Here is a 72089-nt window from a genome sequence, read left to right as displayed (position 1 = left end):
TCATCCTCCGAACTATCATCGTGACTACACTCTATATTTGGCCGCCGCTGACACCACCATCGGCATGGTTCTTGTTCAAGCTGACGATGATGGCACTGAACATGTTATATATTATCTCAGCCGCAATCTTTTAGATATGGAAACTCGATATGCTTATGTCGAGAAGTTGGCTTTGGCCGTCGTTTGTGATGTCCAACGTTTCCGTCATTATATTCTGCTGCGCACCACTACCGTGATTTCTGATTGCAACCCCATGACGTATATTTTGTCACGCCAGTTACTGGGGGGCAAGTGCTCAAAGTGGATTGTCATCCTCCAAGAGTTTGACTTGGAATTTACCACTGCCAAGTCCAAGAAATCACTTGTCTTTGCTGAGTTACTGTGCTCTTTGCCATCTTCTTCCACACCCTCTAACGTAGAGGATCACATTCCGGATGAGACCTTATTTCTCATTAGCACCCTCGATCCATGGTACGGAGATATCATTATATATCTGCAAACGTCCTCCTTTCGCCCTGGCGTGTCCAAAGACGCTCGGCGAAGGATTCGTCATCAATCACAACCATACCGTATCATTGGGGATACACTCTATCGCCTCGGCACCGACTCTGTTCTCCGCCGATGTTTAACTCTCGAGGAAGCTGAGCGGGTCTTGAATGACTGCCACTCTGGTGCCTGTGGTGGTCACATGTCCAGATATGCCACTGCCCAAAAAATCCTCCGTGCTGGCTACTTTTGGCCCTCTACCTTTAAGGATTGCATTCTTGCCGTACGCTCTTGTCATGAGTGCCAGATATACCAGCGGAAGATGTGAGCGCCTCCTGCTCCATTGTACCCTGTTGTCACCGTCGGCCCTTTTGCCAAATGGGGCATTGATTATATGACTTGTAACCCTCGCTCGGCCGGGGGGGCATGGGTTTATTATTGTTGTCGTCGATTACTTTACTAAATGGGCCGAGGCGATGCCTACATTAACTGAAGATGGTCACACAGCGGCGCAATTTTTATTCAATCATGTTATTTCGCGATTCGGCATCCCTCAAGCCATCGTCACTGATCACGGGAAGCATTTCCGTAATCATATGATGTCGGAATTAACAACCCAGCTAGGCTTGCAGCACGATAGTTCAACTCCATACTACCCTCAGTCCAATGGCCAAGTTGAAGTTGTCAATAAGATTTTGGTTACCATGCTTCAGCGGACTGTTGGCATACATAAGTCTAACTGGCATTTGATGTTGTTTCCTGCCTTGTGGGCCTACCGAACCTCCACGAAGGATGCCACTGGTTTCACTCCATTTCAATTAGTTTATGGACTAGAGGCTACCCTTCCAATTGAATGTGAAATCCCGTCATTAAAATTGGCTGTCGAGCTACTTCCCAACACTACTCCGTTAGAAGAACGCCTTCTTTACCTGGAACGGCTAGATGAGACTCGTCGCCTGGCCTCTTTGGCCATCGAAACACAAAAGAAGCGAGTCAAGATTCACTTCGATCAGACCGTACGTCCACGTTCTTTTGTTGAGGGAGATTTAGTCCTGCTCTACGATCAGGCAAAAGATAAGCTAGGAGCAGGAAAGCTCGAGTCCATGTGGCTAGGCCCTTACATTGTCAAGAAAGTTTTGCAGAAAGGGGCCTACGAGCTAATTGATTATGAAGGGAATCCTCTTGGGAAGTTCGAAACGGGCTGTATTTAAAAGTACTATGCATGATGCTGGTACATTTTATTTTGTACATACATGTACTCTAGAAAATGTGTTGTGTGTGTGTGTGTCAGTTTTAGAGGCGTAACTGCCACTTATTGTGTCTTTCGCTTCTTGTGCAGATGTCTGATGCACCTTATGTTGGTTTCATTGATGGTGCCTACCGCAGTACTCGCAACTTGTCCTCTGCGGCGTGGGTGATCTATGATCCTCATGGCGAGCTGATAGATTTTCAGGGTGTGTGTTTGGGTCGTACCACTAACAATGTCGCCGAATATTGTGCGGTAATCGAGCTACTTGTTGAAGCAATTAATCTCGGCATTCGTACATTGGTAGTGAACCTGGACTCTCAACTTGTTGTCCACCAGCTCAACGGGCAATATTCCATCAGAGACCATCGCATTCTAAGGTTGTATTTACGTGTGAGATTGTTGGAAACAAACTTTGATTTTATCACATATCAACATATTCCACGACAATTAAACACATTATCTGATGCATTGGCTAATCATGTATTAGATAGACATTTGCGTAATTTGTAACCAAAACATTATACAAGCAAGCACATGAAAGCACAATAATAAACCATAGGCATATGTATATATATACGTGTGTGTCATAATGTTTGCGCCGCGCGCATTACATAATCCAAAAAATAATACATGTCCGAATCTCATATGGCCGTAGACAACATGTCTCTCAAAATATGCAGAAATGAAACCTAGGAGTCTAATCACGGTGATGCTCGTGATAGCATGTCACCGCTCGCACCAAACATCTCAGCAGACGGTGGACGCGAGTCGGTACTCCCACTGTGTGCCTCTGGTACTCAAAAGGCACGTCCGCCAGCCTAGCATAGTCCGGAATCCCTTGGGTAAGACCCTCGAGATTCTGCACCAGCAGCTCCTCTCCTCTGGCACCCCTTGCCCGCTGAGGGTCGGCTGCGGGTTGTACCCTCTGTGCTATGTGAGACAGACCAGCTGGTCGCTCTGCACCAACATCTGCATACATATATATAGCTGTTGTCAGAGACATGCATGTATTACAAAAAAAAATGAAATACATAAAAAACATCAAAAACACAAAGAGTTCTTACCAAGCTCCTCATCCCAGTCTTCTCCCACAGGCAATGGGAGATCTGGGTCTCCAGTAAAATCGGTGCCCGCATAGGGCCAGTCCTCTATAACGATCATCTGGTGACGAAGCCATATGAAGAACTCGGGCCTCCAGGCCATCTGCTGGCCCCCTCCTACTCTGGGCATGAGTGCTGCCCATCGAGCCAACCTCAGTTCCCGTGGCACTGGATCTGCCACTATACCTCCCTGAATCCGGAAAATCGGCAGTCGCTCCAAGAAGAAGGATACCACGATGGATCCGTACCCGAACTGTTTTTTGCCTCGCTTACACTTCGTAAGCTACCTCTTGATGTTTGTAGTCACTGCGGTGGCCCAATCAAACAGCGTAGGGTGGAGACACTCGGTTGCCAGTAGTAAATGATTCTTGCTGGCCTCGTGGGGCACCTGTATCCCAGCTGTCCGTGTGATAGTGAATAGTATCACTCATAGTACTAGGTCTGGAACTGTGACAATATCTACTTTGGCACTGTTTGATCCAAACTGTGCCCCAGGAAAAACCCGTTCCATCACCTCCCCCATCTTTTCCCCGGAAGCCCTACTTCCGGTCAAGATGTGTCGTGCACCTCTCCGCGACAATCCAGTGATAAAATAGACATCGGAAACATCCAACTCCAATGTCTGATCTTTCAAGCGGAATACCTAATCCTCTATGTCCCAAGCATCCATGATAAATCGTAGTAACTCAGGTTGTGCACGCAAATAGGACGTGAGAAAAAATTTCTTTAAGCCACAGTCCCTCAAAGCATCCATGCAGGCTTCATCCTCTAATGCCATGGCATCTATGGCATCATGCTCTCTTTCTCTCCATTCTACAGCCATTTTGACGAATCCCTGCAACCATAAAGTCGAAAATATCATCATTAGATCACTGGTGAAACCAAAATTAAAGGAAAATTGCAAAATCAACGGTTAAATCTATGGGAAAATTAGGTCGCGCGGTTGGCGCGACTGTTTTCAAAACAGTCGCGCCAATGTCGCACCCCCTTTGGGGAAAAAAATCCCATTGGCGCGATCCCGAGCGGGAAACTCACGCCAATGGTGCAGCCCTAAAATTTTGCAATTCCTCTTGCAGGGGACCCATCTATGGATGAAAAATTAAAAAAATGGAATGAAAATGAAGCTAAGGATGAGACCTCTTAACTGCTCCGGACGGCGGCCCGATTGCTTTCCTGGATTGATCACGATCAGCGATTGAAGTTTGCACCCAAAACCCTCCAATGGTAAACTCACAAGGTGAAAAGTAAAAAGTAAATTTGTTTTTTACCATTTCACTATTTTATAGCATTTTTTGACCTAAATTGCATTAAAAATATTATTTTTTGGGTTAAAATAATGTCTTTTTTGGGTATTTTTGAATATATTTATATCAAAATGGGTTTTACGCTGTTTTTGGTATGATGACAGGGGTTGGTGCAACTCAAGTGACGAAACGAGCTCCTTTTTTATACTTTTTCAAGCTCGGTAAAACATGTGAAAAGGTTACTTTAAGGTCCGCTTTCAGCTCTTTTCTGACCATTTAAAGAGGAAAAGATTGCCGAGTTACTCCTCTTGACTCGTTAAATTTTAATAAGGGGTAGTCGTTTTAAGTTCTTTTTGTCGACCGTTAAAACATAAAAAGATTACCGGGTTTTTGTCGTTTCAGACTCGTTAATGGTTACGGAACGACGTGGTTTTGATCGCTTTTTTACTTTTTCAGGTCGAAATCACTATTTATGAAAAGTATTCCTCGATCATAATGGTCGGGCGGTTCTTTCGAGTATTGTTTTATACTTTTTTGGGCTCGAGAGACACAAGTTTATGAAAAAGGACACCCTTGGAGTTTCCTTTTCTGCTGTCTTTTCAAACTCTCTAAACATGAAAAGACGTCGAGTTCTTCCTTTGTCAGACTCGTTAAAACCTGATGACATCGGATTTTGTCGAAATGACGTATCACAAGCATATGTTATCCCCATCAAGCTTGTTAAAAATAATCAGGTTACTCGCCAGAAATGACGGGGGAAAATGGAACCATAATTATTGTCGTGTCGGCAGTATGTCGCTCTTGAACATGGCACTTGTCTTCTTTCGTGTCTGGGTGGGGATATCTCATCTCATTTTTCACTCGCCTCCATGGATTTGGGTAATCTTGTTTGACCTCTCATCTGCTCATTGCCTCGTCACCATGACCTCTGATCCATTAATGTCAAATACTGCCAATTCCACTGTTGTCCCACCGATATGTTCAAGAGAAGTTGACCTCTGCGAAGAAACAACCTCCCTCTGATAGCTCCTATAATCCTGATTCACAAACATTATCTCTCTGTCTCGTGTCGATGATGTGGGAAACATTATGGCCCACCTTCGATCAAGGTCACTTCCTGTCGACTTCAGCTCATTATCTAGGAAGCTGATCTCGAGACTCCCTTCCGGTGCCTTGGAGCCTGCATGCCTCAATGGCAGGTTCTTCGTGTTCGACGTGAGGTTTTCATCATTGACATCCGATCGAATGATTCTACGGGTGTTCGACGCCAGCTCATTGATTCGCACGTCGTAGATTGTACCTATAGTACCTTGAGGGCCATTGTCATTATTGGTGGTACCTCTCGCGTCTGTTAATAGTTTTCATTATTGACTGGTAATCAGACGATGTTCATGCATGTTCGACTTCAGCTCATATATTCGCATGCTTGAACTTGTACTTTTGTTCGGGTCGAGATGGAGCGCAAGACCCTGGATTTTGTCTATTGTAATCCAGGCGTGATTCTTGTTACATGACTCATTCACTGGATGGCTACGACCATGCCTGAGTCGATTCATTGATCCTAACCAAATGGCTGCGCCCATACTATGGATCTAGATTATTATGTACTCTCTTATGGATGGCTGCGACCATACCACATATATCATGTACTTGAGCTACCAGTTGTATCTCTCGATGCAGATTCTCGACGGCAGCTACATGTGTTCTTGTAAAGCATTTCACCCCTCTCTCTCTCTCGGGCCTCATGCTTTAAGGGGCATCTGTTACACAGTAATTTGTCACCATTGGTCACCATCCCTGTTACCCCTTTCTCGTACTTTGGAGGACTCATTCCGGGACCTGTGAGCAGTGACATAACCTAAAAACACTTGCATCATGTTCCTCTAAGTATGTACTTCATGTTCCCTGAAGACACCTCCTGCAAAATATCCCTGAAAAGTGCCCTTTTTCCATTAGCGCGGGTCCACGATGTACTACCCATGCCAATCAATGAGATCCTCAAAAGAGGGTGCGACCATTGGCGCTCTGTCTTAGAACAACACCCGCGCCAACCAAGTTTGGTAAAGATTTTTGACAAACGCGCGCCTAGATGTTTTTTCCCTTCAAGTCATGAAGTCTTTTGAGGATAAAGCTCATCTTCTAGATGTCGAGAGTCATCATCTATCCTTGACATCTATCCACAGCGGCTTTTTGGAGATAATGCCAATCCATAATGGGTGTCCTGATGCATTGTATCTTCCTCCCCTTCTCCATCTATAAAAGTCTGTCCTCATGCATTTGACAAGCTAGTTTTTGCAGTGATGCTAGTTGTGATAACGCTTGTATTGAGTGATAGTAAGAGTCTTGGAACATAGGGAGGTTATGCTGCCAGAAGTCTAAGAGAGAGAAGGTCTATTGCAAGACATGTATAGCTGCTCGCCCAGCCAGAGGAGAGAATCAACGTCAGAACTTTGGTTGTATCTTTCTCTGTTGATTATTCATTAATGAACGACTATCATTATGGTTCCGATCTTACTGTTTATGATGATAATGTTTGATCTATTTCCTTTCTGACTGAAATATAGTTGTATTTTAGTGGATTTTATGCTTGTATTCGCTTCGTTCTTTGCATGTGCAGGTATCCATTCGCGGGGATCGTGAGGATTGTGACCTGCCGAAGCAAGGGAATAGGAGTATCAACTCTTCTTCGACATTAGTGTTGGACTCCAGGTTGGTTCTCATAATCCACTTTCAGTTTGCAACTACGAACTTGCATGGTAGCGTGAATTGATTGTTGCTAGACCCATTTTGGGCTAGTGGGATCGCCTCTGTCCGCAGAGGGGATATACCTCTCCAACACCAGGGATTTCTTTGATTTTGAGTTTACAAATTCCAGATCAAAATATTGAAGAATTGCTATCCATTTTGAATATTTTCCCCCTAGCAACTGTCGCGACAATATATAAGTCATAGGGTTGTAATCTGACAAAATGGTAGTTTTTCGAAAGAGGACATAGTGTCGAAATCTTTGTATCGCTTGAACAGCTGCGAGAGCCAGCTTTTCAACATAGGAATACTTGCTTTTTGTATCATTTAAGTTTCTACTCAAATAATATATAGGATGTTCGATTCCGTTGTCTTCTTGAACTAAAACCATTGCGATGGTTGTATCCGTTGCAGCCAGATACAGGTTAAAGTCTTTTTGATAATCAGGAGCGTACATTAATGATGCTTTCATTAGGGATTCTTTTAAAGCATCAGAGGAAGCTTGCACGACCTGATCCCAGACGAAGGGAACTTCCTTTTTCAATAGACGCGTATAACCTTTAGCAAGTTCGGCATAATTTGGAATGAACCTCCTCAGAAAGTTTGCTTTCCCTTGGAGTTTATGAATCTAAAGCAAATTTGAACGTGGAGGCAAATTTATGATTGCCTGAACCTTACAAGGGTCGAGACGCATCCTGTCCTTTGAGACTACAAAGCCAAGCAAACGACCAAAACTAACACAGAACACACATTTGTGTGGATTGAGTCGTATCTTGTAGTGTCGGTAACGTAGAAATATCGCTCTCAAATGCTGCGGATGATCGGTTCACTTTCGCGAATGAGTTGGAAGGTCATCGAGATATGGTTGAATGATGTTTTTGATGTCATGGAAGGCATAATTCATTGCCCTCTGAAATGTTGCCCCTGCGTTCTTTAAACCAAAGGGTAATTTACGATATGCAATTGTGCCCCACGGACAAATAAATGCAGTCTTTTACTAGTCCTGTGGGCGGATATTTATTTGATTATACCCGGAGAATCCATCCATAAATGAAAAGATTTCACATCTGGCACATTCATCAATTATCTGGTCAATAAAGGGTGTAGGGTAGTCGTCTTTTGGACAAGCTTGATTTACATCCTTAAAATCGACGCACACTCTAATCATTCCTTGTTTTTTCATCACAGGAACAATGTTTTTTTACCCAATCGGTTAGAGGAACTGGGTAAATAAAACCAGCATGGAGAAGTTTCTCAACTTCTGCCTTGATGGCAGCGCCTTTCTTGGGGTGCACCTGTCGTATCCGTTGTCACACTTGTTTGACATCTGGATACATCTTTATTTCGTGTTCAATGATATTCGAGTCAATGCCTGGCATTTCATCATATGACCAAGCAAAGACATCTCTGAATTTGCGAAAAAGAGCATTATATATTTCCAGTTCTGAAGGAGAACAACATTTGCCAACATAAATATTCTCTACAACATCTGTTTTGGTCGAGATATTTATGGCGATAGTCTCTTTGATATTGGACAAGTTTCACTCGGAATCCACTGTGTTTACAGTATTTGATAGGAAACCAAAACCTGAAGGATGATGAAGGTCATCAGGAGTATCTTCTTGACAATCCAGAAGATGGGAACGATGGTGGTAATTTTCCCATGGCACCCCGTCAATTGTCATTGACTGAACAATTCCTTCGTCGGTGTAATGCACTTGCGACCAAGGATCTGAAGGGGTGCCATATTCCTTAGACCTATCTATCCAAACGCTTGATGAGAGTTGATTCGGGTCTGCCTCCCATGCCAAAAACATTGATTGCTACAATATTTCTATTCGGCTTGGAGGCAATACCTGCAGATGATCCATGTTAATATCGTTTTCTGAGATCTTTTGAATAGAATATATCATATTGCAGTTTCCTACCGTCACCACTTCTGCCAGATTGATTGCAGGCGGGAGAGAAAAAGTCTCCATTAATATAGGATATTTTAGTAGGCCTACTCTGATATTTTGAAGCGAATGGGGACTTCCATGGATCATCGGAATGCTTCCCGTAACTTGGGAACTATTGGGGAGAAATGTTTGTTGCTCGACGGTTGTAATTCTTCCTTGAAAAGGAAATGTAATCTTCCTAAATTAGGTAGACACAACGGCAGCCATAGCATATATCCAGGGCCTTCCCAATAGGATGTTGTAATCGAGGTTTTCATCGATTACTTCGACATCTATTTCTACTGTTCTTCCCCCCAGTTCAGCTTGCAAGTTACTTAGAATCCCATATGGAGTATATGTTCATCCATCAAATGCTTTTAATGTCGTCGAGGATCACGACAAGGTTGGAGATCCTAAAGTTTTCCAACAACTCATCGACATAATACATGTAGATGCCCCCTCATCAATAATTGTTCGATGAATAGTTTTGTTGAGGGCTTTCACTGGAATGAGGGAAGGTAGTTGAGCTGGTAACTAAGGATCATATCCTTCTTGATTAAAGGACACAAGATTAGAATCCTTTGGGTCTATCCCACCTATTGTTGATAATAAAGCCTGCTTTTGGGATGGGCAATTTTGCAGTACCTCAAGTGTCGACATAGCGGATGGCGATTGGGCCAGATCTTCCACTATATTATAATGTTGTGCTGCTCTGGCACAAGTATTAAATGTCGACTTGTGTACTACCCCCTTTGGCGGTTTTATTGTTAGCTCTGGAATGATGGGCAGCGCAACTTCTGTCGAAGTTGTTGTCGAACTACTGGGTTGATTTTTATCCTTGTTGTTCGACAGCTGTGGATTCCCGTAATCTTCATTGCTTGTCGTTATCAAAGCATCGTTTTGCTGTTTCGAAACTGACAACATCAGCACATGGGATGGGGAAGCATTATCACTGGCAACTAGATTTGTTCCTGGATTTGTAAATGGATCAGTTAATACTGCCGAGGTTTTTGAATTGTTGGAGAATTTTCTAAGCTCAGCTTTATATGGACAATCTCTTGTCCAATGATCCTCATCACATATTAGACATGGACAATTTGATTTCTTATCTCCAGAAGGGTTTGTAGAAGATTTTTCAGGTGATGATTCCTCCTGTTTCTTCTTCTTCCCTTTGTTTTTCTTCTTGCCTCCTGGTTGATTGGTTTCTTTGCCTTTTTCAGTTGAGATGGCATTTACTTCTAAGGTGAGAAGTTCTTATTTTGAATTTTGAATAGAAATCTTACGGGCCTTTTTAGATGTAGCCTTTGTTGATTTTGTGTCTGTCGTACCAATCACGCCATCGCCGGCATGAGAGTCATTGTTTGATTTAGGAGGAGGAGGAACGAAAAATTCTGGCCTGGGAGCGTCAGGGATTTTATCGTAGAGCATGCCAGACTGAGTATAAATCAAGTTTAAATATTGCGCACGAGCAATAACTTTCTCTTCAGTGACGACTCCTCCCTTTGCCACATCTTTTGTAATGGAAGGTAATAATGACTTAATAAACCATTCAGCTAAAAGCTAATCAGGAACATACGTTTTTACCATTCTACGACGACGTCGCCACTCATAAATATGATCGGATATGTGAGTGGCTGTCATTTGCTTGAAATTGGTAAGAAGTTCTGTTCCCATTTCGTACCTTATGGGTAATTGAAAATGGGTTAAAAAGGTGGTGGCTAGGGCACTGAAGTTATCAAACGAAGCTCTAGGTAATTCGATATACCATTTCACTGCCGAACCAGTTAACGTTCTCTGGAAAAGGTGAAGCCTAATCGAATCATAATTTAGGGTGTTTGATGAACACCACAGATGAAAGGTCATCACATGATTCGATAGGTCTTCACCCGGATTTCCATTAAATTTAGGAATATCTGACGGAAGTTTATGCGGAATCGTTGGCCACCAAGTGGTGTAAGCAATTGGATAGTTCGTTAGCCGATTTAGATCCTGTAACTCTAAAGTTGTCACGAACGGCAACTGTTGATTCAGGTTTGGCGAAGCATACCCAGGATAAGATGGAATTGCTTGAGCAGTTGGTCTTTGCATACCAGCATAATGCATTTGATGCTGGTAACTTTGGTAAGGTTGATGGGAGTAACCATTGTATAATGGTTGATTTTGACCATTTTGAATATACGGCTACCCATTATTTACAAAGATTTGTTGCTCAGATCCTTGGTAAACTTGTTGGAATTGCGGTTGTTGATATTGCACCAGCCATGGTTGTGAAGCCATGTGTTGTTGTCCAATACTCGCTATTTGACCAAGATGAGGAGTAATTGTACCCGTTTGGGCCTGTGTCATTCCACTAGTAGGCGATTGTGGTTGAGTCGCAGGGACAAGAGGCTGTTGCACTACAACCTGAGAAACCTGAGGTTGGCATACAACAGGCAACGCTTGTACTTGCGACACCGTCACAATAGCCGCCATAGTTGGTATATTTGACATAGGTAAACATTGTTGCATTGAGTATACAACTCTTGGTTGCTGAGGCAGTATTGGCACCCAACCACTAGATGTAATTCCAACATAACCTGAATTTTGTTGTGAATTCTCATTTGGTTGTCCTCCCGGAGGAGACAATGAAAGGGCATATTGCCCCCCATACGGAGGTAATCCCGTACTCAAAGGAATTGTTTGTCTTTGAGGACCAGACTGCCAAAATTGACACCATGAAGGATCAATTTGCTGAGACTCAACATAAGAGTTCTCGGATATTATTCTAGATGAACAAACGGGAACAGACCGTACTATCGAAATAATCCCTGAGTGGGCTCAATCTAGCGATTGAGAGCTAGTTGGGATAGATGGTATGCCGGCGAACGTTGTTGGAGTGACAACAGGAAGTTTTGCCATTGCTGTGTCAGGTGACATAGTCCTAGATGTCAACGGTTGGTCAGACATTTATAGCCTATCCAAAAGATTTCCTAGCGATTCTACAGGAGCTTCCGATAACGGTAGACTAATTTCTGATGAAGAAGGATATAGGGTGATCCCGGCTCCAAATTGCGATGGAGTACTAGATGGAGGATCCTCCACAATCTCTTCTATAGCAATCAGACCAGGTGGAAGAGGTAGACCGTCAGGTCTGTAAAATATTTCTGGTGCCGAAGAAGGTATAAAATCTACAGCGACCGATGTTTGGGGAATAACACTTTCTGAATCAGCTGTAGATGAAGCTGGTTTAGTAATACAAGTGTTTACCTTCACACTAGGATCAACTCTACTATCCTTTGGTGGCTGTGGAACTTCTTCTATAAAGGCAGGTATACGAGAAATGTTTGGAGTAACCGAAGTCTCTGATGGTGTTGGAACACTTGTTATAACTTTACCAGGGGATTTGGAACCGGTTAAACGACCACTTTGTCCGTAACAGTTTTGATTCTGGAGACAAAGACGGTTGAATCGTAAGTCTCCGCGAATGAGGGGGTTTGAATTGACTTTCTTCCACAATTGTGGATTACTCGATGAACTAAAAATAAAGGGGAAAAATGTTTCCGAATTAAATGAATTTTAGACGCTTTGACACAACTTTCTTTTTCAATTTTTAAGAGTCGAGAAAAAACAAAAGATGACTCTAGTCGCCTTCGATTTTTAATGAGCTTGAAGTGACAAGTGCTCAGATGGACCTTTTCCTTTAAGGAGTCTGAAAACAAATGAAAGAGACTACTCTGGAAATCTAGACAGAGGGATTACCAAACCAATCGAAAAACTGCAGAATACTTTTTATGGTATGGCAGTCAATCTTCCCGAATGCTGTGTTCAGTGCATTGTGATCAATAGAGCGACAGACATGGCTTCCTATGGATAAAGGATAAATCCTATTGTGGTCTCCCAATATATACTCGACGGTATGTGGGAGCACAAGTCCGTACTGGCACTTATCGTCTCAAAGTGGAGGAATCACCCAACGAGCAATGAAAACAATAGTTACCAAGCTTTACGACGCCGGAATACGTCTCTAGCCTAGACTTCTAAATGTTATGCGTTAGGTTCCAAAGCATTTTTAGATTCATTAAATTTATTTTATAGTCGATCTTGCTTAAGAAATTTTCCTTTCAGGTTCACCGCGTGATGTAGATATACAATTCCTAAAATGAAATCTAAGATGATAAACAATCGCTTAATCTTCTTTTTTCAATGAAAATCGTAGCTACTAACGAAAGAGAGATGATATTCTTTCAACATAGAGTAGAGAGCACACACTATATGCACTGTCCTAAATCAAACCAACAAACAGTCTGAATGCAAATGCACATGCATGTATTTGTTTTCATCCTTCTTAATGTGTGAATGATAAAAAGAAAGCTAAGCGCAAATTTGAATTATTTTTCTAAGCGACATTACTAACAAGTTTCTTTTCAAGACAAAATGAGACAATGATGACACTTTGTGATTTGGCATTGAAAACTTGCTTTCCACGCTTGAAAAATTATTAATTCAAATCAAATACAAGAGTAACAGTGTAATCGACTACCAAGAACAATCGGATTCTCTTCTATGACTGAAAACGACACTCGCAACACTTCCAAATCAAGAAACGACAGTTCAATTACGCTACTTCTTTGTAAAAGAGAACTGAAAATGGATCACAATACATAAAAAACATTTACAATTCTTTGCACAATAGAGGCGGAATAATGGCAAAGAAGGGGGTTTCCAACAGAGGTATACTGACTACAGATAGCAAAACTCATGAATAGAGTTGAAAAGAGTGAAGAAACAAAAGTCTGCAGGCAAAATTAGCCTTTTCTAATCAGCGCACCTGTTACACAGGGATTCCAGTATGCATCCCACCTACAACACACGGGAAGTTTGACGCATACTAAGATCCTTGAAGAGAGGGTGCGATGGTACAGTGCGAGACTTTTGATCCAGTTCTTGATCACAGTTTGCAACACAGTTTACGGATTTATGCCGAGCAAGTGGTAATCAGTAAATAAATCATAGGGGTAGATCTAAGGAGGTTACTAGAGCCACCACAAGGGCAATTAGAGAGCTTGTAAATTGATTGTTCAGTTCATAAACAAAGCCCGTAGATAGACTGAAGCAGCATTGGTCTACTTTGCACTTGCATAGCAAATGCAGTTCGAAGGCTAGCTGGCTTGACTTCAGGCTATGTCTGTAAGTTTATAAAGAAAACAAATATAGAAAAACAAACAATCTATTTGCTCCCCAGTGGAGTCGCCATTTTGTTATCGAGAAATCTAGTGTCTATGAAGAGCTGCAAGTCCCACTAAGGCTGGTAGCTACCTTAGAAACAAACAAACTAAAACCACTTTCGTTTTCCTTTATGAGAAGCAGATAAGAGAGGAAATAAGGAGACCAACCTCTATCTTGCGCTTGGTTCCTTGCTTGATTCCTCTCCCTTCTAATAGATTTTTGCCACTCGCTTCCTCATCTACCCAGCTTCAAAGAGCACCTGTAGAATCAAAGCTGCATAACATTATCCAAGAACATAGATCTACCATCATAAACAATATAGGATCAGATATATATTGACCACACAAATGCATATATCATCAATCATACAAGAATGTGGAGGAAAACTTGAATAGCTTTATTAATAATCAAGAATAGCAAAGAGGATTACAACCAATTGTTCTGACCTAGCATCATCCTCTTAGCAAGAAATCCCTCCTTCACCTCATGAAAAGCTTAGATCACCCAACACTATGATGTTACACCAAGAAACCAGCAGCACTTCCTTACAAGATACAAAATTCCAGCCTCTGGATCTCTGGGATGAGGGATCCATATATAGATGTTTGCAAGGGGGGTGAGTCAGCTTTTGATATTTGATTAGTGTCCTCTCTCTGACAGTTCTTGATTCCAGTTGGAGATTGATGATATCTTACTCATCCCTGGGCGAATGCAGAGAGGCAAGTGTCACATGAGAAGTTTCTGGAAGATTCCATGATCCTCCACCTCACAGATTGACCCTGCCATTTGTCCACTCTCACCCATCGCACCCCATAGAAGGGCTTTTCAGTATGCATTGCACCTCCCGTTCGCATTTAGGTGGGATGCAACGCACTTTGACCATGGAGTAGGTGAGATGGTCTAGTTTTGACCAGTTCTAATTAGTTTTTCATGGAGAACTTCTGGGAGATGATGTAATCAGCTGACCTTGTTCTTTTAGGGGTTCGAACAACACTTTCAGGGACTTAAGAGCCCTTGGTTTATGGACATTTATGATTGGGGTTGCAGTGCTCAAAAATGTCTATAACATTGGTAATAATTATGTATATAAAAATTTAACAAAGATTTAATTCGCGTAACTTATTTTAATTCAACCTATGCATATTTACTTTTTTTATTATTATTTGAGATAACTTATTTTAATTAAACCAACACTATGCATATTTACTTTTTTTCTTTCTAGGTTCCATATCCACTATTTTGGCTATGGTTGTGAAATTCTTTGTACTCTTTTTAAAAAATATTTTACATTATTTTTCTCTCTCTTAATTTTTCATAGGGCTATATGTTCTTTTCTTTCAGAATTTCATTTCTTAATTAACACATTAAGTTCATCCCTTCACATCATAACATTATTCACATTTACATCATTATTCAACAACATATGCAACTATGTAGGAAGAACAATATCATCATCATCAATGCAGTGAAGGATAAGGGAAAAATACAAGAAACGAATTCCCACATAGAGACACTTCTATTGGTCGGAGACCACAACAAAACCCACTATGGGGAAACCATTTCAAATTCTTCTTCTTATTAGATTTTCATCAAATTATTCAACAAAAGAGAATACAATGATCCATATCTTCATCTATGTAACTAACCAACAAAAACAACTACAAAATCGATAAAAGAACCCAACAAAGAATATACTCAAAAATATGATTTTGAAGTCTGTAATGAACTGTCACTATTTGCAATCAACTAGTGAACCCTGTAGTCACTCAAATCAAAAGACTAAGATTCCATCTTTTAGGTCCTCGTCTCATAGAAGAGCTACCATGTAAGAGACTATAGCTTCCATGTATCTCTTGTGATCCTGACACGTGAGTGACTTGGGTCAGGTCTGGACTACAGAAAAGCTAACTCCTGGTCGCATGGACGGAGAGTTATATGTCTGACTTGAAATATCCAATCGCACATATATGCTTCTATGTGAGAGAGTACAATTGAAGCCTTCATGTGTTGTGTGTGTGGCTGAGGCCCAAAACCCTAAATATGCGATCCTTTTCTTGCAATTTAACTTCAGAGAAAACTTGAGCCTCTGTGGACAAGCCTTAGACCTATGTGAACCAAAAAACAAGATAGAAGAGTGTCTCATCATTGTGTCTAAATGACGTAGATGGCACTTGTATTTATAGTCTTCCAAGGTGATCCACTTTTCATTAGATCCAACCTTATCAAATATGCACATGTGGGATTTTCCTCATAAGTGCGCTCTCCCTTCTCTAATTTATGTGATCTTTAGGTCTCTTTTCCTCTTATGTAAAAGAGGAATTCAATGCTATCATTTTCTTGATTAAGTGGATTACTTGTTGTAGTGGCTACAACCGCCTTCCAAAATTCTTCCTTAGCCTATTTTGGAACTTGCCTACTAACCTTACACAACACTTTATCTTGCTTTGTCAAGTACTCAAGCTTTAAGTGTTTTCCTCGCACAAAGGCAACCCGTCGATCACAGTTGATCCATTTCCCTCACAGGCTACTCACTTGGACTTGGTCCAATTATAGGCTGAGCAGATTCCCCTTGAAAATTGTGCATCTCTGGAGGGCAACAAAACTTCCCTCCAGGGATTGTGCAATCCTCTCTTACAACATGCTGGGCTCTAGGATTGTGCAATCTTGCCATCCAACCTTCCCAATAGAATTTGCACAAATTGTCCCAAGAGTAGGCTTTTCAGCCAAGGATTTGTGTAAATCTCGGCAGTAGTCAGCTACTCTAGACAGAAAGTGCTCAAATCTCTTGGGCAGCTAGCCCAGCTCCTAGCCATAAATGCACATTTTTCTCCAGTGGTCAAGTAGTCTCTTACATGTGCAGCTGAGCTGACCGATTCCCTCCGGGACTGAGAAAAATATATTTTCATGCATGGACTGCTTCTCCCTAGGCAGCATGCAGAGGCAACCCTTGTTCCAAGGATCTATGTTTAGCAGTTGGAGGTTACATGCAGGGAGCAATTCCGAAACCTCCACCAATTTTCGCTTCCCCTAAGTTCATGGCATGCACGTCACAACCTCTATGTTATCAAAAATCATCAACCAGACACTATGGAGCTCATTCCTCACATGAACCTTGCAGCCCTGACATCCCACACCATGTCTAGGAGAATTCGGCACATTAAGCTCAGCTGTTTTTGGGTAAGCCCACTTCCCATGCCTTGTGCTACATTTCTCTCTCTTTCTCTATTTTCTCTTTTGGGATTTCTATTTACTTGATTTCTTTGAATGCTTGTTATCGTTTACATATATCATATCTTTTCCTAGATCTATTTCAATTTTTGTTGCTATCTCACTGTTGTCACATGCATGAAATTGTTTTGCACGGACGTTCACCCAACTAGTGAATTGCCTCACCCACATGCATGATGATGTATTTGTTGAATCATTCATTTATGTTTTTCATGCACTATTTAATCACTTTTGATATCACTTAGTGTCACCATGCATTAATTGACTTACCTTCTTTCAGTTATCTGACGGCGAGTCGAGCCAACCTTGTTCCGTACTCTGCCTTGACCAAGGCTGCATTGCAAAATCTGGGGAAGAAAGGCGACCTTCCTCTCCATATTTGTGCATTCGTGCCCAAAACTAGCCTCCATGACTGTTTTGCGCATTTCTAGAGTACAATGGCTACTTGGCCCAAGAAACTACACAACTATGTCCTTTAGCTAGTAGTCCTTCCCAACTGGAATTGTGAATTGCGCAATCCCAACAGTCAGCAACCAAACTGTACTGTGCATTGCGTAGTTACAGTAGTTAGTCAATCTCCCAGTAACCTAGACTGTGCTTTGTTTTGTCTTGGCAGTTGGTCTCTTGACCTTCCAGCCAAAATTGTGCAACCTTCACGATCATTTACCTAGGCATGTTTCAAGTCAGTTCTCATGTTCATTTTGGTTTTAGACTAACAGATTGCTTGCCACAAATGTTTCCATGTCTTTAGGTATCACAACTATTCATCTGCCTCTCAGCAGTACACGCACAATGGTTTCCTGGAGAGCAGAGATGAAGACACTGTTCAGAGCACACTCGGGGATGCAGTCGATCAAGTGTCTATGGACTGGCCTACCCACGAAGACATCAAGGTGTTCATAGAAAAGGACATCAAGATATGACAACAGCAACATCACAGTGAGCAAGATCATGAATAGCAACTGAAGACATCATACTAAATGCAACGAATGCAAGAGGCAAGTTGTTGACAACACGGAGGCGGAACAAGGTAGAAAGCTCAAGTAGATCCATTGATGATGAAAGTGACTTTGGAGACTCCGACTATGAGGTGATGACGTGACATGAAGATTATGCGAAGACAAAGAATGAAACAAATAAGGAGTTGCATGTGCTGAATCAACAACTCAAGGAAGAACATCAAGCTGCATAGCTAGACGAGTGAGTTACAATAGGAACAAGAACAGTAATAGGCGCAACATGCACTCACGAATGAAACTATGCCCGTACGAGCTAAGGATACATCTCAGTAGCTGACATAGAGTAGAAATGGTGAGAAGTGGTGTTGATCGCATGCAAGGAATTCAACAGCATGCATGTCGTTGAGTGCACACATCCAATCTAGCCAATTCAACAGACTCACTAAGGCGAAGATAAGAAGCAAGTCCAACTAAGGTTGAACATGTACTTCGGCATGCTGATGTGTATGACCACCAGCACACATTTGAAGATCAGCATGGACACTATGCATCAGTGTGTTGTCAGTTCGGCTGTACCCAAGAAGACCATGCATATGTTACTAGATAGTTTGGATGAGGGGGCCGAACCAACAAATCAGTTGCAACTGAGGCAGAGTTCACTTTAGCAAGATGTTACAATTAGGTGCATGCACACCATCATGGATGAACAAGCTTGGCATCAGCTCACCACCTTCACCATCACAAGCATGTCAAAGAGTTTGTCTCATCACAACAGACTGAGTGTTAGTGATGTCTTGCAAGGCTCACTCAAGCAATGTTGTCTCACATGAGTACATGTGAATTGTAATGTTGAGTCATGTCAAGTTTAAGTCAAGTTTCAATGGTTGGATGTAACAGTCATAGAGTAGGTGAAGAGTCATGATGGTAGTTGAACAGTCATAAAGGGGAATGTCAATGGTCACCCCACGCTTTGCTATAAATAGTCTCTCATAACTCCTGGTATAGGCTTTTGGTCAACCATGCTTCTACAAAGATTATCTTGAAGAAGTCTTGGAGAGTATTGTAATGCACCTTGACTTCTCCACTGCACAAAGCTAGTACATATCTTTGGAGGAGTAGGCAAATGTGGCTATAACGTTCCACTGTTGGGGCTAGTAGGTTTACATGGATGTATTGTACAATTATTAGTTACACTTATTTATATAATAAGAGCCAGCTCATTTTCATGCATATGTTGTTATTGTAGTTGGACTGCTCCGGTTGCTTCAATGATATATGTTGTTTAACTTACATACTTGTATATGAATTGATTCACATGAAATTATATGAATATTGTTGTTAATGTGTTGAATATATTGTTAATGTTGTCACCATCCGTGTCAACTTCTCTGTCGAACATCAGACAAACCTTTCACTTGAACGTTTCTATAAAAACTGTCACACTGATCTCAGACTAATTTGCGAGTGTTGTACAGGTTATCTTACCTTGCAAGACGTGACTGCCACATCTGAGTGGACTTCTCCACCAGAAGCTGTGCATCTCCTTTCTGTTGTGTGTTCCTAGCTGAGTTAGGATTGATCCCTTTCAACCTAGATCTCACCTTAACCTCCTTCCCCCTTTTAAGTGTTAGAACCTCTCGTACACCTTCCTTGACTCACTACACCAGTCACACCCTCACTACTGACGAAGTTATCTTACTTGCCTGTATGCAACATCGTGATCACAGAATTACCTTACGACCCTTTGTTGGGACTCCTACACCAAACGGTCTGAGGTCTCATTGGGACTTATTACCTGGGAGATCCCCTTGACATGTTAGCAGGTCCAACACCGTCAACATTTTTGGTGCTAGCAGGAGGTACTAATGACAAGTTGTGTCCTCTCATCTAGTTTTGAACCTTTCCATATCTTTCATATAGTCTTTCACTCTTCTTCCCCCGAGGTGTTCTTTGAATCATGAAGATGTCTCCATCTCGAGAAAGATTTTCAATCTCTTGTCCACTCACACATATGATGGTGAAGGCTAAGTGGCCTAGCCTAAGCACTTATATAACTTTCTTTCCATGATTTATGAGGAAGATGAGTTTTCTAATACATAAGAGATTTGCTTCTTGCATACACACTTCGTGCGTCTCCATTTAGTTTGGTGCTCAACCTACCGACTGACACCATGCACTCATTTGAGAACTTTTGTGATCTCATTGAAGAGATGTTCTATCATTTTGATCCAGACTATCTTGACTGGAAATTGTTACAACAATGAAGGGCTCCACATGAATCCATTATTGATTTTTGGGAGTGCTTCCGTGACTTACAGATTCAAGCTCCAAATAGCTAGATGAAGTTTGCTTATCTTTGGGACCACTTTGAGTATTGCCTTAAGAAATTTGCTTGTCCCAAGAGGAAGCTTGATATCAAGCCTTGCTCAACATTCTTCACAATCGCGTGTGGGAACGGGTACTATCTCAACTGACTGTCTGCCTCCCTCCCATTCAGCAGCTCCACCACTACCCAGAGATGTTGAGGATCATGCTCACACACTTGCTCATCCTTCACACTCTCTCGAAGTCACTCCACTCAATTTTTTGCCAGATTTGGTTGTGAGTCATTCAAGTTTTCATATGCGTTATTTGCTTCGACCTTTGTCTTCACACTCAGGTGTTCCTCCACATGATTTTGTCTTGTGTTCACCCATTCTAGACTCTTCACTTGTTTTGAATGAGGAACAACCCACTGACGAAGTCGGTGTTGCATAACCAACATGTGCTACCATTCATGAAGAGTATGAGTGAGAGCTTGAACATCAACACTCGGCGAAGGATGACTCCCTTCTATTCAATTCCCCTCCATTCTTTCCTAACCTCTTTGGTGAACCTTCCATCAATGATTTTTCATGTGTACCTTCATCCATGGATGCACCCATTCTTGATCATTTGCAGGACTCATCGGATGTTAGTCCATCATTTGAAAATGGAGAGAAAAAGTTACTCATTCAAAATCCACTTGATCCTTCATCTTTCTTCTACGGAAACACAGAGGATGAGTTTGCTCACTTTTCCTCTACCCCTCTATGTGATTTGACGAACCATGAGGATGTCGACCAACATATCGAATTTTCTGATCTTGGTTGTCGTGATCTCTTCAGCTCATCATCTGATCATGATGTTGACTCACTCATTGTTAATTTGTCGAATCCACTAGTCTACGAAGATCCATCTATCAATGAAGTTGAAACCCCATAGACCATCGAGGCACTTCAGCCTGAGCTGATGGTTCTATCAGGCCCTCACTATCTTGAGGTTGGTTTCGCTTCTGATCAGCAAATTGTTCAAATGCTCAAGGCTCCTTATCACTCATCTATATGCACTCAATATCAATCCAACTCTCAGATTTTACTTCCTCCACTCGAACTACACGATGCCATTGCTCATGCATTTGAGGAGTCTTACATTCCAAGAACTTGCGTGCGACACAAGCTATCTTTGCTTCTTTCACTTGCTTGCATGTCATAGTAAAGAGTGTACTTGTGCTTCAAAGTTGCACGTATTGTCACAAAACACCATGAGAAGTCCATAGACTATTCGTTGTGCACTTGAGCTCACTTATGTCACATGGGCACACTGAAACGTGAAGTTTGGTTGTCTTCATTGTTATATCTTTCATGCTTGCTGGTTTGCACCATTGGGTTGCTCGTGTACCAAGCCTTCACCAACATGGGTATACCAATGTGTTTTGGTTGCATTGGAAATATCACTTCACATGATCAGGACCATGCACAGTCAGTGTAGGAGTAGGAGTAGTATTCGATTTCAGATTGTTTGCTTATATGCTTTGTCTGTGTGTTTGTTTGCTTGCTTGTTCACTTACCTTCTTTTTTTTTACTTTAGCTTCTACTTTTTCTTTACTTTGATGTTAATTGGTCCATTTTTTCTTTCGTAGGTTATCCTTGAATGAAACCATGAATGACTCTTGAAGTGAGCTCAGTAAAGTACAAGAGGATTTGTACAACCATCACTACCTAGTTATTGGTCATATTTCCTTTGTATGATGCGCTTGTTTCTCTTATTCCATGATACATCAAAGGAAAATACGTATTGTTCGAAGTGAACCTTGCTATAAACACAACGCTTGCACGCTAACTAGTGTCACCTTCTCTAGTCGACTGTTTTTGGCTTAACCCTTGTCAGCTCAGTCAAGTAGAGTAAGGTAAGGGGGGAAACGTTAACAGGCATGTCAAAGATACAATAAAATACTTCTCTGTTGGAACAACCTCTTATGCTCTCAATAAGTCAAGATCCCTCTTCTACCTCTGAAATGAATAAGTGCTATGCACAGTGAAAAATGAAAAGTCAAAAATTCAAAATGAAAGATAAATAAGGTGAAAGAAGAGAAAGGATTCCTCGACAGGGAGGTGATGCAAGTAACTTCACCAGGGTACTAACCAGGCTCACTCGTAGCAAAGCCATGGTTGTGTTCCTATGTGACTCAATCGGGGTACTGTCTAGGCCTGCTAGCAGTGGAGCAACACCAGAGATGAAACTAAGACTCTGACGACTATAATGCTTGTGCACCTATAAACCCCTCAACTCCAATCCAAACAACTATGTTTCCTTGGCTTGGATGTGTGTCAATCAACCAAGATACTGGCATATGCTACATCTTACATCAAGCTAGTGTGAAAGCAAGATGAGTTGAGAGCTTAACAATACTTCCATAGGCGTTAGACTTGTTTCTCATGAACAAGGTCCATTCAGAGAGCTAGAGTTATAACATTGTGTCTCCAAGTGTTGCAAAGGCTACAACCACCTTCCAAATTTTTTCCTTTGCCTCTCTTAGAGCCTCCCTACCAACCTTACAAAACACTTTGTATTTCTTCATAAATTACTCAAGAGCCATGTGTTTTCCTCTCACAAAGGAAGCCTGTCGATCATAGTTCATCAATTCCCCTCACAGGCTACTCACCCAGACTTGGTGTAGATATAGGCTCAATAGCTTCACCTTGAAAATTGAGCATATCTAGAGGGTAACCAACCTTCCCTCCAAGAATTGCATAATCCTCTGTAATAGCCAAGGATTTGCATAAATCTGGGTAGCAGTTAGCTGCTCTGCCTAGAAATTGTACAAATCTCCTAGGCATCCAACCGAGCTGCCAGTCAGAAATTCGCATTTTTCCAGCAATTGAGAAGTCTCTTGCATGTGTAGCTGAGTTGACTAGTTCCCTCTAGGACTGAGAAAAGTAGACTTGCATGCATGAGTTTCTTCTCCCAAGGAAGCATGCCGACGAAGCCCTTGTTACATGCAAGGAGCAATTTTGAAACCTCTCACCAAGTGTCGCTTCCCCTACATTTGTGGCATGTGTGTCACAATCTCGATGTTATCAAAATTCATCAACCAGACACAATAGAGCTCATTCCTCACATCAACCTTGTAGCTCTGACATCCCACATCACATCTAGGAGCAGTCGACTCATTAAACTAAACTATTTTGGGGTAAGCCTGCTTCCCATGCCTTGTGCTGCATTTCTTTTGCTTTTTCTATTTTCACTTGTGGGAGTACTATTTCCTTGATTTATTTGAATTCTTGTTTTCATTTACATATATACTAACTTGTCCTAGCTTTGTTTCAGCTTTCATTTCTATCTCAACATTGTTGCATGCATGAAACTATTTTGCACGGACGTTTGCCCAACGAGTGAACTACCTCACCCACATGCATGTTGATTTTTTTATTGAATCTTTCATTTATGTTTTGCATGCACTATTAAATCACTTCTATTATGACTTGGTGTCGTCATGCATTCACTAACTTACTTTCTTTCAGTAGCCCGTCGACGAGTCGGGCCAACCTTGGCTCAGACTCTGCCTTCACCAAGGTTGCATTAGGCAATCTGGGAAGGAAGGCTCACCTGCCTCTCCAGATTTTTGCATTCCTACCCAGCACTAGCTTCCAAGACTATTTTGCACATTTCTAGAGGATAGTGGATTCTTGGCCCAAGAAATTGCGCAAATTTGTCCCTCGTCCAACAATCCTTCCCAGCTAGAATTGCGCATTGCACAATCCCAGCAGTCAGTAGCCAGACTAGACTATGAATTGAGTAGTTCTAATAGTTATTCAGTATCCCTTTAGCACATACTATTCCTTGTGCAGTCTTTGCAGCTGGTCTCCCGACCTCTTGGCCGAAATTACGGAACCTTAGTGATTATTCACCTAGGTGTGTTGCAAGTCAGTTCTCATGTTCATTTTGGTTTTCTTCTGACAGATTGCTTTGCATGAGTGTGGACATTTCTCCAAGTATCACAAGTGTTCATCTACCTCTCAGTAGTACAGGTACAATGGTTTCCAGGAGAGAAGAGACAAAGACATTGTTCCAAGCACACTTGGGAATTCAGTCGATCAAGTGTCTATGGACTTTCCTCCCCACGATGACATCAAGTTATTTGTAGAAAAGTACACCAAGATATGATAGCAACATCATCACATCGATAAAAATCATGAATAATTGATGAAGACAACATACCAAATGCAATGAATGTAAGAGGAGGGTTGTTGACAACATGGAGGTGGAACAAGGTTTCAATCTCAATTATATCCATTGATGATGAAAGAGACTTTGGAAACTCTGGCTATGAGGTGACACCACGACAAGAAGATCGTGAGAAGATAGAGAATGGAACAAATAAGGAGTTAAATGTGCTGAAGAGGCAACTCAAGGAAGAACATCAAGCTGCATAGATAGACAAATGACTTACAAGAAGAATAGGAACAAGAGTAGGCACAACATATAGTCACATATGAAACTCTGCCCGTGCAAGCTAATGTTCCATCCCAATAGGTTACACAGAGCAAATATGGTGAGTAGTGTTGCTGATCGAACGCAAGGAATTAGGAGCATGCATGTCGTTGAGCGCACGCATGCAATCCAACCCATTCAACACACTCACAAAGGCAAAGACAAGAAGCAACTCCAACTGGGGCTGAACATGTACTTCAAAATGTTGATGCGCATGGCCACCAGTACACACTTGAATATCAGCATAGACACTCTGCATTAGTGTGTTGATAGTTCAACCATGCCCAAGAAGACCATGCGCATGTTAGAATATGGGTTGGATGAAGGGGCTGAACCAATGCACCGGATGAAACAAAGGAAAAGTTCACTTTAGCATGATGTCACCATGAGGTACATGCACATCATCACAGACAACCAAGCTTGAAATCAGCTCACCACCTTCATAATCAAAAGCATGCCAAAGAGTTGGTCTCATCACAATGACCTTAGTGGCGGTGATGTCTTGCAAGGCTTTCTCAAGCCATGTTGTCCCACATTAGTACATGTCCATTGTAATGTTGAGTCATATCAAGTGTTAGTCAATTGTCAATGGTTGGATGTAACAGTCATAGCATAGGTGAAGAGTCCTTAGGGTAGTTGAACTATCACAAAGGGGAATGTCAAGGGTCACCCAACCCTTTGCTATAAATAGTCCCTCATAACTCATTGTATAGGCTTTTGTTCAGCCAAGCTTCTACAAATACTATCTTGAAGAAGGCTTGGAAAATATTGTAATGCGCCTTAGCTTCTCCACTACATGAATCTAGTACATCTCTTTGGAGGAGTAGGTGGATGTGGCTATAACATTCCACTGTTGGGGCTAGCAGGTTTACATGGATGTATTGTACTATTGTACGATTGTATGGATGTTCTTTATGTTCTGTGTTCCTAGCTGAGTTGGGACTAAACCCTTTGAACTTGGAACTTACCTTCACCTCCTTCCCCCTTTGAAGTGTTAGAACCTCTTATACACCTTACTTAACTGTCACACCCTTTCTACAAATAGAGTTATCTTGCTTGCCTTTGTGCAACATCGCAGTCAAGGGATTACCTTACGACCCACTATTGGGACTCCTACGCCAAATGGTATGAGGTCTGATTGGGACTTTTTACCAGGGAGATCCCCTTGACATGTTGGTGGGTCCAGCACCATTAACACTACCCAAAATTCTATTTGACTGGAGTTGCATAATTTTAATACTCCCTCTCAACTAGGGAGAATTCAAAATACATCCTATAAACAAATCATGAATATCCTATCAACAAATCTTATCCATTCTCAAGTATCTCATCATTTTCTATCTTCACTAATAATCTCAATTCATCTCTTGCTCATTCTTGTTTATCTCTTGATTGTCATAGCTCATATGTGGAATATTCTCGAATTTTAAAGAAGAATAATTTTGACATTGGAGGGGAGCTCAGTCTACCACCCTCTGTCCATCAGATTACTACTCGAGAACATCGGCAGGGAGTTAAATCTACAACCCACACCTTGATCAGAGAGGATATCGTTAGGGAGAACATCATAACCTAGAACCACATCGGGGAGCATATATCAACATGAAATCTCATTGGGGAGCTACTACTACGACCCCATATTGAGCAATAGGATATCCAAACACACACAAGAGCACTTCTCAACCTAGAATCTCATAGGGGAGAAGATATGAACCCAATCCTATTTATTGTTGATCTGAACATCGATGACTCTAGGAATTCATGTGTTAGAACACCCGCATCATAATCAACTTGGGTTGTACAACACAAGTACACTCTCAACCCATTGTTCAGATGATGAGCGATATTTGCAACAAGCCATTGTTGTGGGTATGATGCCAAGTAAGGTATACAATGCATAGAATAGATAGGGGAGAAACATCTCCAACCCTAATAATATATAGGAGAAACATATCTAAAACTATGGGTAAATGATCAGGGTGATACCCTATTTTCCAAAGTTCCCTCAACCCCAGGAGCCGTCTATCACAATTTGACACCCTCAGAGCTCAGATATTTGGGAAGAGTTGGCTCAATGTCCTCAATCAATGGTACTCTCAACATATTAATATATGGTATCCACTTCATTATCATGTAGAAAGAGTAACGTTCTCCTATTAATGAAGGTCATTAAAAAAAATATTATATTAGTAAATAAATAATAATAAAAGTGATAAAAGGATATGATATTAATCCCCCGTCTTAAGAAGGTGTGAATCACAAGTCTACGCTTGTCTCGTATATCAACATTCTTTCAATATATGAAGGTATCTCAGTCCCAACTATATATGGGATTCTCTGCCAATTGAATCACACTCATTGTCATCATAATGCATCCATGTCATATTCGTAACTTTCTCAAACATTTATCCTAACCACTTCTTGATATTGTCTTATAGCTAGCCATGCTACCAACATCATTCTCAACCTCGTTTGTGTGTAAACCTATGGATCTATCATCAAAATATATCATGGTAGATATCATAGTAAGGCAAGACCCAAATGTAGTCATTAATAATAATTACAAACATCAACAATACATCTATGAAATCACATATCATAGGAAGAATATCTTAGACCAAAAATTGATCATCCCATGATAATATTTTGAAAGGTGCTCAATGAAAACTCTATGTGATTGAAGCGACTCAATCTTGAACTCATACAGGTTATATGGAAATTATATATATATATATATATATACACACACATGAATGAGTATTCAAAATAGAACATAAATGTTTCAATCAACTTTCGGTTTCCAAGTTGAGTTCAACAATATCTCTTCACAACATCTCGAAATTCAATCGTAGTGTCCAAGGATTTTCACGTCCACTTTCCAATACTTCTTCAAGAGCTTCACAATATATATTATATTTTCTCAATTTCAGAAATTGATTCATCATGCCATGATTCATTATTTCGAGCTTCAGAAGTTATCTCCCTCTTACATAGATCATGAGAGGCTCATTACGTGTTAATAGTAGACCATCAGTATATAAAACCAAAACCAAAAAAGTCATACCTTAGAACACTCGTGAATCATCCTGACTTAACTAGATAACTATTAATGTGGACACATCATCATCAAGGGGCTTTCTTCCTACAATTCTCTCTACAATCATAACATTTTTCCAAACCAATATGGTTAATATTTTACAATCAAATCAACTAAGTCATCCCGTCAAAGTTTATATGCCAAATCAAATCATCAATATCATGGTATCCACTCTTTAGAACAGGTGATAGGTAGATCTTTCATCAAGTCAGTACTTCATCTATTTTCATGCCAACAAGTTGTTATAAGAAATATAAAACCAAACTTAATTGAGTATCCTTATGATCATAATATAAATGATTTATGTCACTATATGAAAATGCATACACCAAATATAATTCTTGAAGGTTCCATCTTCATACTGAATCACAATTGTCAATACTTCAACCATTGTGCTAGGAACAATGAGGCTAATAAAAAACCATTATCGGATACCCATATTAGTCATTAAAAATCACTATTCCCATATAGCATTGTTACCAAGGAAAATCATTAGTTGTCAAATCAAATCATTAGACATAAGTTGAAATCCTAAATTCACTATCATAGTGATATCTATAGTCTGGAACATATCTCAACATCGAGTAAAAGTTATAAGTCATTATCATACATCGTGTCAAACCCCAATCACTACTCATCTATATAAATCATCCAAATCATGTCAAGCTATTGTAGCACATACTTCAAACATAATGACATATCTATATCCATGTCTCAGTCACCTGCAAGCACAATTTCAGTCTATATATTTATATTATAGTAAACATTCAAACTTTTCTACTCACAGATATTTTTGTTGTCTACTCCACATCTGTAGGCGTGAAATATTTTAGGTGTACTCCTAATTTTATACACATGACTTCATTCTTATGTTGAACATGCATATTCGCAACCACACGCCTTCCCTGCAAGCAGTTGGGATATTATAGTTGCAAACCTAAATATGTTATGCGAGTGAATCTAGCTACCAAATCGGTCTTTGAAGCATTGTAAGTGAGAGACTTTGGTCGAATCTTCCAAGAACTATCTTAGTGCCTCAGTTTCACCTTTGAGCTTGCTAACGTGTGACTAGGAGGCGACAGTCACACTTGTAGACTTTATTCCATATGACAAAGTGTTATAGGTCTATTTGGGCACATCACTCCCAACATTCAAATTAGTAATTTTAGATTTCATCAAACCCTAATTCAGTTGCTACATGCCCTAGAAAATTCATTACATTGAATGCCATCATTCCTGAGAGTTTCCTAGCCTCAAGACAACCTGAAATCACTCCTTGGGGGACCAGCATAGCCTTGGTCACAGGTAAATGTGTTGCAGAGAACTTAGGCCCATTGAAGCCTACTCTACAGAGCAACTAGGCCCAATTTGACCTGTGTTGGGTGAGATTGAGCGAAATCTTCATAGGGTTTTGGGAATATTCCTTCATTCTAGATCATTCTAGAATATTCCCACCTCATATCCTCTCCTATGAGCTTGAAATTGGATAGGGAATGAATCAAATAACCTCCTATCCTCTCATCCCTTCCTCCGTGGAAACTAACTCCCAAATTGGAAATCCATTCAATGCCCAATTTATGACAAAACCACCTCCATTTCCCTATAAATTGAGCAAACATTATAGTGATCAAGGGCTAGACTTTGAAGAATTGTAAGGAGATAATCTTGATTTGAGGTTTGAGATTATAAGAAATAATTGTTATGCTGCCAGAGTGTTGTGCTTTTGGTGTGATAAAGGATGGAACTCAAGCTGGATGAGTGACATGGGATCAAACTTCTTGGGTTGTAAGTCTTCCTTCTACTTAAGAAAGTTGTTTACACCTTTTCCCATATTCTTGTCTTTATATATGATGATTATATGTGTAAATGCTTTCGATTCCATTTGCTTATAGTAGATATATCTCTTGCTTTGATTGGTTTTTGTCCTCTGTTTATGATTGCAGCTACCGATTGAGCGGATTTAGTTCAAGAAGGAGCAACAAGAACTATTCAAAGGAAACAAATGGAAGTGAAAGATAACACGTAGGTTCCTCGTCTTATTTATCTTCTATAGGAAAAGGTTAAACTCTTATATTTTGTTGTTCTAAGTGTAGCTACCCAATTAGGGATGTTGTGTTTATCGAGAGATGAAAAATTCCACATAACAAATTGGTGACCATACTAGGGAATGATCATCATTTTGGGTAGTTTAGCCTCATCCTAGTACACCCTAGTAGACTTTACTTGCCTCCAATGACCTCATTTCAGCATTTTTAAAGTGTCTTTTGGTAAAAAACTGTGCTTGAATGTCCCTTGAATGGCCTCTCTGGCACCAATGCAAGCATGGTCTGGACACAGAGCACCCTTGGCTTGATGAAAGTGCTTGGAAGTGCGTTATCTCCCATTCAGGGCTGCGCTGATCCCCCTTAAGTCAAAAATCCCACATTTGGCTTACCAGTCTCCTTACCATTGTGAAAACGCCTATGTCTTGTTCATCCAAAGAGGGTTGCTGCCATTAAAATAGAAGTTGAAAAATTTTTACATGCTGGTTTCATATACTCTATTCTTCTTACTAATTGGGTTTCTAATATTGTTCCTGTCATGAAGAAACAAGGGACAGTAAGAGTGTGCATCGATTATATGGATGTTAATGAGGCTTATCCAAAATACAATTATCCCACTCCCTTTATCGACGAGATTATTGATGAATGAGTCGAATGTGAAATATTTGCATTTATGGATGGCTTTTCCGGCTATAATCAGATCAATATGCACACAGACGATCAATCTAAAACTTCTTTTATTTGTCCATGGGGCACATTCTCTTACAGGAAACTCCCTTTTGCTTTGAAGAATGTTGGGGCCACTCTTCAGAGAGAAATGAACTATGCCTTCCATGACATCAAACACATTGTTCAACCATACCTTGATGATTTACCTACTCATTCATGAAAGCAGACCGACCATCTACAACACTTGAGAGTTATATTTTTACGGTGCCAACACTTCAAAATACAACTCAATCCACACAAATGTGTGTTTTGTGTTGGTTCTAGTCATCTTCTTCGTTTCATAGTGTCTAAGGAAAGAATTTACTGGACCCTCTTAAGGTTCAGGAAATTCTTGACTTGCCCCCACCTTCCAACCTACTACAGTTACAGAGACTCCAAGGGAAGGCTAAATTTCTGAGCAGGTTCATTCCCAATTATGCTGAAATGACTAAAGGATTTACTCGTCTTTTTAAAAAAGGGATACCCTTCCATTGGGATCAGGTTGCACAAGCTTCCTTTAATTCTCTTAAAGATACCTTGATTAGAGCATCATTAATGTATTCCCCAAATTATCAAAACAATTACTTCTTGTATCTCTTTGCTACAGATACAACCGTTGCGATGGTTCTAGTCCGAGAAGAAGATGGGATTGAACATCTGATATATTATTTGAGTAGCATTCTCAATGATACAAAAGTTAAGTACTCTTATGTCGAAAAGCTAGCTTTGGCTACCGTTCAAGCTGTACAGATACTTTGCAACTATATCCTGCTCTGAGAGACCACTATCATTTTAGATTGCAACCCTATGACATATATTTTGTCACGTCAATTGTTGGGGGGGAAATACTCAAAATGGATTGTCATTTTGTACGAATTTGATTTGGAATTCATTAAATCCAAAAGAAATAAATTTCTAGTTTTTGTCGAGCTTCTTTGCGACCTTCCCTCAAATTCCATTGATTCAACATCAGAACCATCAATTATGGATGACTGTCTATTCCTAATTTCATCATCTGACCCATGTTATGGAGATACACTAATTTATCTACATACCCAAACTTTCCAACCTGATACCTCTCGCTCACAACAACGACATACCCGATACCAAGCTAAAGATTATCTGATCATTGGTGACACTCTTTACTGTCGTGGTATCGATACGATTATACGGAGGTGCCTCACACATGAGGAAGCCAAGAAAGTTTTTAGTGATTTCCATTCAAGTGCTTGTGGTGGACACTTATTTGTTTATGCTACCACACAAAGGATTCTACATGCTAGTTACTTCTGGCCTACCATATTCAAAGATTGCATTATTGCTGTCAGAAGTTGTCATGCATGCAAGATTTATGACTATAAAGCTAGATTACCACCTACACTGTTGCATCGTGTTGTCATTGTTGGACCAGTTTCCAAATGGGGCATTGACTTCATGACAAGTAACCCTCACTCGACCGAGGGGCATGGATACATTATAGTCACTGTTGACTATTTCACCAAATGGGCCGAGGTGATGCCTACATTAAAAAACAATGGTGGGACGACTGCACTTTTCTTTTTCAACCACGTTGTTGCCCAATTTGGTATACCACAGGCTATAGTAATAGATCATGGGTCGCATTTTCACAATCACATGATGACTGAGTTAACTACCAAGTTAGGACTTTCACATGATAGTTCTACTCCTTATTATCTGCAAGATAATGGACAAGTTGAGGCCATAAACAAATTCTTGAAGTGAATTCTTCAAAGAATGATAAGGGTTCATAAACAAAACTAGCATTTCGTCTTGTACTATGCTTTGTGGGCATACTAAACCTTGTTAAGAAATGCAACTGGATTCACACCCTTTGAATTGGTGTATGGTCTGGAGGCAATATTTCTTATACAATGTGAAATTTCATCTCTTAAACTCATAATTGATGTACTACCCAACACTTCTGATGAAGAAGTGTGTTTCTTAGAACTCATTCGTCTGGTTGAAACGGGTCATGAAGCCACATCAGCTAATGAAGCACATAAGAAATGAATCAAGGCACAATACAACCAAAATGTCAAGCCTCGCATTTTCTCAAAAGGAAACCTGGTCTTGCTTTATGATTAGGAAGCTGATAAACTAGGAGAAAGAAAATTTGAACCACTATGGATGGGCGCTTACATTATCAAGTGTGTTCTAGCAAAAGGTGCCTATGAGTTGGTGGATTATGATGGAATTCAATTGTCATAGCCCTGAACCGGGTTGTATCTCAAATGTTACTATGGTTAGTTGAGTGTAGTAAAATCACTATAGATATGCTTTAATTGCATGTGTGTGTCAGTGTGTCTTTTAGAATTTTTATGTGGTTAGTAATCCACTTTTCATTTGTTGCAGATATTAGAATCTTTGGAACCATTTGTTGGTTACGCCGATGGTGCTAGTCATACTACGTAGAACCTATCTTCTCCGGCATGGGCCATTTTCGTTTCAAGTGGCGAGCTAGTGAGTTTTCAGGGGATTTGTATCGGTCATTCTACAAATAATATCACTGAGTATATCGCATTGATCAAACATCTCTGTGATGCCATTTCATTTGGCATTCGCCGAATCATCCTTAGGATCGACTCACAACTCATTGTACTACAACATACAAGTGTTTATACTGTCTGAAACCCAACTATTCTTCGTATGTTCCTTAGAGTTCAACTTTTGGAAATACATTTTGAGTACATTAAATATCAACATATTTCCAGAAACTTTAACACATTAACTGATTCATTAGCGAACTATGTGTTAAACAAACATTTGCGACACCTGTAAAAGTAAATTTTCAATTCACATCATTAGTTGAATATGATTGCACATAACCATATATAAAAACTCTGAGAGTAAAAATAGATAGATGCTTTAAAAGTTTTTACAAAGTTTGTGTCCAAGACATGTTTGGTCATCTGACCTCAAAACTCAAAATCCATACAAGAAATCATCCTAAGTAGACCTAGTGATGCTCACGATAACAGGTCACAGCCTGAGCTATCATGCGCAATAGCCTCATCCAATGGCTAGGAACACGAATAGTATGGTGTTGCAGCCTCATATGTAACTCCTTGATCTGGACATCTGGAATACTGAGGGCTAACTCCTCTACATGATCCTGCAACTCTACCAGTGTCTCGGTCAAATTGAAATCCTGGAGAACTGCTCTCCCAACATTTCTCCACACTGGCCCACCTACGTCTTGTTGATGTCCCATGGGTTGAACAGTACCAACATATGTATGCATGAGAATAATTTTAGTTTAGCCTTAGGAACATCAAAAACTCAAAAACATGTAGAAACCTAAAAATAAAAAACATTTGGTAAAAAACAATTTACCTGTAGCACCCCATTGAGCGCCCACTGGTAAACTCAAATTTGCACATCCATGAAAATCCATCCCTGTGTATGGATGCTCCTTGAAAACAATGTGTTGTCGATCGAGCTAGTTGAAGAATGCACTAGAAAGTGTGATTGATGATAGACCAGCATGTCTAGCCATCAATTCGACCCACCTCTGCATCCGTGCATCTATAGGACAAGATACACCCACTGTTACATGCTGAGGTTGCATTAATGGAACTATATCTAAGGTAAAAGCGATTAAAATTGATCCATAGATAGAATTCTTCATCATACCCCTCTTTACCTTTGTCAGCTGCTCTTTCATTGAAGAAAGTACGAGCTCACACCAGTTGAATATAGTTGGCTTAAGACACTCAAGTGCATACTGCATGTATGATCTATTCACAAGATGAACTATCACACTACCTACAAACTTTGCGATAGTGAAAAGGATTGTTCTCAAAGGAAAATCACGTACATCCTAGATGTGTATTTTCCCATCCTTGTTAGGTTGTGTACCTTGCCGACAAAACTGTCGAATGTAGTCCCTCACCGATTCACACCCATGCGAAAACCCTAAAACATAAATGGGGGCACCGCGTCTCAACAACCCAATAATAAAGTAAACATCATCAGTCATAATAGGGACCATTTTGTCCCTTATGTGAAAATCCTGATTTGTTGGACCCCATGCTTGAACTAAGAACTACAATAGTTTTAATTGTTGCCTCATCTCGAACAACCTGAAGTATTTGAGCAACCCACAGTTTCTGAGGGCCTCAAAAGTACCCAAATCATTTAGGGAAACCATGTCATTTTCTTCATGCTCTCTTTCTCACCAAGTAATAGATATTATGATATGATTAAAGCCTGGAATCAAACCATAAGCTTAGTTAGGATCCATTTCATGCAAAAAACAGAAAAAATTCTGGGCCAAACAGGTGAAACAAATTTGTGAAACTCACCCAGTGTAGCCAAAGTAAGGAGACAGTGCATTATAGAGAAGGTACCCTTTTGTTTGGGTGCTCTGCAGCACAATTTTCTATGTGGAAGGTTGCGCTGATCCCAGGGTGAAATATACTAACCCCAAGGGCCCTAAAAACCTACAAAATTTGCCTCAAAGTGCAAAAGAATGACACGAAAAGAAAGAGGAGGGGTAGATCTTCTACCTGGTCCAGGTAGCACGAGAAATTAGACACAGAATCTATCGCAATCAACTGCTAAAGTTCGAGGTAAAAAACTTGTTCAGAGCACAAAACTGAATGGTAAATATCAAATGGTAGAAATGACATGGTAAATTCTTGTTTTATGTTTATTTCATGATCATTAAATGAATAAACTTTAGTATTTACCTATTTTTTACCAATGAAACAGACATGTTTAATCCGTTTGGTGGTTCTTTGAGTAGGTTTACAACTGACTTACTAAATTTGACTTGCACGATTGTGAATTTTATCTTTGACCACAGAGCATACTTTTATCTCTTTTTCGAGCTCTGTTAAACGTCGAAAAAGGAACCCCCTTGAAGTCCTCTTCAAGCTCTTTTCATACTCTTAAAATATGAAAATACTGTTGAGCGCTTGTCATTTTCAGCTCGTTAATGGATTGGAAATGACATATAGTCAGTATAAGTTTAACCTTTTTCCACACTGAGATAGATTATTTAAGAAAAAGGAATACATTGATAGAACATGGTCAATAGGTTCTCTCTCATATTATTTACGCTTTTTCTGACTTGAGAGACAAATCTACAAAAATAAGTTGTGGAGTTTTCTTTTTGTCCGTTTTCAAACTCTCTAAATGTGAAAAGGACCAATTTACGATTGTCGTTAAACTTGTTCAAAAATCAAATAGCGACAAACTTGTCCATCATGAAAAGACCAAGTTGCACCTTCGCTAGACTCATTAAAACATCACATAGAAATGGATTCACCCGAACGGGGGAATTATACAACAAGAACGTGTTATCCTTCTCAAGCTTGATAAAAAAGAAAGAGGTACTGGTCAGCAATGTCTAGGGAAATTGGGAAAAGGTGTAAACCACTTTATGGTAGCAGGTCGTTCTTGAACATGACACTTTCATTTCATCCCCGTGACTACTTGGGTTGGGTTTCTACTTGAGGGTTATCATACCTGTGGTCTATCATACCATCTGTTACTTTGGTTTTGGGTCAATGCTGCCAATTCATTTAGTGTCGCTGACATGTTCAAGAGAAGCCACTCAGTTAAATTCATCCTTTGCAATAATCATAAACCTTCATTTTCATGGCCGCCATTCCCAAAGCTTGTGCCATCAATCAAATTCCATCTAAAAAAATCATTACACTCGTTTCGTGTTGTTGATGTGGGATACATCAAGACCCTCCTCAGATGATTCGCTTCTTGTCGACATCAACACATTATCCAAGAAGTTTACCTAGAAACACTGTTTCAGTAACTTGGGTCTTGCATACATCAACCGAAAGTTTCTCACTTCCGACGATAGGTTGGCATCACTGGCCTTCGACCAAAAGACTTTTTATGGTGTTTGACATCAAAACATCTATTCACACCATGCAAAATGTACTATAGTACCATGAGAATCATTATCATTATCGGTGATCTCTCTCGCATTTGTTAACGACTTACATCATTGGGTGGTAATCAGATGGTGTCTCCCCATGTTTGACTTCAAATCACATATTTACATGGTTAGACTTGTACTTGAGTGAATGATTGGAGGATATAGAAGACCCCAGATCTAGTTTCATCCATTGAGGCTGCGATTTCAAGAGAGTACTAAATCATCTGTATGATGGCTTTACACTGATGGTCATCTCATCATGGGTCTACATCTATAGTTGACTATCTATGCACATGTAATGAAAGTTTATATGCTGAGCATGGGTATGCCTTCCCTCAGTGATTCATGAAAAATCCAAAATATCATGATATTATGTATAGTAATTGATGAAGGTCACCATCTGCTTCAGAACCTCCTCATCACATCGTAAAGCAACTCACTTGACATTTTCATTTTCAGCTACATGCCTTAGGGGGGCAACTGTTATAGGTCTATTTGGGCTCATCAAACCCTAATTTAGTCGCTACATGCCCTAGAAATGTCATCACATTGGATGCCATCATTCTTGAGAGTTTCATGGCCTGAAGACATCCTTAAATGGCTCCTTGAGGGACCAATGCAGCCTTGGTCAAGGGTAAATGCACTTCAGAGAACTTACGCCCATTCAAGACTACTCTATAGAGCACCTAGGCCCACTTTCACCTGCGCTGGGCAAGGTTGGGTGAAATCTTCATAGGTTTCTGGGAATATTCCTTCATTCTAGATAATTTTAGAAGATTACCACCTCTTCTCCTCTCCTATGAGATCGAAATTGGATAGGGAATGAATCAAATAACATCCTATCCTCTCATCGCTTCCTCCGTGGAAACTAAATCCCAAATTGGAAAGCCATTCAATGCCCAATTTATGACAAAACCACCTCCATTTCCCTATAAATTGAGCACTCATCATAGTGATCAGGGGCTTGACTTTGAAGAATTGTAAGGAGATAATGTTGGTCTGAGGTTTGAGATTATAAGCAAGAATTGTTATGTTGTCGGAGTGTTGTGCTTTTGGTGTGATGAAGGATGGAACTCAAGCTGGATGAGTAACATGGGATAACACTTCTTTGGTTGTAACTCTTCCTTCTACATAACAAAGTTGTTTACACCTTTCCTCATATTCTTGTGACCTTTATATATGATGATTATATGTGTGAATGCTTTCGATTCCAATTGCTTATAGTAGATAGATCTCTTTCTTTGATTGTTTTTTTTCCTTCGTTTATGATTTCAGGTACTGATCAAGTGGATTCAGTTCGAGAAGGAATGACTGGAACTATTCAAATGAGACAAAGGGAAGCGAAAGATAACAAGTAGTTCGCCTGTCTTATTTATCTTCTATAGGAAAATGTTAAAATCTTTAATTCCATTATTCTAAGTGTAGCTACCTAGTTAGGGAAGTTGTGTTTATCCATAGATGCAAAATTCCACATAACACAAAGGCTTAGAGTAAGAGTAAACTCTCTCTCATCAGATCAAAACTTTTCCATAGATAAAGAATGTAAGATATTTGTCATATTCATGCTCATAAATCATATTTCAATAGTAAATAATATAAATAAATGTCAATGGTAATAGGAGTGAGGATCTTATGGAGATATTTTCCCTTTGAATGGGAACCCACTTCAGTCGTCTTCATTCAAGTCATCAACCTGACTATAATAATGTCATGCATCAACAGATTTGTTAGATCATAAAGTCAGAATATATCCACATATTCTTTATGGAGATATATGTTAGCATCAACTACATCACCATCACATCATGACATCAATATTTGATCAAGGGTTAGTGTCAAATAGCTAATAGGAGAATACTTCAAGAATCATGATGAAAACATTACTTCTTTTTCATGTACCTCAATCCATCAATTCGGGGTATTCAATTTTACCATATGCCATAATTACTACGCACATCAAAGGATAACCATGGTCAAAATATCATTAACATAAATCTCATTGTTACACTTCTATCATCACAACTATCATTCTTTTCACAAACAAAATTTGTACCATCAAGTTACCATCTATTAGAATCAAGGAGCTAGCCTTCTTCATGGGATCAAGATGTCCAAAAATGGTAGATGTTACCCAAACACAAAATATACCAATATATCACAAATCAGTATTTCCAAGTAGATTCATAAAATCAATAAATCCATTATGTAACATAATTGTTCAATATCAAGTGAACCATTGCATCATAAGAACCATGAATCCCAATCACTTTGATATGCATGCATGAGCCATTTGTGAAGTGGATATTCTCATCATACCTTAGGGCTTACCTTTCCATCCAATATTATAGATGAAACATAATACTGAAACAATATATCATTCACATGTTGCAGTATTCAAATACCCGTGCACCTTCTTACTTGACATAGGTCGCTTGTAGCACGTTGTCATATTTTCATCAGGTGCCTCTTTACCTTTCCCAGCTCTAGATTTTCCTTCTCGTAAATCAAATTATTTTTAATGATCCTGATATTACATGTCTGAAGGAGGTTAGAAGCATCGAAATAGTCAAATATATGTGTAGGAAGTATAAGTAATAATCAAAACTATAATCAGATCCATAATTCTAAGTAAAATTAAAGACATAAAGAGGCATTGTAAATTGAAAGGTATGTATCTTCAGTGAGAGGTGATCATCTCCCTCTTTAACCAGCATTCAAGATCCATCACTATCCATTTTCCATATAACAATGTTTCCTTCAAAATTTCAACCAACTCTATTAAAACCCAAACCTAATAGTGACTATCCCATCTAGGGCTTCATTAGTTTTGCAATAGGCCTTTGTTTCTATATAATCTTTTTATGTTTTACATTGAAATATTTTTAGATGTGATGGCTAGGAAGCCATGATGATTTTGAACTAAAATAAAGAATAATGTTTGATGATGTAATAAAGGAATTTTATTGTTGAGAAGGAAATATGGAAATTAATTCAAAAAGAAACACTTGAGTTAAGAGATTCCTGCCAAAATTTGGAAACCAATATTGGTGTATAAGATCAAGAAAATATTTCCTTAAATAACTCCTAAATATCCCTAGGGGTTGGTTAATACTATTTAATATGATGGGAGAGAAAATCTATTAAACCACTCATTTTTAGAAAAACACTGATTAGGTTGAATAAGTTGCCACAGGAGAGAAAGGCAGGCTTTAAAGAAAAAGGAGGAAATAGGTTTTTCAGAAATAAAAAACAAAACAAAAATAAAGAGAGCCTAGGTTAGTGGGTTGAAAAAGACATGAAAATCAGGATGCCGCTAAGGAAAAATTTAGTAGGGAGGTAAGGTATAAAATACATTTCCTGGAATCACAAGATGTTGTTGATTCTCTGGCAAGCATATCTCACCTCGAGAGGAACTGGAGGACTCAATGCAAGGTTGGCAGGAAAGTGGATCACCCAAGTGAAACTCCAAGTTATAAATATAGTTAGAAAAAATTTGGATAATTATTAAAGGTTGGTTATCTGAAAATAATTTTGAGTGTTTTGTCTATTTTCTAGTCATCATAGTGGGATTGGTAATATTCATTATCTATTCTAATAGATCTATATGTTCTTTATATCCATTTGTTACCAGAATGACTGTGCATGAAAAAATGAAATGGCTGTGTAATTATGTTGAATTTCTTGTGGATATAAAAAGAATTAGTATCGTATAAATCCATGGATATTTACTTGTTTATGTGTGCATGCATGATCAAGTTTTTAATCTAATGAAATTTGTGTAGATGAAACAACATAAGATAATAATTTTTTTTGTTACCAGAAACTCATATCTTAGTTTGTTAGTTTGGTAAACTAATTTTGATTCCAATGGTTTCATAATACCTACGCGTGAAGAGGTCGAAATGGTGTATAGGCATGTATAACAAGTTTCCCTTTGACATAGTAGGATACACTAAGCAAATGGAGGGATCATTCATTTTTGTAAACAATGATTCTTTAACTAGGATTAAAAATGAAGTAGGAATTCATATAATTTAGAAGACAATATTAAATTACCCTTTGGTACTTAGGGGATTTACGTAGGTATCTTCCTATACACGAATGATACAGTTAATGTTTAGACTTAGAAAACTGAGTAAAAAACTCACAACGAAAGATAATGTGGAAAAACTTGATTTCAAATTTCGAGTTATTGAGTGACATAAAGCTTTGAAACTTTGGGGAATTATTGAGTCTGTACATTCCGAAGGTTATTTGCAGCAACATCTTTTTAGATGCTCACTAGAGAGGAATGAATTTATTAAATTACCATTATTGGTACACTCAACGAAATCAACACAACAATGTACATTAAGAGGAAATTGGAAAAAAATATCTAAACATAAAAAGTATTAAACGCAGGAATAAAATTTAATGAGAAAGAAAAATGCAATAGTTGTTATAATTTCCTTAAGGTAGATATAAACAACTTGGTAGAGGAACAATTTTTCTCAAGTATCTGATAGAGATCAAGAAGTCACCGGTGTTACTACACACTCGATTGGTGTAGTCTTTGTGAAAATTTCTCCAAGATTACGAAAGGTAGACAATAGTTAAGGTGCGGATTTTAGTAAATAAAATTTCCATGATTGATATAAAGGTTCATGCAAGGCACATAAAGTATCTCACTACCAACGTTGGCACCACTACCAGACGAAGTTATAAATGGTTGAACTATAGATTCAAACACAAAAATGGACTATGCATAAAATTGTTGAAGACAAAAAAACCATACATACATAGATATAAACTCTTCGACTAATTATAAAACGCTGGGGATGAGACTATACACATTTAATACTCAACATAGATAAATAGGTATGTGATATTTAATCTACATTACATGTATATATTTAAATGAATAAAAGGGTAAATTTAGTAATATCAATAGTAAACATAATTTCTAGTTTATATTCAAAATCTACAAGAATCTCATGCACAACGCATCATAATAAATATTATATAAACAGAATTACACAAGAGTGGGAAATTTGTAGTCACATGATAGGCTTTGCATAGTAACAAATATCTCATCACACATGGAATTCAAGAAATATATCTCTATAATGACAGCAAGGAAAAAATCTTTAAAGACATCTCTTTGAAGGAATGAAATCGATTGAGACTTTCGAGAGGGAAGACTAGAGTCAAGCTGTAGTCGGAGGCGTAAAACTCTCTTAAATACATGTACACATTTAATAAATGAAAAAAACTTGATAAGAATAAATGTTTTATGTTTTTTTTTTACAACATGGTGAATTGGTAACTGCTTGGCCTAATCTAAGGGTGACCCGCTGCCACTATAACACCAAGAGCATAACCAACCACCTGCAAGTCGGGTATACTAAGTCTCTATGATTTTAGCAAGCGCAGACTCATGGGAAAGGGGAATCCGCCCCTCTAGCCGCCACCACAGCAGGTCAATGTACTCAATGAGATTTGAACTTCCGGAAACCAATAACGACCCTTAGCGAGGGAGAATTACACTGAACTGTAAAAAGGATATGATTATCTCTTTATGCTTGAACCACTCCTTCGAGAGGCATATATTATATGGGAAAACCAACACCGGCATGAATAGGAGAGGTTATCCATTTGTAGAAAACATTCTAACCATTGTTGGAACCTTAAAGGTAAAACCCCTTAACCTATAGGTGTTGGAGTTACCTGTAGTAGTGGAACTAAGAATTAGAGTTAACCCTCTTGGGGAAATCGACAAACATAATTGAGTAGAAAATAGTTGAAAATCTACAAACTGATTTGGCTACCTGGTGAAGGGAAGTTGAATTTTGAAAATATATTATCTTCCCTATAATGTGCAACATAGAGAAGAAATATTAACACTTAATGATAATTTCTATATAACGCCGGAGGATACCAAGAATCTATACATGAAATTACACAACTAAACTTAATAAAAAAATTGAGTATTGGTGCCATGTTGAGCCAACATAATGAAATGCTCTCCAAGAGGATCACCCATTTCTTGCATAACGAAAACCGTTTTAGAGAGGTCAAAACTTGGGAAGACAAAAAATTATAATTTGTATCCATGTAAAAAAAAATCCTTAACGAAACACTACAGGAATCCCTGCAAGAAGAACCATGAGAATTAAGGGCTTTACCGAGATAGAACCGAGAAATGGGGTCAATAAAATCTGGGTTGAATTGTAAATCGAGAGAGAAAATCCATCTCGTTCCCTGTCTAGTCATAGAAAATGCAAAAACCCTAGTGAGTATCTCGACGTAGCACAAAGCAGTCGCTTTAAGGAATTTGAAAAACTAGCTATGTTGAAACAATTTACTTGCATCAATGAAAGGTCTAAGCGTAGATTCCTTGGTGGATACCACCACAATTTGAATGGAAACGCAATTGTTAATGTTCCTTCTCCTACCACAACGATGTTATAGCAGTTTGACATCAAGGAGTTAAGGTTTCAAAATTCTCGAATGTGACAAGTCATACGCCTTATCACTAGCGTAAAATATGAGGATTCATACCTGTCTTTGGACAAAATACAAACCAAACCTGATCGTAGATGAGTGGAGGGTAGAAGAGGCCATGTGAAATTCACATGCACCTGGCATATGTGGCATAAAACAATTTGGGCGTAAAGGAAAAGGTGAAATCTACAAATGTTCTAGTAGCTAGCTGGGCAGAAGAAATCAACTTTTGAGTTCTAGTAACGAAAAAAGGGTTCACATCTAAATTTGGTTATACATCAATAACATTTAATCATAATTTGTTTTAAAAACTTAGCGCAAATATGACCGTGCTCTCTATCAAATCACAATTTAAATACCAAGGTGGAAAGCAACAACACGTGCCCAAACAAATGTAAAAACTTCTATTAATGTTCACACATCACTATGTATTCCAGTGTCATAGGTCTTAACACTAGCAAATGGGACCTTTCCCTCAACATAGAAAAGGAAATGACATGTCTTGTAGACCATACTTCTTCCCGACCCTATGTTTAGGATATCACATAATAAAAAATATGACCAAATGTTATCAATAGCATTTTTATATATAACTAACCAAAGTGGACCATAAGGTATTCTTGTAAATTAAGGAAGTGATTTAATGTTGCCATGAGAGGGAAACCAACCAGTCAAGAAATGGTAGGTTTTGAGAAAACATTACAAGGGAATTGGGAACCTTGTTTATATAAGAGTAGTATTAGATATGTGTGTAGATGTAGGACTATTAAAAATGGTATCAGAGCCTCAGTTTCAAACAATGGTCTTGGAAGGGACCGTCGTATTAAAATGAAATATGGCCAGAAGTGTAAACATGAAATACTCGTAACATGTTGTATTATTTATAAGGTATGTGAGTGAATTAGGCCACAACATAATAACCAACAATTCCCCACCATCCATCATAGTTAGTGAAGAATTGTACATTGAATTGGGAAACAAAAGTACCCCACAAACCTGTTAGTTTATGGATGTTATTAGAAACCTGCAACAAGAGTTGGCTCATCTCATGAGTAGTAATGAATGCCTACTAAAAGATAGTGAAGAGAAGGAAAGAGTGACAATATAACTGACAGAAAACTCTAGTTACAGAATAATGGAACATGAGGTAGTAAGAAAAACAAATGTTGAGATGGACTCAAATAAGTTTGAAAGCTGAGGTGATCCCGATAGAAGTTACCCAAAAGAAAAATATCAGAAGGTAAAACCACCTACATTTGATGGGGAAAAGTAGGAGGATGAAGAGGCTTCTCTCTTAAACATGACTAAGTATTTTCAATTCTATGAGTATGATAGTAATATGATGGCTAGATTGACTATTTATTAGCTGCAAGGAAGAGTTGATCTCCAGTGGGAAGAGGCCAAAATTGTGCATACATTGGAGGAAAAAAGAAATCCTTGGGAGGAATTCCAGGAATAGTTCAAGTTTCGATATTTGAATGAAATATACTATAATGATCGTGCCAAGGAATTTCATGAGTTAAGGTTGGGGAAATTAATAGTGGTTGATTTTGCATAAAAATTTACAAATTTACTATGTGATGACCCTTATATTAAAGAAAAAAAATCGAAGGTACAATGAATTTTGAAGTTCTTACTAGCCCCTTACAATGAAATAATCGAGTTTGATAATCCCAAGATCATGGATGAGGTTGTAAGAAAACCAAGATTGTGCTATCAACATTCAAGAATAGAGTGGAGGGTTTATTTTTCAAATCAAAGATAGAAATAAGATTGGAATCAGCATAAAAATACATAAACCCTCTTACGAAAATAATTTTGGAAAGGACCATGAATGAAAGAAATTCAGCAAGGGAAATATAAATTAGTCGACACAGTGTTACACTAGGTCAAAATCCACGGTACTGAACAACGAAAAGAGAATAAAGGTAACTAATACCAATAGAAAGGAGACCAATAAAGTAAGATAGTGTCTCATTAACTTAAATGGCTATTCCACAGAAGCAAATCTAAACATTCTTCCTTTAGGATCCTATGATGTGTTAATATGCATGGAATGTTTGGAGAAGCAAGGAGAAATTATAAATCGTTTGGAGAAAACAATAAGTTGTGTGAGTAAATATGGAATAACCCAGTTGATTAAAGGAATACCAATGGTAATACCCATTATACAAATCTAAACCTTACAGTTGAAAAGAAGTGGAAGGAAAGGATGTCAGATATATATGGTGAATGTGGAAACAAATAAACATACAACAAAAGAAAAAGAAAATTTAGAGACTCTTCGAGTTACTAGTGCATTCCAAGATTTTTTTCCAGAGGAAATCCTAGGTTTACCACCCCACAGAGACATAGATTTCTTCGTCAATCTCGTACCCAATTCCACCTTAGTGTCTAGAGCTCCTTATCGAATGAGCACACCTTAATTATTAGAACTGAAGATGTGCTTACAAGAACTATTAGATAAGGATTAAATTAGACCCAATGTCTCACCTTTCGGGGCGCCCTATATTATTATTCAAGAAAAAAATTAGCACATTTAGATTTTCAATCAATTATTGCTAATTAAATAAGTTAACTATCAAAAACAAATATTCCTTTCTCCTTATTGATGATTGGTTTGATCAAGTGAGGTGAGAAACAATATTCAAAGATTGATTTAAGGACCAATTATCATCAGTTTCCCATAAAAGATGTAGATATTCACAAGAGAACTCTTATAACCAGATATGGTCACTATGAGTTCATAGTGTTACCCTTTGCTCTTACTAACGCACCAGAAATTTTTATGTTTTTAATGGACAATGTACTTCATAAATACCTTGATAAATTTGTACTAGTGTTTATAGATGATATCTTAGTGTATTCCAAGAATGAATAAGTGCACAAATACAATATGAAATTAGTATCACAAGCTTTAAGAGAAAATTAGTTGTATGCCAAACTTAGAAAATGTAAGTTTTATAAAGATAGAATATAGTATTTGTGTCACATCATTTTAGAAGAGGGAGAGTCTATTCATCTTCATAAGGTTAGGGATATATTAAATTGGCACATACCTAATGATGTGTCAATCGTTCGCCCCTTTATGGGAATCACATGATATTATCAAACATTTGTAGAAGGTTTCTCTAAGTTGGCTTACCCTATCACCTCTTTACAAAAAAAAGGAATAAAGTTTCAGTGGACAACGAAACATCAGGAAAACTTTGAAAAAATGAAATAGTTACTAACATAAGCTCCTATAGTGAAAATTGTAGACCCAAACAAGGGAATCATTTTTGGCACTGATGGTTGTTTGGAAGGCCTTGGGGGAGTTTTCATACAAGAGAATGTTGTAGTAGCCTATGACTCTAGGAAATTGAAACCACACAAAAATAATTATGTTCTGTATGTTTTAGAGTTGGTTGCAGTAATACATGTCCTAAATATGTGGAGATAATACATGTTAGGAATACAAATTGCTCTGGTAATAGATCATATTAGCTTGAAATACTTTTTCAGCCAACCAGATTTAAATGTTAGACAAGAAAGGTGGCTCGATTTCCTTAATGAGTTTGAATTTCACATTAAGCACATGAAAATAAAATAAAATAAAATAGTAGATGCCTTATGTAGGAATTCACATGCTTTAATGGGAATATTTGTTAGCAATATTAGTACATATCTTTAGAACAAATAAAAAGCTCAAAACAACAAGATCATAGATACCTGGAAATTCCATGGAAATTGTAGCAAATAGGAATTGCAGCATATGCTGAAAATTTTCAAAAATTGCTAACTTACAGAAATATATTGTATGTTCCCAACATGTATACATTAAAACAAATGATATTGAATGAGTCTCACAAGAAACCACATGCAGGTCTTCCCAGATGTTACACTAAAATTTGTCACCATGACTATTTGTAGTTAGTATGGCTCCATCAACTGTCATACTATCCTCCTTGGCAAGTCTTATACCTCTGCTCCTCATGTCAAACTCCAAGAAAGAGAGAAAGTCCTTAAAAGTCAATATAACTCCGGTTACGCAGTTTCTCTTACCCTTACCTGCGTGTACGCACCTCAATTTCACAATACCTGCGTACTTGTACGCTCTGTCTGTAAAGGGGTGGGTGCGTACTCTAGTAAAGGTCAAAAGGCGCGAGTTTTACTTCAAAAAAGTTACTTGTGGTCGATTCTAGAGCATTCTAGAACATGGTTTGACGTGTATTGAGCACCTTCAGATGGTTCATGCATCCCTATGAAAGAGGAACTTATCCCATGAAGAGGGGAGCTATCCCATTGAAAGAGGGGCTTATCCCATTCATGGTGGACCTGATTAACTTCCTCCAAAGCATTATAAATACAGGCATTGGGCCAGAGGGAGGGGAGGTTGAAAGCTGAACATTCCTAAGGGTAGATGCTGCTGAAATTAGGACTCCCTTATAGAGCTTGAGAGGAGAGATTCTCATCCTTTCTTAGCTTCATTTGGAAGGGGGTGAGCTAATCAAAGTAAAGGAGAACTCTTGCTGGACCCTGGGAGGGACCTGCACAACACCAACGCACTAGTTGTAATGGTGTTAACGGGAAAAGTGTCTACTCAGAACGACCCTATCCCACTAAGGTGTGACAGTGACCTTAGAAACAAACAGGGAAAACTACTTTCGTATTCTTCTTTATGATCTCTAAATGAAGAGGAATAGGATGAACCAACCTGTGTCTTGTGCTAGTCCTTTGATCAAATCTCTCTCCTCTTTGACAGCTTTCAGCTACCTGCTCCCTTACTTGCCCAGCTTCACCAAGTTCCTGTAAGATCACAGAAGAAGAAAACTACACAAATACATGGATTTATATTCATAAATAGCTTAGGATCAGATTTAAGCTAAACATACAAATGTAACAAACATCAATGATACACAAGCATGTAGGAGAAACTCAAATAGTTTTATTGATATAACAAGAAGGTCCAGGAGGAGTTACAACCGATGACTCCTGATCCAGCATCAACCTCCCAACAAAGGAATCCCCTCTTCACCTCCAACAAAGCATAAATCATCCAATACTCTGATATCTATCTCAAAACCAACAGCAATTCTCTGCAATGTACAAAATTCCAGCCTCCTGATCTCTGGGTGAGGGATCCATATATAGATGTATGCAAAGAGGATGAGTCAGCTTATGATTTTACTAGTGGCTTCTCTCTGTCAATTCTTGCTTCCACTTGGAGACTGAGAGCCTCTTACTCATCCTTGGTCGAACTCAGTGAGCCAAGTGTCATTGGGGAAGATTCTCGAAGCTTCCATTGTCTGTCCACCTCGCGGAATGACACTGCCATTTGTCATTTCCCGCTCAATGCACCTTGGTAGTGCATTTAGGTGCGTTGCAACGCACCTAGCTAGTGTACTTGGGTGCTATGCAACACAGCTAGCTAGTGGAGCAGTTGAAATGATCCTGATTTGACTGATTCTGAGCAGTTTCTGGTGGAGAAATTCTGGGAGAAGCTGTAATTTGTTGACCTTGTTCCTTTAGGGGCCGGAACAACACTTTTAGGGACTTAGGATCCCTTGGTTTATGGAAATTTCATGCTTAGAGCTGTAAGGCACAAAAATGTCTATAACAAATGGTTTCTTTTGTTTCCAATTAATACAATTAAGTTCATTTTTCTCAACAAGTTGTTATATATAATTTGTTTCATATACTCCTTGGTCTTTATGATGAATATGTTTTATTATATGAGTTATTCAGGTGCTATGTAATCGTTTGCTTGTTAGTGAATGCAGGTTTCAAAGAAAAGGAGGAGCTCATCTGGATCGGAGAGGCTTGGCTGGTACAAACAACGTTGGACTAAAGGTATGCTTTAAACACCTGGTTGCTTGTATTTTAAATGCATATTTAGGGAAAGATAGTGCTTGATTGTTTTGTTTGTCACTAGAAAGCCTTAGCTTCTAGGGAGGTCGGTTTTGTCCGCAAAATTGACTCTTTTCGCATGACAAAATGGCAACTCCACTGGGGAAACCATGGATGTGATTGATTTCTCTTTTGATTGATACTTTGATTTGAGAAAAGTCGATTTCTTTCTGGTTTTTGACTGATTGACTGTGAATTTGGGTGGAATAGCTAAGAGTTAAGTTAGTTTTTATTTTTCTTGGTTTTGAGAGCAGTACGCACCCTCTGCGTTAAGCACAGTGCGTACCTGTATGCACTGCAACTTTGTACACAGAGCATGGCCGCACCTGTGCAAATAGGCTGCCTGCGTACCCTGTCAAAAGTTGAGAAAATTCCATTTTTTCCTTTTTTCCTCTTAGATTTTGTTTATAATTTGTTTTTGCTACCCAGATCCACTGGTTACCTGTCAGAAGTCTTCATCTAAGCTTGTTTCATTAGCATCGAGGGTTTTAGTGAAGTTCATAGAAATTCTAGCCCTAGGTTTGATTTTTGCATCGGTCTTGTAGTGACTTTGGCTTTAGAAGTTGTAAAAACCTTGGATATCCCTAGTCTTTTAAGTCTTCTTAGGAGTCAGACCTTTCATAAAATCCACCTTTGTGAGAAACCTACCTTTCTGTTGTCTCTTTGTGGAATTTCGAGAAAGCTTGTTGGTTAAGCTGTGAATTTCATTCTTAAGAAAAAGAACACAAGATTTTTATTTTTGTTTTTGACTGGTTTATGATTCTGCATGAACTAGTCCTTGGTTGAATTGTAACTGAGTAAAACATCCTGGAATTATACTTTGTAGGCTTTTACCTCATTAGGTTTGCTTTTAGGTAAATTTCTCTTAGATTTGCTTTTAGGAAAAATTGATTTGATTTTCATAGATTTTTTAGAGTTGATTTTTGTTAAGTAGTTTTACATGCTTTGTTAAAATAGCAAAAAGACAAAAATCTCTTTTTGGAAAAAAAAAATTTGTTTTAGTAGCGTTTGAAGTCTTTGAAAAGAGAAAGGAAGTTTTCGTGCAAATAATTAGTGGTCATGAGTTGTGTGCTTTGGAAAAGATAAAGAGAGTGTTTCTTTGATTTTCATTGCCAAGAAAGTTGTCATTATATCAATTTTGCATTCTCCAAATCTCTTAGCTAGGGAATTCATTGAAAAGGAAAGATAGTATAAATCATCTTAGGTGCATCTTTTTAGTGGATTTGAGTCGAGTCTACACACCATCAGTTTCATCTCCACTACCTTTTGTCCTAAAGAAAAGCCATAAAAATTAACTCTTAAAGTAAAATTTACTTAGTAACTTTTTATTTACTAGGGCTCTGAAACACCAACATAGATCAGGCTAGTGTCTTGGAGTAGGAGAGTAACTAACTCTCCAAGACAGCAAAACCAAACAAGTAGCTCATCTTGTGGTAGGATAAATCCAACTGTTACATTTATGCTCTGGGAAAGCTCCTCTTAAAGGAGAAGCATGAGATCCTGTCCGAACCAGTGAGGGGATCAATCCTCCTTCATTGGGAACGACGCCAGATACGCACGCACTACAAACGGTAAACCTCGGATTGACCATTGTCGAGGAGCCTGGGGTCACTTGTCGGTAAACCTTGGATTATTGTCAAGGAGCCGGCAAGGGGATTGAGCTTGTTACTCTGCCCTTGCGTGCTATCGGATCGTAGACTGTTCCCCCAGGTATATTTGTTGTTGTTGGTGACCTTAGTGACCATTATCTTTAGGGTTCTACCCAAGGTGACGATGGAGGGAAGATCCCACTGTACCTGGAGCAGACGTCGGCTAGACTCACTTGGATTTTCTGGGGGTTCACTTCACTCGAGACGGTTAAAGTGGAGGAACTTGTGCTAGTCTATTCATTAAGCAGGTTGCCGAGGTAACTGTTCCGCCCGCCACTTCTGTACTGAATTCTGCGATGTTGGATTTCATCACCAACTAGTGTTTTCGGTCCGGAAGGCTACTGCTTGTGTATGGTTTGACGCCCTAGATTCTTTAGGCGTGTGATTCGAATTTGTTTGGTTCTTTAGAGACTTTAGGTGGTTCGCTTTGAGATTTTACTTTGTTTGCGTGTGCAGTAGTTAAAAGGTTTTAGCTGTGGTTGAATTACCGAGACAGTCCCGTAGACTTCGGGGCCAGTCTCCTGAGATTGTAACCGTGGCCGATTTGTTGAGGAAGTCCCGTAGACTTCGGGGCCAACCTCCTGAAGACGTCCCGAGTCAATATGAAGGTTTGAAAGTCCCTGTAACTCCTAGTGGCAGTAAAGTAGGTTCACCAAAAGAAGGAGAGTCTTCGTTGGTAGTTCATCCTGAATACCAAAGTCTAGAAACAGGTTATAATCCCGAAGTTATTGCAGTTTCCAAGCTTGCTAGTAGTTTTTCATCTACTAGTGATATAGGCGAAGAACCTCAGATATCTGAACCTGTTACTCCAACTTCTAGTGCTCCTGATTCACCTAGGGTAGAAAGAGTCATCACTGAAAATCTTCCTTCTGGTTTGATAGCTATTGAAGAACTTGCTCCAGAAGAAGAAATAGGCGTCCCTATCCTTGAAAATCAACCTACTATTGATCTAAGGGAGCGTGAATCCATTTTTTACAGTCCACCTAGAAGTACTACTTGGTATCTTTCTTTAACTAATTATTTGGACAACTCAGGGTTAAGTTTTTCTCCACCTCGTGCTCCTTATCCACCTGGAGGTATTTATACTCCTGTAAATATGTCAGGTCAGTCGTCCATGTTTACTCAATCGTCTGAATCTTTTTTGTACGGCGGTCCTTCTGTTCCCTTTGGGTATCAGTCACTTTCTGGTACTTTTGCGGGAGCATCTCGTCAACCCATTGAACATCGGTTATTAACTGGAAACAATGGTAATAAACCGTTGAGCGTAGGAGACATTTACATGATGTCAGGTTCAATTCCCAGTTCTCAACCTCAAGGTGGCCAGTTACCGCCTGGGGGGCAGCCTCAATTAACGCCTGGGGGGCAACCTCAAGGTACACAAATTGCGTCTGGGGGGCAACCTCAAGGACAGTATGTACCCGTGGTGCAGTACATTCCTCAAGGTCAACCCCAACCTCAATATGTACCCCAAGGTCAACCTCAGTATCAATTTATACCTCAAGGTCAACCCCAGTATCAGTACCTACCTCAAGGGTATCTACCCCAAGGTCAGTACTCGAGTCAAGGTTACCAACCACCCCAAGGTCAAACTTATGTTCAAGGTACGGGAAATGTACCTTTCAATTATCAATCCTACCCTCAATCCGGTTATGGATCTCAATATCCTCAACCTGTTATGGGTCAATACCCCAGAATGAACATAGTGTGGGATCCATCGCAAATTCAACAGGTATTGCAGCCAAGTGTACAGTTGTCATCTCAAACTGGACAACCCTTAGTTTCTGGTTCACCCCAGCAACCAGTCCAGTCTAATGTTCAAACTTATGTACCTTCGGTAGTTTCTCAGTCTGGCCCTATTGCACCTAGTACTCCATCTCAAACGACTGCTGCAACTACCGCAACATCTGTTCAATCTACCCCACCTACTTCTGGAGTATCGATAGCTCCGGTTTCTACTGTATCTGTAACTACTCCTCAGACATCTTTACCATCGTCTGGATCCATGATTCAAACTATGGTTCAGATGCCTGTAGGACAACCTGGTTTAAGTACGGTTGTCACAAGTCAACCACAATTCACTTATCAACCGTACCAGGGACAGTACCAATACGGGCCTGCTGTCCAGCAGCCAGTTTACCAGTATCAACCGTATCCTGTGTACACTTATCAACAATCACAACAACCCCAGTACAGTCCGGTTAATCCTGGTTTTCCAGGAGGATACAATATCTCGAACGCGATTCCTATTCCTAGTTATCCTGGATATCCTCCTCCTGGGACTGGTCTCGTGACCCAGAGTTTTAGGGATGCTAACCGGCAGTTACCGTTTATCGCAACTTTGGATTTACCAGACTTGTCACGCCTAACGAACGATCCAATAAATTATCTTCCGTTTTGGTCGCCAATGCGAAATAAGTTGCCCAGTGACATACCCAAGTTCGAAGGTAAGTCTGGAGAGGACCCGTCGAATCATGTAATGACTTACCACCTCTGGTGTGCCTCTAATTCCATCTCGGATGATTCGATCTGCTTATGTCTTTTCCAGCATACTCTCATTGGTCTCGCGGCCAAGTGGTACATTGAGTTACCACGGGCCTCTTCTTATAATTTTAGCCAGTTAGCTACCTCGTTTTTAACTCATTTTCAGTTGCCGGTCAGATATGATAATGGCACGGAGTTACTAACTTCATTAAAACAATCAACGTCCACATATATTTCCGATCATATTCATGAATGGAGACGTCGAAGGCTGTTAGTGAAAGTTTTTATCCCGGACCAGATCTTAGCTGAATGGTTTGTTAAATCATTGTTACCGAAGATTACTGAAGATGTAGCTAAGTCCGGAGTAGTTACTGAGGAGCAAGTGATTGCTCAAGCGCAGTACCTTGACTTAGTTTATACTCAGTCAGGTACGCTACACGAAAAGATCCCAGATCTTCCTAAGTCAAATCAAATCGCTGCTGCTCCTTCGGGGTCTCATGCCACTGATGGTATGATTGGTACGGTGAACACTAAAAGAAAGAAGAAATCCTCAAAGAATTCTTCGCCTATTATAACCTTACAAGACTCCCCGACAGGAGATTCTTCTGCTGAATTTTCCGCTGATATTCACGCTGTCGAGTCATCTACAGCTAAATCAAAATCCGGTGGGAAAAAGAAAGGTAAGAAGAAGAATAAAGCAGACAAAGCTCCAAAGGAGAAAACTGAAAAGTCGGAAACCAATGATGAAAAGCGCAAACCTCGTTATCCTTGTCTTATTTGTGAAGAGGATCATTTTACAAGAGATTGCCCTCATCGGGCAGAGGTTGTGAAAAGCTTCAAAGGCTCCCCAACTCCTGTTGTTTTGAAAGATCCATTTCCAAAGGAGGAGAGTAAGATGATAGGTTCTTCCTCGAGTGCCAGTGAAGAACCCATATTGATGATGTCTCATGTAAGGATTGCGACTCGATCGCAAGATTATGGTAGTAAAAGTCCTGTTGATGGCAAAGAAGCAGAATCTTCTCATTCTAATCCATCAACCTCAGCTCCCGGTTCTGATCCACTACAGATCGAGAAACCTAACCTGGACTTAGTAATCAAACCGCCCGCCAAGGGTATACTTCGAAAGTCTGCTTTCAATCCACATGCGAGAGCGGCCCAGAATCATAACATTGTTGAGGACTTAGCTGTTTCACCCTCAGCAATGTCGGCTTTGGAAGTGCTACAATCATGCCCAGCACAACGCAAATTACTTTTGTCGGTTATAGGAGCTGTTGATGTTCAGGACCCGAACCTAATAATCTTTGATCTAGAAAATAGTACATGGCATTTGCCTCATCAAATGGCTTTCCAGATCCGAGTGATAGTCAAAAACAGGCCTATTCATCGGACTGTAATTGATGAGGGAGCTTCCACGTGTATTATGTCGATACAGTGTTGGAGATCACTTGGTTCTCCTTCACTAAATCAATCCCCGACAATTCTTAAGGCCTTTGATGGCCATGGGTTTCATCCTTTTGGCATTCTACAGGATTTGCCTATAGGGGTTGAAGGAAAAACCGTTAGTCTGGATGTGGAGGTGGTTGATGCCCCTCTAGACTACAACCTTCTCTTGGGTCGCAGTTGGTCTTACGCTATGACAACGGTCGTTTCATCGGTCTTCCGAGTAATAAAGTTTCCACATAATGGTAAGATCATAACAATAGACCAGCTGGTCTACTTTTCATCCAACCCAGCCTCTTTAGAGAGTATTCAGCATGTCGGTAAAACGACTATCCCTTATAAGGATGTTGGAGTAGGATTAGTTAAATATGCTGGTTTACTGGGAACTTTTCCTTTTCCTCCAATCAATGCATTGTCTTCATTTCCATCCATTCATATGATTACATCAGACACTATTGGTTATGACGATCCTTGGATCGTTCCTTCTGAATCTGAGATAGACTCATTTGGTGATGCTATGCCTTTGAGTCCATATGAAATTGCCTATGAAGCCGTGCAGTCTTTTACCGACCCACGTTCAACCAAAATCGACCAAATGAATGTGGTCCATGAGGAATCACCTTTCACGTCAACCTCGGAGTTAATAGCGTTTCCCGAAGTTGTGTCATCTAACGAGCAACTTCGTGAAGTCCTGTGTGTAGACGATTTACCATGGGAAGATCTCCATCACAGATCTTCGTTTTTACCTGAGGACGATCGTTTTGAAAATGATTTCTCATCAATCTTTACAGCTGAATATGTCAAAGAAGCTCAGAATCCAATGAAACATCCTGATTCAGAGCTGAATTTGGGAAACATCTCTCGCACTATTCCCATTGACATTTCAGTCAAGCCTGGAATTGTTGAGAACATTCATATAGGTGCCTCATGTACAAATGACGAAATTCAGACATACAAGGCCCTATTTCAAAAATTCCGCGACGTGTTTGCCTGGTCCTATGAGGAAATGCCAGGAATTGATCCCGTGATTGTTGTTCATGAGATCAAGACTTACCCGGACGCTAAACCAGTCCGTCAATGTTTGCGTCAGATTCACCCACGAAAAGCGACTGCAATTAAAGCAGAAGTTGAGAAGCTGTTGAAAGAAGGGTTCATTTATCCGATCCCGTTAACGGATTGGGTATCGAATATTGTTCTGGTTAACAAAAAACAAGGAACAATAAGAATATGCATCGATTATAGGGACATTAATTGAGCTTGTCCAAAGGACAACTACCCAACACCCTATATCGATCAAATAATTGATGATTGTGCCGGCAGTGAAATATTTTCTTTTATGGATGGTTTTTCCGGTTACAATCAAATCAATATTCTACCTACCGATCAACCAAAACCGGCTTTCATTTGTCCATGGGGGACATTTTGTTATTGCAAATTACCTTTTGGGCTTAAGAACGCTGGAGCAACTTTTCAAAGGGCGATGTCTTATGCGTTTCATGACATCAAACACATTGTGCAACCGTATCTCGATGATTTTCCCGCTCATTCATTACATTGAGCTGATCACCTTGTCCATTTACGAGCAATTTTCATGAGGTGTAGGCATTATCGTATTCAGTTGAACCCACACAAATGTGTCTTCTGTATAGAAGTGGGACGATTGCTGGGATTTGTAGTTTCGAAAGCCGGCATTCGCGTCGATCCCTCGAAGGTCGAAGCTATCATCAAATTGCCTCCTCCTTCGAGTCTTCGCCAACTCCAAAGTTTGCAGGGGAAAGCAAACTTTTTACGACGATTCATTCCTAACTACGCCGAGGTTACAAAGGGTTTTACCTGGTTGTTGAAACAAAACACTCAATTTTCTTGGGATGAGATAGCTTAGAAATCTTTTGATGTGCTCAAGCACGCGTTGACCCATGCACCGTTGTTGCATCCTCCCAACTACAACCAGGATTACTTTTTATACCTCGCCGCCACTCATTCCACCAATGGAATGGTCTTAGTACAGGAAGATAAATTCGGAACGGAACATGTGATATATTACCTTAGTCGGACGTTAAATCCAACTGAGCTAAAATATTCACATGTGGAGAAATTAGCATTGGCAGCCGTTCAAGCTGTCCAACGTTTTCGTCACTACATTTTACTCCGTAAAACTACAGTCATTTCGGATTGCAACCCTATGATCTACATTTTGACTAAACAATTGCTAGGGGGCAAGTACTCTAAATGGATCGTTATCCTGCAGGAGTTCGACTTGGAGTTTGAAAAATCTAAGTCTAAGAAATCTTTAGTTTTTGCCGAGTTAATGTGTGACTTCCCGCGTGCTGACACGGAAACTGTGGCAGAGGAGCCCATTGCGGACGAATCTTTGTTTCTCATCAGCACTTTAGATCCATGGTATGGAGATATCATCGTCTATCTCCAAACCCAATCCTTTTGGCCCGAAGTTTCAAAGTCAGAACGTCGGAAAATTCGATTCCAGTCCCAACAGTACAAAATTATTGGAGATACTCTTTATCGTCGTGGGGCAGACTTGGTTTTTCGACGTTGCTTAACTCACGAAGAAGCTGAAAGGGTTCTAAATGACTGTCACTCTGGAGCGTGTGGCGGTCATATGTCTGGGTATGCCACAACCCAAAAGATATTGCGCGCTGGCTACTTCTGGCCGTCCATGTTTAAAGATTGTATTACTGCGGTCCGAAAATGCCACAACTGTCAAGTGTTTGATCGAAAGATGCGTGCTCCACCTGCTCCTCTCCACCCTATAATTGTCGTTGGTCCTTTCGCCAAATGGGGTATCGATTTTATTACATGTAACCCTCCCTCGGCCGGGGGGCATGCGTATATCATCCTTGCGGTAGATTATTTTACTAAGTGGGCCGAGGCGATGCCTACATTCGAGGCAGACGGCAAGACAACTGCAATTTTCGTATTCAATCACATTATCGCTAGGTTTGGTTTCCCACAAGCGATAATCACTGACCATGGGCGCCATTTTCGAAACGTTATGATGACAGAACTTACAGGCCAGCTTGGCTTGCGTCACGATAGCTCAACTCCTTATTATCCACAAGCGAATGGTCTGGTTGAGTCCAGCAACAAAGTTTTAGTTATCATGATCCGACGAATCATTGGTATTCATCGGTCGAATTGGCACAACATGTTATTTTCAGCGCTTTGGGCATACCGAACCTCAGTGAAAATATCAACAGGGTTCAGTCCTTTCCAACTAGTTTATGGTTTGGAAGCTGTGCTACCCATTGAATGCGAAATCCCGTCACTTCAAATGGCCATCGAATTACTTCCAGCTACTTCCGAAGAGGAGAAGCGTTTATTATACTTAGCTCAATTAGATGAGACTCGACGTGATGCTGCATTGGCGATCGAGACTCACACAAAACGTATGGAAGCTCAGTATGATCGAAATGTGACCCCTCAGAATTTTTCAGAAGGAGACATAGTGTTATTATATGATCAAGCTAATGATAAATTAGGTGCTGGAAAATTCGTTCCTATGTGGCATGGGCCCTATATTGTCAAGCGAAAGCTAGCAAAAGGGGCCTATGAGCTAGTAGACTTTGACGAGGACTCTTTGGGTAAACCCAGAAATGGACTTTACCTAAAGAGATATTATGCTTAAATGATGGGTATGGAGAATTTTTAGTTAGGTTAGGTTTTTCTTTCTAGCTGGTGTGTTTGTTAGTTTAGACAGTGTGCTTAGCCTAGAGAGTGTGTTTTTCGTCATTATTTTGGCTTATCTTGGTTTTACTCTTGATATTGCAGATGTCGATGCCTCTCCAAACATACATTGGATTCGCTGATGGTGCTTGTCGTAGTACACAGAATATCTCTTCCGCAGCTTGGGTTATCTATTCGCCCTTTGACAAGTTAGTTTCTATGCATGGGGTGAGCCTCAGTCAAACAACAAACAACATTGCCGAGTACAGTGTAGTGATTGAGTTATTGTCTGAATCTATTTCATTTGGGATTCGGAGTTTGATAGTGAGGTTAGATTCTGAACTCGTTGTATTACAGCTTAATAGAGTGTATGCCATTAGAAATCTAGTGTTATTAAGGTTATTTTTGAGAGTGCGTCTCTTGGAACGTGAATTTGATTACATTGAATATCAGCATATTCCAAGGTCTTTAAATACATTCGCAGATGCAATTGCTTCTCGAATTTTAAATAGACATTTGCAATAATCATAGATGTAAATTTAAAAACATTTCATCACACATTTTCAACAGATAAGCCGGTAATAATGATATATATAGATAGGAGTGTGTCAAAAAATACATCGTCTTCGATCATAGGTTGAAAAACACCTTATGATCAGCAAAAATGATAAGTACAAAAAACCAAAATGTCACATATGTCTACAAAAACGACCATCCAATCACTGGTGATGCTCTCTATACGACACCACTGCACGGGCTACCCTACACAAGAACCTTCTAAAAGGTCCTGGGACTGCGACTACATAGCGCTGAAGCCTGATAGGAATATCGTCTATAGTAGTCTCTGGTATATCTGCCGTTAGACACTCTAGGTCTTGTTCCAACTCAGCTAAGGTCTCTGTGGCCTCGTGCCGTGCGGCCGGTGCAACTACAACTGGTAGTCTCCTCTCGAAAGGCCGAAGATTGGCTGGACAATGTGGACATACATCTACATTTTGAAAATTATTACTGTCAGTTTTGAGACGATATAAAAAACAAAAAAAATAGATAATTTAAAAACTTGTGAAAAATGAATTACCTGTGTCATCCCATTGTTCTCCCGGTGGAAGAACCATGTCCGGATCTCCACGAAAATCAACTCTAGCATAAGGAAAATCCTGTATAGAAAAGACCTGGTCCTCTAACCAGTGAAAGTACTCCAGAGTAAATCGGACAACCTTCGTGCCCTCATCAGGATGACGGGCCATAACCGCAACCCATTGCATCAATTTGGGCTCTCGGGGAAGCCCAGCCTCAACAGTGAGCTGCTGTGGGATCAGCATCGGAACCCTCTCTAAGGCAAAACTCACAACTAAAGGCCCATAACCAAAAGTCTTTAGCTGTCCGTTTTTGACTCTAGTCAGTTGGCCCTTTAAATTGGCCAACACAGTATCACACCAACTGAAAATGGTGCCTCGATAGCAATCAATCGCCATCCGCATCTGGGATCCAGTGGCAATGTGTAAAGCGGCAGCCCCGCAAAGTCTGGTAACTGTAAAAGCAATCACCATAAGTTCAGGTCAGGATATAGTTTTTATCTCTATCCCCTTCTCTTGAGACTGAGTGTTACACCACTCTAGTCGGAGACTAGCGATGGACTGACCACCCGACCTAGTCTCGAACAGAGTCAAGTGTTCGCCTCTCTTGGGCAAACCAGTGAGAAAGTAAATATATGAGGGCTCTATCTCGAGCTGGTGCCCTCCAATGTAAAAACACTGGTCCTGAACGTTCCATCTCTCTACCAGCCACTCTAGAAAGCACACCTGGGCCCTCATGCCAGGTATGGCCCAGTATTTGTAAAGGCCGCATGCCTTCAAAGCATCGATGGATGGTTGATGATTAATGGCAGCCAAATCAACATCTTCATGCTCTCTCTCGCGCCAATTAAGCATGGTGGGCAATCTACACACCAGAAAGCATCCATTAGAATCCATGAAATCAAAAATTATTGGTCCAATTTGGAGAATTTGGGGTTTGTAAACCCTTTGCGCGGAGTACACACCCCGCCTTTAGGAATATAGCGTGCGTACGCCCGAAATTTTCCCAACTGAGAAAATGTCGGGGTACGCAGGTCCCTAGTGTGGCACCTGCGTACCCCAAAAGGCGTATCTTGAAACCCCAAACCCTCCAAAAAATAAAATCTAGGGCCTAAAAACAAATTCTAAACGGATGAAAATGAAGAGGAGGATGTTGTAGGATACCTGAAAGAGACGGCGTTCAATTTCGACGGTCGGATTCTCTGCAATGTCCACGGGAGTTTTCTTGCCAAAAGCCCTTTTTCTCTCCTCAACAGTAAAATGGTAAAAATAAATTGGTAAAAGCCCTTTTTATAGGTTTTTTGGGTAAATGAATGGTAAATTTGTTTATTTTTCACCATGAAAAGGTATTTTTCAAAGTATTTTTATCTATCTTTAAACAGGTATGAGCAATGTGTTGGTTTTTGTGCAGGATAAAAGGATTTTCAGGGAAAATTGTCATTTTTTACAAACAAAAGCATCAGAGTCATCTTTAAGCCCTTTTCTGACTCCTAAAACATGAAAATATTGCCGAGCGTTTCTTTTACACTCGTTAAAACGGAATTAAAAGACGGTCCTCTTATAGCCCATTTCTGACCGTAAAAAAAACATGAAAAGATTGCCGGATTTTTGTCGTTTCAAATTCGATATTGGAAATAAAACGACGTTTCCTTGATCGCTTTTTACATTTCAGGTCAAAGACACTAATCATGAAAGTAATCCTTGGTCGTGAAGATCAAGCGGTTCTCTCAAGTATTATTTTATACTTTTTCGGGCTTGGAAGACACAAATTTACGAAAAAGGTCAACCCTGGAGTCTTCTTAAGTTTTTTCAGACTCTCTAAAATTGAAAAACGTCGAGTTTCTCCTATACTGGACTCGTTAAAATTTCACAGTAAAGGACTTGTTTGATTACAAACAGGAACGGACCACTCCTTCTTAGGGTTCGAATCTAAACTAAGTTGGACTCATCCGAAGGATGAGCTTATAATCAAGCATATGTTATCCTCCTCAAGCTTGTAAAAAATAAAGAGGTACTTGCCAGAAATGGTGGGGGAAAAGAGAGGTAAATGAGCCTATTTGTTATCCTTTGTCTCAGAAAAACCTTATCACCACTCTTGAACACGACACATTTTCATTCACCTGGGTTGGGAAATCCTTTGCCTAACAGTTGATCAAACCACATTGAAAATCTTCAGCCGGTTCCGGGTATTAACTTTGGCTCAATTGTCACCAAGCCATCTATTGTGTCATTATGTGTTCAAGAGGTCACTGCAAATAAACCATTCATCTGCAAAATACCTGTCATCCATCTTGACCATCCGTGAGTCAGTCCTTACAGCTACATTTCTTCAACTTGAACTATGGTTTCGTGTTGTGGGCTTGCCTGCAACGGGTCGCTTTCTATCGACATCAGCACATTATCTAGAAAGATGACCTAGAAATTGTCAGTACCTTGAAATCTGCATGCATCAATGGCAGGTTTCTCGCCTTTGACGACAGTTTACATCATTGACTTTCGATCGAAGGATTCCGTGACATGTTCGACATCAACACATTCATTCACATCTCATGGATTGTACTGGGTACTTTGAGAGCCATTGACATCACTGGTGGTCTCTCTCACACTTGTTAACAATTTACATCATCGACTGGTAATCAAGTGGTTTCTACCATGTTCGACGTCAACTCATTTATTCGCATGGATAGAATCGTACTATTTCGGGAAGTAGAAATGAAGACCCTGGATCTAGTTTCCACCATCCAGGCTGCGAGGAGTTTTGTATTCATTATATAGTAGACTAATCATAAACAGATGGCTGCATCCATACTGTGTCTACATGAGTCTATGATTATGATGTACTGCGAAATCATTCCTATATCAGAGCGGTAGTTAGTTTGTTAGTTAAAGTTTTCAATCTGAGTATGGGAATGCCTACCTTAGTGATGATATGATCTTATATATGTATTTTGTGTTGAATATTTTCAGGTTCCGACTGGGCTCTCCACAAGATAATCCTTGAAATGATAAAGTACTTCACCCTTCCTAGATGATATGAAACCCTAATCTACTACAGGCTTCGCACTTTAGGGGGCAATCTGTTACACTAAAATTTGTCACCATGACTATTTGCAGTTAGTATGGCTCCATCAACTGTCATACTATCCTCCTTGGCAAGTCTTATACCTCTTCTCCTCATGTCAAACTCTGAGAAAGAGAGAAAGTCCTTAAAAATCAATATAACTCTGGTTACGCAGTTTCTCTTACCCTTACCTGCGTGTACGCACCTCAAGTTCACAATACCTACGTACTTGTATGCTTTGTCTGTAAAGGGGTGGGTGCGTACTCCTGTAAAGGTCAAAAGGCGCGAGTTTTACTTCAAAAAAGTTACTTGTGGTCGATTCTAGAGCATTCTAGAAGATGGTTTGACGTGTATTGAGCGCCTCCAGATGGTTCATGCATCCCTATGAAAGAGGAACTTATGCCATGAAGAGGGGAGCTATCCCATTGAAAGAGGGGCTTATCCCATTCATGGTGGACCTGATTAAATTCCTCCAAAGCATTATAAATACAGGCATTGGGCCAGAGGGAGGGGAGGTTGAAAGCTGAACATTCCTAAGGGTAGATGCTGCTGAAATTAGGACTCCCTTATAGAGCTTGAGAGGAGAGATTCTCATCCTTACTTAGCTTCATTTGGAAGTGGGTGAGCTGATCAAAGTAAAGTGGAACTCTTGCTGGACCCTAAGAGGGACCTGCACAACACCAAGGCACTTGTTGTAATGGTTTCTTTTGTTTCCAATTAATACAATTAAGTTCATTTTTCTCAACAAGTTGTTATATATAATTTGTTTCATATACTCATTGGTCTTTATGATGAATATGTTTTATTATATGAGTTATTCAGGTGCTATGTAATCGTTTGCTTGTTAGTGAATGCAGGTTTCAAAGAAAAGGAGGAGCTCATCTGGATCGGAGAGGCTTGGCTGCTACAAACAGCGTTGGACTAAAGGTATGCTTTAAACACCTGGTTGCTTGCATTTTAAATGCATATTTAGGGAAAGATAGTGCTTGATTGTTTTTTTTGTCACTAGAAAGCCTTAGCTTCTAGGGAGGTCGGTTTTGTCAGCAAAATTGACTCTTTCCGCATGACACCAGATTTAAAAATTTGATAATATCCTTATGGAAACATTTATTTTCGTCGGACATGAAAAAGGAGGTGGTAGAATATTTAGCCAGATGTATCGAATGTCAACAGGTAAAGGTGGAACACTAAGACCCTGCTAGATTTTTGAACTCACTAGCCATTCCCGAATGGAATGCGAAGTGTTTTTATTGGATTTTGTTACATGATTACCAAAAGGAAAATGAGAGCATGACTCCATCATGGGTGTGGTGGACACTTTGAGTAAAGAAAGACATTTCATAACAGTCCAGTCTACTTATGGAACAACACAGATTGCTAATATTTTCATGACCGAAATCTTCTGAATGCATGGAGTTCTGAAGATGGTAGTGTCAAACAGGGATGCTAAGTTTACCTCCAAGTTTTTGAAATATTTGCTTGTGGGCATGGGAATATGTCCATGATAGTTCTTATGTAATTGATTGGAATTTGATAGAGGTGGAACCTGAAGGAGATTTCCTTCCAAAGCCACTTTGCATCTTAAATCGACGAGATATATATCTCTGTAATCGAGTCATCGCTCAAGTTAAGGTGCAGTGGAGGCACTTTAGACCTAAGGAGGCAACTTTGGAGAGAGAAGATAAAATTAAGGAAACTTATCCATCATTTCTCAAGAATGAAGCAAAGGAACAATAAACAATGAGGATGGTTAAATAAGAAAGGGGGGTAAGACATAATATCCCTTGATTTCTATGTAGTATTTTTATGTTTTAGATTTAAATATTTTTAGACGTGATGGCTAGGAAGCGATGATGCTTTTGAAATAAAATGAATAATAAAGTTTGATGTTTTAATAAATGAATATTATTAATGGTAAGGATATATGGAAATTACTTGCGAAATAAACACTTCAGTTAAGAGATTATTGCCAAAATTTGGAAACCAGTATTGGTGGATAAGATCAAGATAACATTCCCTTAAATAACTCCTAAAAATACCTAAGGGTTGGATAATAAGATTTAATATGATGGAGGAGAAAATATATTAAATCACTTAGTTGTAGGAAAAAACTAAGGGTTGACAAAGAGCCATGGGAGAGAATGACAAGCTATAAAGGAAAAAGAGGAAATACCTTTTTCGAAACAAAAACAAAACATGACTCGAGTTTTGTGTGGCGAGCGACTGCGAGGAAGGAAAACGCATAGCACTAGGGTTTGTAGAAGGATTTCGGTGTTGGGAACCATGGAGGGGCTTGAAGGGGGGAGTTCTACTACCTCCTACAGTCATGTAGTCTCCAATCATTTCAAGAAGCCCATGGAAGTGGAAATCAGATGTATAGAAAGAGGAAAATGGGAAAACAGCAGAGCACAGAAGATGACAAAAACACAAGAGGAAGTTAGAAGAGAGAAGTGTATAGAGGTAGACAGTCAGAAAGTTGACCCTAGAAGTTGGATAGGACCTTGTAAACCAAGGGCTTTCATCACACCATGAGTGCTACTAAGTGACGCAGCGCTACAGGCGTACAGGGAGGACATGGTGAGCTATGTGGTGATATGCAAATTCATAAGGGTGTGGCCAACGTAGAAGGCCCTACACGCATGGATAAAGAACCATTGGAAACCCAAGGAAGATATAAATCTACACCTTGGCTCCAAGGGTTTCTTCATAATTTTGTTTGCAAACATAGAGGATAATGACAGCATGTTTGAAGGAGGTCCTTACTTCTATGCAGCTGTAGGTGTCTATAAGTGACCTTGGGTGATGAACTTCGTCCCAGAGCATGAGACTTTTACTTCGGTGCCTGTATGGATAAGACTTTATTCCCTACCTCTAGATTACTATCAGCTAGGATCATTAAAGGCCATAGGTAATAAACTACGCCATTTCATAAAAATATCAGAGGCCACACTACGTGGAAAATATACCTCCTTCGCTAGAATATGTGTGGAAATGGACCTCTTGGGTGCTTTTCTGAATGAAATAATACTAGAGGTCTAAGATGAAGATTGGGTGCAAGTAGTGGATTACGAGCATATACTCTTCAGGTGTCGCAAATGCCATGAACATGGGCACCTCTTAAGAGGCTGCCTGGTTAATAAAATGGAGAGCAGCCCAAATTGAACCTCAGGTAAAGATATTGAAAGCTTTACTAAAGTGGGAGGTAAGGGAAAAGGGTGGAGAAAGAACCAAAAAAAATCTATGAGGAAAAGAAGCCTAGTCATAATAGGTTTAGGATATTAGAAGAAGAAGAGGAGGTTGAAAGAGAGAAGCAAGCAGTGAAGGACAATCCAGGGAAGGAAAACGATGACAGCATAGCTGATAGATCTGACAAGAGCCAACAAAAGGAAAATCAGCCCAGCGTGATGGAAGTTGATAGGGACCAAGAGATGACCTCAAGTGAAGTGGGAATAGAGGAGCAGGAACTGCAGGACATACTAGAAAGGGATCATCTAGATCTACGAAAATTGTTGGAGGAAGGAACTACCAAAGGTGTGGAATCGCTACCTCAAGAGGAATTTAATAGAGTACAACAACTCTTCCTCCTGAGAACTCGGGCAAAGGGTTTCAGGGTCAAAAGGAATCATGATAGTCAAGATAATGGAAAGGTCAAAACTATGGAGGCAACAGAGGGACACGCTCCCAAGACGCCAAGAAGGAAAAGAGGAAGAAAAATACATAATGAGTTGCTGATAGAATGTAGAAAACTCATGATCAACTCAAGTAAGATGAAAGACCTAACCGGTTACTCTTTTGCAAATCTTTCTTAATGAAGCTTACAACATGGAATATTAGGGGTCTAGGAAGTAAAAGGAAACAGTAAAATCTCAGTAATAGAATGAAGGAGGAAAAACCAGATTTGGTATTTATCCAGGAAACGAAATGTTCCGTAGACAAAATAAGAGAAATTCATAGTAAGTGGCTTATTAAGTATGAATATATAGAAGTTAAAGTAAAGAACACAACATGAGGAATTATTACACTGTGGAACCCTTAGAAACTTGGAATCCTGGATGTTGAAGCATCCAAGAACTACCTATCAGTGGTCGTCCAACCTTTGGGGGACAAGGATGTTTATTTGATCACAAATGTTTATGGTCCACAAAATCTTGAGGATCAATTCAGGCTTCTAAACTCTCTGGAGGAGCTAAGAGAAAGACATGCAGGCATCCCATGGATTCTGGGAGGGGATTTTAATATGATCAGATCTATCTTGGAAAAGAAAGGTGGGACTAGATCTCTAGGAAAAGATTTAATAGCTTTTCATAACTTCATTACCAACATGAGGCTAGTAGATACAGAAACCTACAATGGTGTCTTCACCTGGAACAATAAGAGGGCAGTGGTTGCTGAAGTGGCCTCTAAACTAGATAGATTCATTATCTCTCAGGGCCTTATCCTCTCAGGCCTTGACATGTCAGCTATGATTCTCCCTTTGGGAGGCTCCGACCACTGGCCCATTCAATTAGAAGTGTCCTTTATAGGAACGCCAAGAAATAGACCTTTCATATTTGAAAACATTTGACTTACCCATCCGAACTTCAAAAAAAATATTGAAAAATGGTGGATAGAAGATTTGAATGTTTAGGGTACTAGAATGTTCCTTTTGCACCGAAGGCTGAAACACATCAAAATTAGACTGAAAGATTGGAATAAGAATGAGTTTGGCAATATCTTTGAAGACAAAAAAGTAGTTAAGGGAAAGCTACAGGAAATTAACCAGGAACTCATCACTAAGGAATTCAATGAGGAGGGTAAGAAGCAAGCTAATTCGCTTCAACATGACTAGGAAGACTTATGTAAGCAAGAGGAAATATTCTAGAAATAGAAATCGAGAGTCCAATGGTTAAAGGAAGGAGACAGGAACACAAGTTTTTTCACAAGTCCACTATGGATCATCAGTCTCATAACAGGATTCTAAAACTCAAAGATACACAAGGAATACAACTCAATACCCACAAAGAAATAGAATCTTCTATAGTTCAACATTTCAAAGGCATAGAAGAGGAGCCCCTCATAGACAGATCACATTTCATTAATGACTTCACAAAACACATTCCTAGGCTTGTGACAAGAGAAGATAATTTTTATATTAATAGGCCAGTGAATGAATAAGAGATCAGCGAAGTCATCAAAGATATGTAGAATGGGAAAGCTCCTGAACCAGATGGTTTCAAAGCTGACTTCTTGAAAGCATGCTGGAACATAGTCAAGCAAGATATTTTGGAGGTGGTAGAGGACTTAAGGAAAAAAAAACTATTTTGAAAGCGCTCAACACCTCTTTCATAGCCTTGATCCCAAAGCAAGAAAATTTTATGACATCAGATACATTCAGACCCATAGCATTATTGAATGTGGTGTACAAAATTATTTCCAAAATGATTGCAAATAGGCTTAATCCTGTTCTTCCAACTCTAGTGTCTGAGGAGCAAACTGGATCTGTGGAAGGTAGACAAATCCCAAACAATATCATTCAAGCTCACGAAATGATCCACTCTTTCAAAAGCAATAAGCAGACAGGCATGATCATGCAACGTGATCTTGAAAAGGCTTATGACAAGATTAGTTTGGCATACATTAGGGAAGTTCGAAAAGCATATGGCTTTGACCATAAGTAGATAAGATGGGTAATGGCCCTCATTACCACCTCAAGCTTTTCAATACTGCTGAATGGTTCACCATCTTAAACATTCATGCCTAAAAGAGGTCTTAGACAAGGAGATCCGCTCTCACCCTTCCTCTTTATTCTCATGATGGAAGGGCTAGGAAATGCGATCAAAGCTGCCAAAGTAGAAGGAAAAATTCAGGGGCTCAAACTCACCATGAATGGGGATTCTTTAACCCATCAACAATTTGTGGAAAACACCATGCTGCAGGGTACACCTATGGTCAAAGAAGCTCTTGCCTTCAAACAAATTCTGAAAGACTTTGCTATGGCTACAAGCACTGAGGTAAGCCTTACCAAATCAAAGATTTCCTTTTTTAATACTGATATTTCTATACAGAGAAACTTCACTAGAATTCTAGGTTTTCAAAGAGAAATTCTACCCTCCAAATATTTGGGAGTTCCTTTAACAGACAAAACTCTAAGTAAGATAGTTTGGTAGCCTATTATTAATAGTCTTCACGACAGAATTTGGAAATGGAAAAATATATATTTGAATCTGGCAGGAAGACTAGTGCTTACCAAATCCATCCTACAAACCGTTCCTATTTTCATGTTATCAGCACTCCCAGCTACTATAGAAGCTATGCAATGCATTAGAAATACTCAAAGAGATTTTATTTGGGGCAAAGGGGAAGAGAAAAAGAAATGGGCTCTGGTAGCTTCAGAAAAGATATGTAAACCTAAGACACATGGAGGTTTGGGAATTGATGACCGTGAAATCCTAAACAAAGTTTTGGGGGAAAAGCTATGGTGGAGATGGTTAAAGGAATCAGATGCCCCTTGGGCCAAGGTTTGGAAATAGAAATATGCAAACAATTGGCAAAAAAGGGAGCACATCAGAATGTTTGGAATAATCAAAGGATCCCACATCTGGAACAAAGCTTGGGAGAAATCCCTATTGTTCAAAAGCATAGTTTTTGGGAAATCAGAGATGGAATCCTTGCTTGGTTTTGGGAAGATAATTGGCAACAAGAAGCAAAACTGGTAAGAGAAGATTTTGAAAATCTCAAGAAGGATATAAATTACAAAGGGTTACATAGGGTAAATGACTTCTGGGAGCAAGACAGAAACAAAGGAAAATGGAGAGTATGGAAAAATATGATTTACAGTGAGGACTCTCCATTGAAGACCCAAGCAGAAGCTCTCACAGCTATCTTGGAATAGAGAAATATTCTGATCTCAACATCTTCAGACAAACTCAGATGGGGAAAAAACAATGAAGGGAACTTTAACATTAAAGAGGCCAAGTGAATAGCTGCTAGGATTGACTTTACAAACCCTGATACAGTTTGGAGGGACTTATGGAAGAATCAAATTTGGATGAGAATCAAACTGCTCATGTGGTTGGTGCAACATAAAAAGATTCTAACTTGGGAAATCCTGCAGAAAAGCGGGGTAATTGGTCCATCAAGATGCCAGATTTTCTATTTACAAGAAGAAACTATGGAACACCTTCTCAACCTATGCCCATTCACTTCCATTTTTTGGAATTGGGTAACTTCAATCTTCAGACATTGGCAACATCAAAAGCACTTTGAGGAATTGGAGGAATAATTTCTCTACAAATGAAATAATCAACAAAGCTTGGGAACTAGTTCCTGGATTTCTAATTTGGGATGTATGGAAAGAGTGCAACAATAGAATCTTCAAGGACAATAGTGGTTCTACCCAGAGCATTATGGATAAGATCATAAGACAGCTCAAAGAGACTATAGGAAGCCTTATCGAAACCCCCCTTGAGAACCAACCTCATGAACAGGACAGGACGATTCTGCTACAGTTGGGCCTTCAGGGGCTCTTCCCCCAGGGAATAACCAAGAATGTAAGTCATATAAGAGTTGATAAGGATCTTTGGCAACCCCCCTGGTTTTGTTAAGTGCAATATAGATGGGGCCTTATGTTAGGTTCCTATACCAATAGGTGTCATATTTCATTATTGACTGTGGAAATGCCAAATATAATCATCTTTTCCATGCTACAAAGGTTCCATATTTTCCAAAAAAAAAAATAGAAAAATTTAAAAAATGTAAAGAGGGTATGCCCTAAAATAAAAATCAAAGGGCAAAAGAAGGAATTGGTCAGAAAAGAGATAATATGAACCCCAAAGAAAGACGAGGAAAGTGTGATAGTCAAAATGCCACTGCTGTCCCATTTTTGGAAAGAATTTCAAATCATGCAATCAGTGACTTTGTCACACTTGATGGATGGCCCAACAGCTCAATCTTGGCTAGTCCATGTTTAAATTACTTGTTTTAGCATTAGAGAATAAGGTCTGTTCAAACAACTGAAGCTTGGCAGACAAACAGCTAGGTAGACTAGCAAAGGGTCTCAACAGCTAAATCTGAGCCCTTGGAAGAGATAAGGGTAGACTTAGATAGGAGGGCAGTTAAAAGAAAAGAAAAGAATCAGGGTTTGCTAGTTCAAATGCACCCAAACAAGATGAAGAAAAAATGTTAGGTGTAGCAGAATGGGTAGGTAATTCTGGTGTTGCAGAAGCAGGTTGGTGATCAGTTTTGTCTTGTTAAATATAATCTATCTCATGAGTATCACAAACATCCTGGAAAAGTGGCTACAGTTCAGTGGAGCATGATTGATTTCCCCTCTCATTTCCTCAAGAATGCTTACTAACATCCCTTCAAGGACATTGAGATCTGCTCAGTGGTCCTAACTCGTTTCATTTTATGAGAAATACTGAGTGGAACTCTGGGTTCACTCAATCAAAACAAGCCACATTTCTTGTGTAAAAAGACCCTTCCATTTCCCTTTCATTTCCCTAAAAATCTAAGTTTTACCTTATAAACTTAGCATTATCCATTCACAAAACCATATTAACATTTTAACTTTATTATATAGCTCCTATCTAAACTTTTCCCCTCCCATACTATGTAAAAACACATACAAAACCCCAAAATTCTATAAATACCCCGACCCCTGGCAAGTATAGCCATATATCAAAGTTTTGGGAATTAAAAGGTTTCGCAGAAACCTTATAATAACCCTATACATTCAAAACCATTGGAGTTTGTTTAATATTTGGTTAAACAAACAACCACACCCATAAAACACTGTTAACCAAGGTTTATACCTCGAAACATTAAAAACATTAAAATAATGCGTGGGTTCTAAATTATAAACCTCTGCCAACTCAGAGCTCCGTCAACCATTGGATCGGGCCGTCCCCATCCAACGGTTCACAACAATATCAGAGCCGCTCCGATGTACGAAGAATAGCGCCCGATAAAAAGAGGTTTTCCCGCCGTACCGCGGGATGCGTGTCGCCACCCCATTGCATTGCGTCCATTCTGCCAGAAACCACCATCGTACAAAAGGTGGTGCGATGAAACCATAAACCGCCTCCTATTTCCACCACTAACGTCATTCACCACGTCAGCGCCCACGTGAGCTACCACCTCATCACTATTCTATCCGCCGTGTCCGCCAGGTCACCTTCCGTACACCTCGCTACCTGACAAAGATGACGTCGTGCTGACGTCACACTACCAAAGTGCGCCAATAACCTGCCAAAATCAAAAATTTTTGTTAAAAGGTCATTTTAACGATGTTTTTCTCCATCTCTCTTTGTTTATGTTGCACGAGATTTGCATGGTTTCGACATCCAAAACGATATTTTCTTTGCACAGTCCACTACATAGAGGAATTCAATCCGTAGCTCGGCCTATCAACTCACTCTTCAACCTACATCTTGCACCAGGTGCCCATAGAACAGGTATTTACTCGTAATTTGCTTAAAAAACCCTGTTTTTCCAATGTTTTCTATAAAAAGCGCCCGAAGAACTAAAATTTGAATTAAAATGTGCTCCTGCCTGCAAATCTCCGCATTTTAATTCACTGTTTGACCCATTTTTCAAAGAAAACCTGCAAGTTCCGTTCTCCTCTGAAAATTGCC

This window comes from Pinus tabuliformis, chromosome 3_2 (assembly GCF_031772625.1).
Source record: "Pinus tabuliformis cultivar Carrire ecotype Pingquan chromosome 3_2, CPIR1, whole genome shotgun sequence".
Lineage (NCBI taxonomy): Eukaryota > Viridiplantae > Streptophyta > Pinopsida > Pinales > Pinaceae > Pinus > Pinus tabuliformis.
Note: the sequence above shows the minus strand (reverse complement) of the source record.